Genomic DNA, 65,435 nt, shown 5'->3' with positions numbered 1-65,435 from the left:
ATTCAAGGAGTTTAAGTATAGTAATCTTCCAGCATAACCCACAGAGGGGAAGCCTGGGGAGGAAGTAAAGAGAAGACAAGGGGAGGAGGGTTATTTCCCTTTGTGGTAAGACTCAGGGCATCTGAGTCTTGGGGTCCCCCAGGGAAGGTTTTGGGGAGACCAGAGTGAGGCAGGTGCTGTAATTCCTGTCTGGTGGCAGCGAGATAAGATCCAAGCTGGTAATTAAGCTTGGAGGTTCATGCTAGGCACCCACATTTTGGACGCTAAGGTCCAGATTTGGGAAAGAGGCTTATGATATATACAAATGTGGAATAACGAGTCGGGGCCTGTAGATGAAAACGGGGTAATATATAAACCAGGGACAAAAGAAAAGGTGGACATAGTTAGAGAGAATTTCCTGAAGCTTTCAGTCCAGAGACCAGCCAGCATTGCAGGATGCTCTGCCCGGGGAATGCAGCATGAATCAAAGCCATGGATGCTAGCACTCTTTCAAGCACTGTTTCAACCACCCATTGACTGCTCTTTCTCATGCCAGTCACTACTCAGAAGGAATAGAGTTGCTCTGAAGGGACAGAGTCTAGAAATTCAGTGAAGTTGACTGTGAAGGTCTAAGTTTGACCTGCATCAGTGGTAGCAGAGCATAAGACTCCATTTGATTTATTGTAGTCCACAGGACAAATACTGTGCCAGCAAGATTGGAGTCGCTCTTGTGCACGCCCTCATATATTCTGTCTGTGTGTCTCACTTGAGTACATTTATTTTCTCCTCCTCCTCCTCCTCCTGATCTTCCACTTACACTGCCAGCAGTGAGTTCCATTTTATTGGGGCAGTTTCTCACCCAGGCAGAAATACATTTTTCTCTTAGTAAGCAAAGCAGCTCATCTCTCTCTCCCACCGAAAAGCGGCATGTTGCTCTCTAGAATGTGATAGCATGTTCATCCCAATGCAGATTCAGCTGAACAAGGGTGGTCTCAAGCTCAAAGATTTTGTGACCAGCTAGCTCACCATGGGGAAATCTTGATAAGGAAAGGAAGTGGCATGGACACCAGGGTCTTGATTTAAAGCCCACTTAAGTAAATGGAGAAATTTTTTTTTTCTTTTTTCTAAGGTTCAGGCAAATTCCTTCCCGCGGCACTTTTCTCCAAGCGCTGGAAATATGACATATTAAGAGAAGGCTTGAACTCCTGAGTGTTCAGCCCAGTTCTGCAGACCTGAGTGGTTTAGAGGAGCACTTCAGCTAAGGTCTGAATAACCATCCCAATGTCTGAGTGCTTTTCTGAGTCAGGCCACTAACCCTTTTAATAAGAGCAGTTACAAAGCATTTCATCATTTTCAAAGCACCTGATTCACATTAACTAATTAATTTTTTGAGGTTTGCCGATCACTAATTGATCAATATCTTTAGCTCAGAGCCTCAAGGTTGTACGAGATGCATTAGCTGTTCAGTGACTGCAGCAACGCAAGCAGTCTCTTAATCTGATTCTAAACTGGGCCATTTATTTCATCTCCCCATTTGGAAAGGCCTTTTAAAAATAACCAAGTTTATTGAACAAAAAATAATTTATTTTTACATCTACTTGCCATTTAGGCAAATGCCACTTGGAGGTTAAACAATAAATAATTAGATCCTTCTGCAGAATTTGGATTAGTCCCCATTTTTATATTCTTAGTGATGGCAACAAATGCTTGACTAAGAATCCAACACTGATTCCTTCCCCCTGCCTTGGTATTTTGTTGAAAAAGCAAATCCATCCCAAGCCTCCTCTGAAGCTCACTCTATGCAGGAAAAAAAGCTCAGTGGTCTGTGTCCAGATAGCTCCCACTGCATCTCACTTTCCCAACCAATTAGGAAAACTTTCAGCATTTGAATTTTGCATGTTCACTTTTGCCAACAGCTCTCAATGCTGAATTCAGAAAGGACTTTGGAAAAACAAAAAAACATCAACATTTGTTGGCATTTTTCTCCTCCTTGTCCCTTGCTTCCAGCCTTCCTTTAATCAGTCTATTGAACTACCAAACCTCTGAATGCAGTGGGGTGGGGGTTGCACTGCAGAAAATGCTTGTTTCCTAGCTGAACTAGAGTGACCACTCGCATTCCAAGGAAATAAAAGGGCAACTGTGTGACACGTATGAGGAGAGTTGATTTTTCCAGGGACATTTGTCTGTGTGATTTTTTTTTATTCATGATAAAAATTGCACATAGTGAGAATTCAAACATTTAGTATCATCTAGTGTACTTTGTCCCATATTTCAGCAAAGTGAATTCTCTGACCATTAACATGAGATATTCGGCTCAAAATAAAGGATTTTGTTTAAATATGGATGAGATGCACATTACCGTGTGTGTGCACACGCATACAATAGATATTACATTTGTGATTGGTGCTGTGATATGAAGACCCCACTTCTCCAAAGCAGACAAGCATAATCGGAGAATAAGTGGGAGGTTACTTCTATGCCATATTTTGGAATTGCTTTGGAGGAAAGGTCTCAGTCCTGTGGTGAGGACTAAACAATCTCCTTTGATGGTCAGAAAGGACAAGATTTTAATTTTGAAGTTATTTTATGCTTTGCAAGAAGGGAGACATAAGTATTGCACACATTTTAAACATTGACAGCGTGGCGTCTGCTAGCCTATGGCAACCTAAAACACTTATTCAAAACGGTGAACCAAATTCATCCCTCGCCATCCCGTCCTCAATCTTTCAATCTTCCTTATACGTCAAAGGGGGCTTCTACTAAAGGGGGATTGAGACATTAATTCATCTTTTTCCCTTTGTGGGTCGTCTGTATTGAGAGTTGATAATACCCAAGAGGAACTCAGGTTTTGGACTGAAAATCAGGCTAACAAATCACCCCTAAAACATCCTAATTCAGATTAGGTAGGCTGATTGCATGTCTGCTAAATACACCTTGAAAAATGTGACCGATTCCTCCTGTGGACTTTGGTGGAAACAGAATTAGGTCCATAAGGTTCAGAATTCAATTTTGTTTGATCCTTAACTGGATCATATGTGAGAGATTTAGATGTTTATGATTGAGCCTTTCTTCTTCTGACTAAAGAGCACAGTGGCAGCTGCAACAGGCATTTTCTTTTGGTTCTATTCTGCACTTAGCTAATTGGGTATCTCTGCAGACTTTGTGCAGTAGGAAAGGCTCACCATGCTGCTTTGCGATTGGTGGTGTTGTGACAATGGGGTGAGAAGATTTTTAATCAACACTCTATCAGAGCAACTTGCTTCAAAAAGCATCGAGCAAGTTAGAGATACAATTTTCAGCAAGCAGCCTCCCAATTCCTAGAGAAAGACACAGTGCTGTTGGGAGACCGTAATCTGTCCGCCATCATGATGTATTTGGGGATGGCAAAACTTACTCACTTGCTTTTTGCGACTCTTTGCCTTAGATAATCAGCATTTCTGAAAAATAATGGATTTGCTATTCCATCAGGAGACTGTCCCTGCCCATGGAGCAAGACTTCCAGAAGATGCTCCCCAAGGCACTCTCTTGCCACTGCACTGGTGGTCCTGGCTCTGCTGCTGTTCCTCAGACTAGAGGCAATACATGAGGCGGTCACCTGCCTTCCCACTATCAAGAGTTACTCGTTGTCTCTGGGCTGGGCTAAGGAGCAGTAGCAGAGCCAGGACAAGGGGGTGCCGGTGGACGCCTTTAAGCCTGAGCCTCTCTGCTGATTCGAGTGTAAAACTTGCAGCAAGAAAGTGAGGATTCTGTTGTTACTCAGAAACATAGGCTTACTTTCTACAGGATTTAAACAACAATGCACAGAGCGCCCTCTTTGCATAAACTGCCTGAATCGTAGGCTGGGATGGGATTCTGTAAGCCCAGTGGCAGCACAGCAAGCATGCAAGTAGATGATGATGACCCAGAAAGGTCTGATATATCAACCACCAAATCTAGGGAACTCCTAGCTTCTAGTTCTGGTGGATGATGGTCTAGCTGACCCTGAAATGGCCCCGGGCATTTCTGATTAAACAAAAAATAAAGCTATTTTTGAAACAGGCCAGGACACTTCCAGTCTCCCAAACATCTTGGGCTAGCCCACCTCTGCTTTTCCTCCACACGAGAAGTGAACCTGCCCATTTGCAGTTGCAAATTGCAAGCACAGAGTGTGACGAGACTGTGAAAGTGGAGCAGACAGGGAACAGCGGTGGTGGGAAATAGGGTGTAAATTGAGCAGAGAGCTGGAAGGGCAAAAACCAAAAGGAGTAGAGGGTGGAGCAGGGAGAGGAGGAGTAAGGGGTGGAAGATGGGGAGAAACTGTACTGGATGAAATACTGTACACAGGACACCCTCTTGCACCAATCTGACTTTTGCAAGATTCTTCTTTCCCTACCATGGACTTCTCTATAGTTAGAAAGACATTGTTCTTTTTTTGTTTCAGAACTGAACTGCTCTGGGGGAGGGGAATTTTGATTTAAATAACTAGGGGAGAAGTTAAAACTCCTACTAGGTCTACAAAATGAAAGTCTTTCAAGAGACTAGCAAATATCAGGCACCAAAAGATGTACCCACAATGCAGGTGATATTGGCCCTGAGGATGGGTACCATCCACATAAGAATTATCAGTACTATCACTGCCTCATGTGCTACCTGATTAATTAAATAAAGCTGTTTGGAGACAGGGCCAACATTTAACGATCAGTGTGCAATAATTTCTTAAGACTAGAATTGTTTGAATGCCTGATATAATGGAAATAAACAATACACCTACAGCCAAACAAAACTACATGAGATGTTTTAATGTGGCTGCCCCCTGCCCATTCCAGGGTACGGTCCCAGTTGGTAAGCTCCGGGTTTTGATTGTCTATGGTGAGATGCCCTTAAACTATTCCTCGGCGGTCGTGTTATCGCCACACAAGGCGGCGGCGCCAGCATTTCTGCTCGCCCAGAGCTGGTGAGGTTGCTGTTTCTTGCTGTACTTCCTTCTTTCCCTGCAGGGCTGTTTCTTCTGGTAGAGTCTGATTTGTTCTCTTGTACCAGGAAAAAATAAATAAATTAAAAACACAAGCCAAGGTGATTAAAATTATTTCATTTAAAGCAAACACTCCTTCCTCACCTCCTGCCATCGCCCTATTTATACACAATAAACCTATCTGTATGCACTTGTGATCCTGTACAATTCTACACTGAGAAACCAAAAGTACAGATGTTAGCACCTGTATTCTGGCCAAGATCCAGTTTAGGTACCTACTGCCTGTCTGCCTAAGTTCCCTTTGCAGTTTTATTTTGACAGTTTATAAAAGGCAATAGTTCCAGTGTCCTTACTTCATCATAAAAAATACACCTCTACCTTTGTGCTTATTATGCATTTGTAATATTGGTTTTTATGATATATTTTCATTAATATCCACAATGTGCAAGGTACTTTCCTAACCTAAATAAAGGCACAATCCCTACTCTAAGGAAGGATGTATCACAAACTGATCGAGAAATTTCAAATTCAGTAGGACGGATGGGGGGAAGATCCAAGAGATGCTAATGTGTTTAACTATAACCACCAGCTAAAATTAAAATGATCAATAGCATCAACCTTCTTTATGCACTGTCGCTCCATTCAGTTTCATCAAGAGTTACTCAGCTTGGCATAGGGCCTCTTTTTAGCAGTTTTAAAAAATGTTTCCACTTCAAATTCTTGATACTCCCCAGCCCAGAATTCACTGTTGTTGTCTCTCCCCCACCAACCCCCGAATATTCTCAAGGCAATTTCACATGACACGATAAATAGAGATTGGGCCTGAATCAAAACCCTCAATCCAAACTCTCAAAAATATTGGGCAAGTGCAGATCAAAGCATTGTGATTTGGGGCCCAACTTCTGTATTAAGACTCATTTGTACTTCTCCAGAATGAGCTGTATTATGGCATGTGTAGGAATAGCTAGCTGTATGCATAGGCTGAAGGAAGGCTTAGCTTGCTCTACTGGCACACCTCCAGGCAGTATGATGGAGATATGCTCCAATTCAATGACTTCCTATCGTCTGTGTTATACAGGAGGTCAGACTACATGCTCACAGTGCTCCCTTCTGGGCTTACAATCTATGTGTTATGTCCTCAATAAGTAATATTGCATTCAATGATTCTACTCCATAGAAGTAACTATTTTTGCCAACAACCCACATTTAGAAACATTTCTCACCCATGCAGATTTGATTCCTAATTCTGCTTTTACTCCCTAGTCTGAGACGAGCTGGGATTGCTGTGGAGTCAACAAACTGCCACCCAATGGGAACATCTTATATCAGTAGCATCTCAATAATAAATTCCCTTTGGGAAGCTGTGTTGAAAGGATTCCTCTCCAGTTCTCCCCAGGCTCTGGGCTAAGGTGAGGGATTCCAAGACCTTGCCTAAGGCTTTCTCTACACTACCACTTTTGCTGGGAAAACTTGTGTTGGTCATGGGTGTGAAAAAACACACCCCGGCCAGCATAAGTTTCACCGGCAAAAGCGTTGGTATGGACAGTGCTATGCTGGTAAAAGAGCCTTTCCTGCTGACATAGCTACCACCGCTCATAGGAGGTGGTTTAATTATGCTGACAGGAGAGTTCTCTCCCGCCGGCATAGAGTGGCTACATGGGAGACCTTTCAGCGGCACAGCTGTGCTGCTGTAAGGTCCCTAGTGTAGACATAGCCTAAGGTTGCACAGGATATGCCCATTAAAAATATACTTCTTCATTCTCCCAGTATTGCAGGGAAACTTAGTCAGACAAAATCTGCCCTTAGTTATGCTCATCCAAGCCCCTGGCACTAGTGTGTCTGAGGACAGAATTCAGCTCAATTTCTTTATGTTCAAAGCCATTCCATGGTAAAAATTGTGACTGCTGGCAACTTCCAGCAATATCCGGGACAAACCTCATTGAATTAAGTTTAAGTATTTTAGGAGTCCATTGTATTAAAAATTACATTTTTATGTGGCGTTGTAGGGTTGTCTGAATCTGGCTAATGTAAACCTTGGGGAAATGTTAGGGACAATCTGTGTGAAGTGGATTTCCTAGGAAGTATTGGTGAGGAGAGGATTGCAGCCTCTCACCAACAGGAGCACCAGCAACTTTTTTGGCGCCCTAGGTGGCAGAAAGTCCCACCCCCAAAATGGTGCCCCTGACAGATGCGTTGGCAGGTCCCGCCTCCGAAATACTGCCGACAACCGCGGCAGCCAGAGGTTCGGTCGCCGTTCCCCAAATGTCAGTGCCCAAGGCGACCACCTAGGTTGCCTAATGGGTTGCTTCGGCTCTGTCCACCAACTACTTCAGCCTTTGCAGCTTTACTTCCAGGTGTGACATTTTGTCTGCTGATTGCTTGTTACAGGGGGACAGTTCAAAGACACAAACTAGATTCTCCAGGCGCCAACAGACCGAGGATGGACTTTTGAATCAATAGCCTGAGTTTAAACTAACAGAGGGCCGGCCTCAATCCTAAGGGAAGGGTTGGAAGGATTAATGGAGATTGTGGCGGGAGGGAGGCGATTTCTTGTAAGATGGTTTTCAATGTTTTCTCTGTAACACACCTACCTCTGCAATGCTTCTACCTTGCTTAGAAAAAGCAGTGTGATAGTTTCGCTATCCGTCTCTGAAGGAAAAGCAAGTAGATCTGCTTAGGCAGTGTTTTTCACTGGGAATAACACAGTGCAGGCAGGGAACCATTCAGCTTGGGGATACCTGGTCACAAGGGGAGAGAGATGCATGTCTCTCTTGAGAGCGGCAGCAGCCAGGGGAGCCTGAGAGTAGGTGTTCTTGCTGGACCACTGAGGGGAAATATAGGTGTGGCTTCTCTGAACTGACAAAAATCTCTCTAATATGTTTTACCTTCCGTTGATTTGGGTTGACTCGCACTCATTGCACCTGGAACCAGCAAGTTGTCTAAGTCTTGCATTGCAGAGCTAGTAGTAGCTTTGTTGTTCCTCTTGTTTTTCTCCTCGTCACGTTGCTGCACAAATTAAAACTGTTAGATTTCATTTGCAGTTGGAGACGTGATTTGTGAAATAGTTGCTTGGTGTCATGCGTTTTCTGGGGGAGGGGAGTTACCTATGCATGAAGAGTGACAATATTTGATGAGGTCTCTGTCTCTGAGTAGCAATGCCTTCTCTTTCATGGCCCCTTCTGTACTCATTCATGATCACTTGTCCCACTATGGATTTGATTTGTGTAGCTTTAAGGCGCTCATGTGCCTCTAAAGGCCACATACAGTGTATCTAAGGTTTGGTCCATATTAATATTTGAGAAATTATATAGACACACATAGCTTGTAATTTAAGCCCTGGGCAGAGTTGAAGTTGACATTTAGCCTTAGTTTCTGGAGGCTGCTGATTCCTGAGTGCTCATACTCTCACACTTAATGTTACATCAATCCCTGGGGGTATTTCATAGAATGTACTTTATATGGCATCAATTTTTATTCTTCTTCTGACTAAGAGCCTGTGTTGTACCAGTAAAATGGCAGATACAGCCTCGTGCAGGGCTAGGCTCTCAGGCTATGTCTACACTACAGGATAAATTCGAATTAGCTTAAACCGATTTTATAAAACAGATATTATAAAGTTGATTGTGCGCATCCACACTAGGCACATTAATTCAGTGGTGTGCGTCCATGGTCCGAGGCTAGAGTCGATTTCTGGAGCGGTGCACTGTGGGTAGCTACTGTAAAATAATGAGGCCCATAACGTCGATTTGCGTCCACACTAACCCTAATCCGATATAGTAATATCAATTTTAGCATTACTCCTCTCGTTTTGTAGGAGTACAGAAATCGATTTAAAGAGCCCTTTAAATTGATATAAAGAGCAGTGTAGTGTGGACGGGTGCAGCGTTAAATCGATTTAAGCTGTTAAAATCGGTTTAACAGCATAGTGTAGACCAGGCCTCATTCTGGGTCTCAAGAGACCTGGGTTCTATTCCTAGCTCTGCTCCTGGCCCGCTGGGTGACCATGGGCAAGTCACTTCACTGCTCTGTACTTCAGTTTGCCTTTCTGTAACATGGTGCTAAGGATACTGACCTCCTCTGTAAAGTGCTTGGAGAGCAACAGGTCAAAGGTGCTCTATGAGAAAGACCTAGGTGTCACTGTTCTTGTTAGCAAGTCTGTTTGCTTTGTTATTTTTATAAAGCCTACATGTTACGTTGGTAGCACTTTATCTACACTGGCGAATCTTGGCCTCCTTTGGGCATTCACTATATGAACATTAATCATACTGATTTATTTGGGCATTGAATTTATTATGTGGGTATGATACGCAGTTCTGGGGAAAATTCATTGTAATTTTAGCATGAATTAATATCCATTTATTAGGAAGCATTACTGAACAGTATCATAATGAGCTACTGAACACTGTCAAAGTAAAATGCACAATAAAGAAAATTCACTTTTTTTTATCGTGCAGTTCCATAACATGATTTAAAAATAATACTCTAGGTCAAAATGCAAGTGCCATGGTATTTTAGAAACATCCGTACTGGAATAATCACCTACATACCATTTGCATTTTCTTCTTCAGTTCTGTATTAGCATGCTGGTATGCTTCAGCCACAGCATTCAGATAGTAGATGGCTAGGCTACAAATATAAAAAGAAGATATTATATTGACAGGATAGGGAGGTAAGCAGAGAACTCCTCCAGCTACTGCATGTGCATGCATCAAGGAATGCATTCAGATGGAAAAAAAACACTGAAGATTTTTTTCCAAGGAGCTGAATTACATGGAGAACCTCCCAAATAAGCAATGCTGCATCAGGTTTGCTGCATTAGACATGTTGCTTGCCAATTTTGGAAAATATAAGAATTGTGTTAGAATTGGGGTGTGGGTCTGATGCAAAGCACAAGCAGCAGGACCAATGGGAACAGCTGCAATATCTGTAAACTGGTAGAACGCTCATGGTCAAGTCACTGCTGTGTGTTTGTGGTTGGGTGGGAGGGAGGAGGAGGCATTTACTAGATACTGTATCACTAGTTAAAAACCTTCAAAGTTATCCTTGGCTACAAACAGGATTTGGGGGGGCACAAAGGCTAACTCACTGGCAACACCCTAAGTCTCAAAAACCCTTCCTCCCTCTTCTACCTTCCACAAATGACCTTCAGTCTGTTTCCCCCCAACTCACTCCATCATCCCTTCCCCTGCCACTGCACTCAATGGGAATTAAACTGGAGACTGTTATACAAATTTCCTCTTCCCCCAGGCAATAAAGGAAGTCTCCCTGTCACAGACTGCGTGGGTTCCAAAAGTCAGCAGCTCTGTTTGCAAACTTACTGTGCAAAAGTGATGATGGGCCAGTGAAAACTTCAGTATCATCTTCCCACTCATCTCGTGGTAAAGACCAACCCCCAAAGGCTACGTTTAAAGAGTCAAAAGACTCTCTGGTGTAGCTCTGCTAAGTTCAAGAGAGTCACACTAGGGATGAACACACACTAGGGTCTGTTTTGAGCAGTCATTACTTTCACAGCAGCCCCACACACACTGTAATAGGAAACAACAGGGTGCTGATGTCTATTGTGGATATTTGTATGGCTTCTTTCACTGTAGTACCAGAGCACCTCACAGTCTTTAACATATTTTGACTCACAACATCCCTGTGAGCTAGGGCAGTGCTGTTATCCCCATTTTACAGATGGGGAATGGAGACGCACAAAGGCTAAGTGACTTGCCCAAAGTCACACAGGAAGTCTGTGGCAAAGCAGGGAATTGAGCCAAGCTCTTCCAAGTTGAGGCTAACCTCTGAAGAGTCTTGCCTCTTCTACAAGGCACTGCTCCAGTCCACAGCCTGCAACTGAACTCTTACTAATAGGCACAGGTTGGGAAACCATGTAAACTAGAGCCAGTTTTGAGTGCAGTCGTGGCCTTTGGGCTTGAATCTTTCTCTCAGAAAGAGGACAACCCCCCCCCCCCCAGGATAAAATAAAATAAAGGTAGGAGCCACACTAGAGGGAATCAAAAGCCAAAGGGATCAGAGGAGATGTACGGCAGTGGCAGGCAGCCTTTCTCTCACAGAGAGGTACATATTTAAAAACATGCTTACGTGTCTGGGACTGTCTCATCCCCACTGCCGCCAGCCAGCCAGTAATATTTTGGCTGTCAAAAATGTCTCCTCCTGCTTTTGTAGAATGATTTTATTCTTTTAAAATCCAAACATCATCTGCTCAGTGACTCCAAACCACTCCTGGAAAAGCACCATCAATTTGCTGCTACCGCTTTAAAAAAAATTCTAGTATATATCAAGTAATATTGGAACAGCTAAGCTTACTGACAGTTCATAATTTGACTGCGTAGCTATGGCTCAGATTCAGTGAGCTGGAAACCAAGTTAGAAGGCTTTTTGTAGGGTAGATTTAAAAAGAGTGAATCCAAACACTGCTAGCCAGGGCAAGTCTGTTGAGGATGACTAGTTTATTTTGAAGCCTTTTTTTATATACTTCCTGGGTGGGTGAGGGAATAACATGTATATAAAAGGTCTGTCTGGAAAGAACATACTTAAGATTGCAGAGATCTCTCCTACGTAATTAAGACAAACCTCCATCTACTCTATATTAGTGATGCAGCATTTTGGGAAATGAATTTTTTCCTTGTGCTCATGGGAACATCTTTTGGTTATCTGTAAGCAGATAGTATCAGAGGGGTAGCCGTGTTAGTCTGGATCTGTAAAAGCAGCAAAGAATCCTGTGGCACCTTATAGACTAACAGACGTTTTGGAGCATGAGCTTTCAGCGTGAATACGCAGTATGCATTTGACGAAGTGGGTATTCACCACGAAAGCTCATGCTCCAAAACGTCTGTTAGTCTATACAGTGCCACAGGATTCTTTGCTGTAAGCAGATAATAGTTTCATATCTACACAATTGAATTTTATGATTAACCTAGGTTTTGTTTTGTTTTATTTTTTAAATCTGTTGCTTTTGGTTCTAAGACCCTCCATGCATGTCTGGTTTTGACCTGACTGCACTTAATTGCCTGAAGGAACCATGTTTTTGGAAAAGATCACTGGAATCTGCTCTTTCAGAGCCCTTGTGGTCTCCACTGGCTCCCTGTTTTCTCTGTCCCTTATTTGCCAGATCTTTGAGTTACTCTGAGTAAATCAATTTTCCTTTCTGCAGATTCCAGTTTCCTTTCCAGTCCTGTGGCATCCCTTCATTAATAACAGTAATCATCTTCAAAACTTGGAACTTGTCCCCATTTAACAAGTGAATCAATAGATGTGAACGTGGTTAAAGTTTTTTTCCATCAGGGCATTAATACATTCCCATGCTACTTGTGGGATTTTGTCAGCCTGTGTTCCCTCCCTCATATTTGTTGCAGTTATTCTGGATTTGCACCAGTTCCTCACTGCACCTTATGGATTTGAGTGAAATTACAGTGGGCATTTTAGAACTGATCTGCTTACAGCTTTTGATCTTCACTTAAGGGGACTTGATGGAGGGAAGGAGAGGCAGGAGAATACCATGAAAAAGGGTGGTGGAGTAGGCTCTCTGAGAAGCTGCATCTTACACATCATCATGTGATTTGTCCCCCAGTTGATTTTTCTGACAATGTAAGTAACTTGCACTAAGTGCGTGTGGATTGCTCTCTCAGGCTAGTGGTTGGTCTACATTACAGGTTTGAGTCTGCTCCTGCTTTCCATAAGGTGTGAGTTCTTTAACTCCAGCAGTAAAGGTCAGATTTTTCAGCTTTGTGGGTCCTGAGTTCAAATGCTACTACTGGCCAAGTGAAGGTTGGTTACCTATCCATAAACCTTGTTTATATAAAATAGCTTCCCCAGAAAAATGAGGCAACTAGAAGTAGAGAGGAAACAGAGACAAAACAATTTCACTTAAAGTGTAATATCTAGAATGTCTCAATTGCCAGAGAGTACAGAGTGTAAATGAATTGGAGACATCTAAAATTGTCCCCTCTCCTCTCACAATTCCCCCTCCTTTTCCGGAAACAAACAAATTTAGTTCTTAGAAAGGGAGAGCACATTTTAAGTGTAGCTGCCTGCCACTAAAACCAAGCTAATATAAATTTATGATTCACCAGCCACTGTTTGCAGAGGTATTTTTTGTATTAAGGCTGCATTGCAGGTTGCCTTATCTGCTGCATTTAGGAGGAAGAGATGCAGTATCTTTCAGAGCTAAGTGAAATGCTGGCAGCTGCATTTTCTCTTTTTAATCTAGTTATAGTTGGAGCAGGCTCAATGTAAGGGACTGGCCCCAGTTTGGACCTATCTTACTGTATGTACAATAGCAGGGATGGTAGTAGCAGCTAATGGATTATAAGGAGGGAGGCAGGAAATCAGGGACTATAAATGATTCAAAGCTACCTAATTATTCCTGAGAAAGAAGTGGATGAGACATAAAACCAAGGCTGTGGCCACTTGCAGTCATTAATTATGGCACAATCAACGGCAGTGGTAGTTTTAGCTATGTAGATGCTTGTTCACACTAGCTTCTGAACAACTTGCAGATGGTAGCTGTTATGTCTCTGAAAATCTGATAAACTGAAAGGCACAGTTGGCTTTTCTGACACTTTAATTGGCTCAGAAAAACACCAAAGCAATAAAGCAACAAAAAATAGTCAAGTTAAAGCAGTGAGAGGGGTTCTTAGTTCCAAGCTACTTCATTCCTAAATACCAACTGCAGCCAACTCCAGCTGCTTTCAAGCAGCAAATCTTTTGAACTCTGCCATGCAGAATGTTCCAGACATTAAAAATGTAGAAGCCACAAATAATCACAATGGTTCTTAAAGCTACATGTGCTAATCACAGCTGTGACTTTTAATCACCACTGATCTAGGCTATCTAGTTGCAATCTAGAGGGAAAAGGCTGAGTATCTCATTTAAAACCTCATGATCTCTCAAGTCTCCCTTCCCTCCAAACCTGTATTATTGCAAATCTAACTTACACCATAAGCAGAACTGCAGGTATAATCAGGCCCGGATTTGCCACATAACTGAAGATCTTGGCTATAAAAAGTGGAAAATCCTGCTTGATGGTCTCTTGGATGACATCATACATTCTTTTCTTTCCACTGGAAAGATAAAACGACCAATTACACATTGTAGCTGGTTACTGAAAGCCACAGTACTGCCTTGTTAAACAACTTTAAAAGATTTTTATAAAGAACAATAAAACTCTTTCGTTGTCTGTCAACGTGTTTGCTACTGAGACTTTAGATATTTACTGTTGAAGTGACTTCCTTACAAATATCTTTCAACCTAGACACTCTTTCTTGAGTTCTAATTACCTGTTTTTAGTGGTATTGATTGTGTGAATGACCTCTACAAAGGTAACTTGTGTATATGTTACCTTTCTAAGTTACTTCGTGAGCTCTACTTATTTATTTCCCTTGAATCCACACACATCCTACAGACTTTAAAAAAAAAAAAAAAAAAAAAAAAACTTGAGATTTGTGACTTCCATATCACATTGAAGATGGTCTTCTTGTTGTGGAGATAGCATTGATTTGCATAAGAAAGGCTTTAACTAATCAGCTAACTTCAAGAAGAGCTAAGTAAGATGGAAATTAGCAAGCTGTGATGATCAGTTAATAGGAAGCCCACTGAAGGAGTAATTTTAAACTAGACTGAACAAAGCATTAGAGAATCTGCTGTGTGCAAATGAGATAATCATACGCAGGAAAGAGGATGGGTTACCTAAGCTAGGAGGTTTCTTCATAGCATTCAACACTTATGATTCTGCAGATCAGTGTTGGATTCAAATAGTGACCATTTCTGTGGGTCATATTAGCCCTACTCATAATCCTTAGACTCACTGTATTCTTGGTTATTTAAAGAGCTAAAATAATTATTCTGGACTCCAATTTGGAAGAAGTCACAGTGCATCCTCATGACAAGGGTCAACAGAAACACAGAGGCTGAACCAGTGCAACAGTTTCACCCATCTGCATTAGTCAAGTATGGTACATTACTACCCAAATCCCCTCAACATTACGGTGGGAGCTGTGCTGAGAGGGTTGAACAACGCAGATATGAGTGGATTTTCAGAGAGGCTTCAAGGTTTGAAATAATTCTTTAATGCTTCAGACAATGCTTGGGGATTGTTGTGAATTAATTATGGACTTTGAAAATCTCCTATGGTTCAGGTACACCACTCACATCTGTCTATGTACAGATTCTGTCTTTGAGAGCAGTGCATGACTGTGTGCAAGTACCGTAGCTGATGATATTGGGCTTTTTACTTTCATGTGTCCACTCAGTGGGAGGACCCCCTGTCATAAACAGATAGCTAAGGGTTAATGTCTCTTTCACCTGTAAAGGGTTAACAAACAGGGAACTAAACACCTGACCAGAGGACCAATAAGGAGACAAGATACTTTCAACCCTGTGTGGAGGGAAGTTTTGGGTGTGGGTCCTTTGTTCTGTGTGTGGGTCTTCTCTCTGGGGTGATGAGAGGGACCAGACATTACTACAGGCTCTCTAAAGTTCTGTTCAAATAGTAAGTAGAAACAGGCGATTTAGGCTTTTTAATTGTTTGTTTTACTCTATTTGCACATGTGGATCTGGCTGGTTAACTTTTATATGTGTAGTTGCTGGGAATATTTTGATTTGTATTGGTACTGGTATCTTTCTGTGTCTGTAAGCATAGGACCCTGTAATATTTTCATCTTGAAGTTACAGAGATAATTCTTTACTTTTTCCTTTCTTTTATTAAAAGCTTTCTTTTTAGAAAACCTGACTGACTTCTTTCTTGTTTCCCTTGTTTTATCCCAGGGGATTGGGATAACTCACCAGGACTGGTGGGGGAGACAGGAGGGGGGAGAGATAGAATCTCTCTCTGTTTTCCTTGAATCTGTTTGCCTCTTTGTGGAAGAGAAGGGACATGCTTCTTGGTATTGTGATGTAAAGAGGTTGAATCAGTATCTCTCAGGGTAGCCCAGAGAGGGGAGAATCTGGGAGGAAGAAAGGAGGGGAATGGTTTATTTCCCTTGTTTTGAGATCCAAGGGGTTTGGGTCTTGGGGTCCCCAGGGAAGGTTGGGGAGGTCAGAGTGCCCCAAAACACTATATTTTTGGGTGGTGGCAGTGCTATCAGATCTAAGCTGGTAATTAAGCTTAGAGGTTTCATGCAGGTACCCAAATTTTGGACGCTAAGGTTCAGATTTGGGAAATACACCTTATGACACCCCCCCACTTGGCTGCTCATGGGGCATGAAAAATGTTTTCTACTTTAGGCAGCAAAACATCAAGGGCCAGCCCTGCGTGTGACTGTCATGTCTGTGAAAGGTGTTGGTTCAGTGGCTCTGGAGATTGAAGTACTTGTGTTTTTATAAACCAGGTACAACATGAGGAATGCACTGTTCCGCTAACAGAAATCAGCCTAGGAAATAGAGAGTCCACTTCAGGGGGGCAGGTGGAGGAAAAAGGGAGAAAGTAGTTCAGTCATCTCTCCTGAGTCTGCCAAAAAGTTTCCAGATAGTCTGGTAGCTTTTGTGATCTAGAGCCCTGCCATGAGAGGAGATTTCTAACTCATTTCAACAGTCATCAGAGGGTAACAAGTCACAGTTGCTGGTTTCCTGTGCTAGACTGAACTGGCAACTTGAACATGAAAGCTTCTGTATCTCCTCACTAGTTCCCCTTAGCCACCTAGTAGCTGATGATATGCAAGTTATATAATAATGGGTGTTTGTGTACGTGACGGCAGGATTGAGAACACAGGGCTGGATATTGTGATGTACTTTTAAAGGGCAAGATAATTAAATCCTGCTAGTCTGGTCTGTAAATTAAGAAAAATCTTGGTATTTCCTCTCATTCTCCAGCTCTCCACAGATTTCTGCTGACATTCTCCATTAGTAATTGAAGAAGCTTAGACAGTGCAACTAAAGAAACAATTTGTTCCAATCTGGCTCCTTGCTGAGTCAGGCTCAGTGTGCACCAGGAAATAATGTTACTAAATCAAATCCAAGCTCATGGGCATATTAATCCAGTCCCTTGAACACTCTGTGTGGTGCTGGTTTGGAAACACAAGGGGAGAAACACCATTAATAAAGTAGCAACAGAGAAGCTCAGAACAATCTGGTTTCTATTATTCCTCCACCAAATACAAAAATGATCACATGTTGCGGTAGCTATTGACTATAGGGAAGACCTCGAAAGATGGCGTTTGGGAGTCCTCTTGTTTGCATAACATTGAAATGTGTGTCTAGTACCTTTTTATTCTAGGGCAGGGGTCGGCAACCTTTCAGAAGCAATGTGCCGAGTCTTCATTTATTCACTCTAATTTAAGGGTTCGCATGCCAGTAATACATTTTAGCATTTTTAGTAGGTCTTTTTCTGTAAGTCTAAAATACATAACTCAACTATGTTATATGTAAAATAAATAAGGTTTTTAAAATGTTTTAGAAGCTTCATTTAAAATTAAATTACAATGCAGAGTCCCCCGGACTGGTGGCCAGGACCAGGGCAGTGTGAGTGGAACTGAAAATCAGCTTGAGTGCTGCCTTCGGCACACGTGCCATATGTGGCCTACCCCTGTTCTAGGGCATCATATTCAGACACAGACATCCATCCTCCATGGATATGCTCCAAAATCCTCTGTTGGTTCCCATTGCACTTTTTCAGGAGGACCGACAGGAATTAGGTGTTGGAGGTTTTATGGGATACTTTGGTTTTGGAGATGGCAGGATACTTGGTGAATTCTGCTATCTAGGAGTAGGTTGGTCACCCCAGATGACTGTTTGCAACTCAGTATTGGTCATGATGCACTGGTGCATATTCGAAAGAAGAATGTAACTAGACCAGAATAAAAGTATTATACAGTCCTTGTTGTGCAACATGCCTTACTTATTACACTATTTTTTGCATAAAAGCAGCAGAAGAATTCAGGCTTGTCATTATTTCATACCTGAATGGTCCACAGTCAAAGGAAGGAGGGAGGGACATTATGGTGTAGGCCACTGGCAGTAGGCTTAGGAATAGGATCAACAGCAAGAGTCCCATATAAAAATTATTGGATTTGGATGCTTTGAACACGCGTTCATGAGGGACATTGCTACTCATAACTGCCCAGCACTGAAAATACATGGAGGTTAGTAAGCGCAGCACGTTTATACCAACCAGTCCAGGTGCATAAAAGGATCCCATCCTAAAAAAAGAGAGAGAGAGAGCACTATTTACGTAGACTAGGGTTCTACTTCAGGATCAGCAAACACATTAGCATAGGTGACAGGTATACATGGAAATGATTCCAGCTAGGTTAGATAATGCTGCTCTCATTTCCCTTCCACCCCCCACGTGCAGAAAATGACCACACCCGAAAGAGCATCCACCCTCCACTGGCATATGCGTAGAGACATGAGTGCATCAGAATCTAACCTTTCATTTAAAACAAAGCTTCTAGCCTTCATGGTTGGGAAAGAAAACCATAAAAATGTGAACTGAGTGTAACTGGTAGAGAGACATCTGCCTAAGTCTGCAGACTGCCTCCAGCAGAGGGGGGCAGTAGTAACTACCAGAACCAGCTATTTATCACCAGAGTAGACAAGGTTCCTCGGCTGCTGCTTTGAGGGCACACCTGCCACTGCTCCCAACACTGAAGGCAGAAGGAGGCCACTGCTTGGTGATGGCTGTGCGGGTCCCCATGTTGGGTTGTCCTGGCCTCCCGTTGCCTTATTCCAGCCCAAGCTCCACCCAATTGATGCATATGTTAATGGTTAAACTTGTACCACCTGGTAACATGCTCAAAGCCTGCAGATCTCCCTCCCCAATGGAAATATCAAAATAAGTTATCGTGTCATCCTTAAGAGAGAGAGAGAATCTGGGGGAAAGGTTAATTTTTATCATCCAAAATAATCCTATAAAAGGAGTAGGTCAGGGTCTGCATAGTAATTTTCATTTAAAATTGGCCAAAAATTTGTTCGTGAAGGTGAGGAATGAGCTGGGTTTTTTGTTTTGTTTTTAATAGCAAGGAACAGACGTCAAACTACTTCAAAACAAACAAACAACCCATGCAAATCAGTCCATCCAGTTTGGAAAATCTAGCTGCATTACCAGTCTCTTGAATTCTTAGTGCTGTTAAGGATATTTCCATTCCAAGGGTCTTGGGAGGTGGGGGCCGAGGGGGAGCAAAGATATCTTACCAGATCATTCCTTGATTGAAGATCAAGCCCAACACGTTACCACTAATATCAAATTCTGCATAGGAGGGCTGTATGAAATGAGAGGGGGAAATAAGTTATACATAAATTATCTGCTGTTGCTTAAGTTCTAGTGTGTTAGGGGATTCCAAATAGAGCCCAGATTGCCCTGTCTATTGAGTAGGTAACCTGTGCAGCTATGAAAACAAAGGGGAAGTTATGCACTGTGGGCCACCTCTCCTCTCCCCTCTTGCTGAAAGCTGGAAAGGCCTTTGGTGGTGGTTACCAAGTGTTTGGAGTTACTTTGCTCTTGTTTTGAATCTTTGAATAGTACAGTCAGCTATGAGGAAAAGGTCTACAGTGTGCAGGTTTATTTTACTTCTCCAGCTGCTGGATCTGCCCACGGGCCCAGTTACATCTTGGCAAGATGTTTAATGTTTGAGTGGTTATAAAAAGGTTGAGAGTGAAAAATACCCTGACTACAACCACTTGCTTAGATTTCCCAGAAGCAGATAGTGAGGTGGGGGTTGGAGGGCGGGGACAAGGGCAGAGAGAGGGGTAATTCTGAGAGGACTTGTGGCTTGTCCAATATGTGGTGTCATTTTGTACTGAACTACCTAAATACCAAAGTTGTCTGCAGTGGTGGTGTAGCTATGTTAGTCACAGGATCTGAGAGATGCAAGGTGGGTGAGGTAACATCTTTTAGACCAACTTTTTTGGCAAAAGAGTAAAGCTTTCAAGCTCAACCGAGCTCTTCTTCAGGTCTTTCACAAACAGAAGTTGGTCCAATAGAAGATATTACGCCTCACCTATCCTGTCTCTCTAAATACCAAAGGGCAGAATTGCCTTGTGTGAATCCGAGTCTCTTGATCTTGTAGGAGCTGACAGTGCTATAGTATTGGTATAGTATAGATACGTATTTGATCTACCAGACAGTGACATTCATCTCCAAGGGGAGATGGTGAAAGCCTGTTGCGTGGGATATTAAAAACTGGACAGAAGAAATAATAGAGTAATATGTTCCAGGGTACAATTCTGCCCAGGATTCAGAAAAAGGGTGGTCGTAAAACAGACTAGACAAGCTAAAAGGTCTTTTCTCTCTCTAATGGTTGTGATTCTGTAAATTTGTGTGTGTGAGAGAGATTTTTATCTATTAAAATGCTACAGGCAGGTCAAGCATGATGCATAATTTTGTTTTGTTCTGTAAAAATAATGCTCCCTGAGAGAACAGCATCTTGTTTTTGTGAGACGGCCAAGGGAACAGTAGTCCTACAACAAAGTGTCATTAAAAATGCTCAGTATGATGCCATATCTAACTACAAAGTTTTGACAATACAAGTTATGTTGACATACAGCTGCTGCAGTTAGTACACTACTGGTGTGCGTGCATACATGGCTCCTTGCGTTAGCGCAGCGTGTACTCACCAGCAGTGCTTGTGTTGATACACAGTGCGGTGTACCCTGATAGGTATCCAAGTGTGCAACTTACCACTGTTCATTTCACTGTGTTCTGGGTAGTTTTGGCAATACGTAGTGGGACAGAAATAATTCACTCAGTGGCGACTGAGAGAGAGGGGTCAACTTCCAATAATGCAATGTTCTCTATCCCATAATATCATTTCTGTCCCATAATTTTCATGCCTATTTTAAACTTCCCCATGAACCTGCACAGTACTTGTGAGCCCAAAACCTCTGCACTTAATGGAAAGCAGAAATCTTGGGAGGCACATGTCATGCCCTCATCCCCCAACATTGCAAATATGATTGCTCACTCCAGGCACTAAAATATCTAGTTATATCTCTGATCTTCTGAAGAATGATAATTTCCCAGCCTTTCATCTGGTAACACAGGTTGGGCTAGGATGCTTAACTCTCAGTCAACCCCAACCTGTGAGTTGAATACTAAGTTTCACTGAATTTGACAACAAAAGGAGGAGCATGTGAGCAACAGCAGATTCTTCTTAGACTTCGTATTCAGCTCCTGTGTTTCAGGGAGTGGTTGTTTGAATGTATGGATAAATGATCTTGTTTTAGCAGTGTGCAACTGTACTGTACACAAGGCACAAAGAATTACCTGATGGTCTTCCTCCTCTTTGCTGTCCTCCAGAGACAGACTGCTTTGGGGTACACAGCTTGAGAAGGAGATAGTCTTTTAGCCATCTGATGACAGCTCATGTCTAAGGGGACATCTCATCCTATGCTTTCCACCAAACAGAAACTGGTTGGCTCTGTTAGCATTGCATAAACTCGGCACAAAATAGGACTGGTAAGGTACTCATGGAAATGAAATAAGCCAACATGTACCAATAAGAAGGAAGAACCTGTATTTTTATTTGCATTATAAGACCTCCTTTTAATCATAGTGAAATATCTCTCAATGGCTATGGCTAAAAAATGAAAAGTAGAAGCTCCTAGGGCAATGGACATACTCTCTTCCCTAGGAAACCAAATTGTGTAGGATAGACTCAAAATTCTCTTTCCAGATGTAAGAATGTTTCCTTTCTGAACTATTCCAGCTAACAGATCACAAAGAGTTAGATTGACAATTTTAAAAAAAACAACCACCACCCAAGTACACATGTGAGATTAGTTATTTTTCTACCGAGCTCTCAATATCATCAAGTTCTTGTAGGCTAGACCACTACGTATGAACAGAAATGCAATATTTGTTAAGTTTCTATGCCCAGTTGGCTTTTCTCTTAGAATATATTTTCCTGTATAATTATAATGTAGCACTATCAAAGAATTAGCCTCTTCATTTCCTCGAGGGGTAAAATTACATGCTTCCATCTTTACTCATCAGGCCCATTCAAACAGTTAATCCCCTGTCATACAACAGTTGCATGGTACTTTCTTAGTCAATAGTTTGGGGTCAGCACTTCAAAAGTCCATTAGCCTCCTTCCCTAGTTAAGGAGATACTTCTGTCTGTGTCACAGTAGGCTGGGGGGTGAGTGAATGGAGATGGAGGCTGTCAAAATGGAAGTAGGTTGCACCCTTGGTTTCATATTATACTTATTGTTAGGTTAGTTTGTCATCAACAAAAGGCAGGTGGGATGGCCTATTCCTCTAACAAAGGAGGAATATAGACAGTAGAGCATCTGGGCCATTGCAAAGTAGCCCAGAACCCCTCTTAAACCATCTGTCTTCCACTTCAGTTGTGCCTTTTAATTTCCCCACAGGGCCTCTGCATTAGGGTGTTAGTCATTGTGACACCTCTAGTTTCAGCAATTTCTGAGGTCTCTCATCTACTGGCTTGTATTTAACACTGTAAAACATCTAGGGTAACAGCTTTTATGCAAGTAAAATATAAACTGTTCTATAAAAACAGAAAAATAATTCTCTAGGGCCCCTTGAATGTAATGATAAAACAGATTTCTGCCTTCCATTAAGCACAGCGGCTTTAGGTTACACCTCGCAGTTCGAAAACACTCTGGCTCCTGGCAGAAGGTGATTGGAAGCTGGTGGGAGTTGCCCAGGCTGCTCGGGTGCCTGACTCTCTGCGCTGTGGGAGCCGAGGTGCTTGCTGGCTGCCTGACAGCCCTCTCTACCCTGCTTTCTGAGCTGGGCCATCTCTGCACTGCCGGGCATTCTCCAGGCAGGGTGGATAGTACAGCTCTGAGCTGTGACCCTGATGCCCTCTTGCCTCTTCCTGAAGGAGCCAGCTCCTGCCCGCAGAGCCCAACTGCCATAAGATACTTCCCATGACACTTGGTCACCACTGTGGAGCAGCAGCAGAGCCATGAACACCAGGGCAGCAGCAAGCAAGCACCTTGTGGAGCATCTCATGGCAGTCGGGCTCTGCAGGCAGGGGGTGTCACCAGCCGGTGCCAGGCTCCTTCAGGGAAGAAGCAAGAGGGAGTCAGAGGTGCAGCTCGGAGCTGCCTGGGGAGTGACTGGCTATGCAAAGGCAACCTGGCTCAGGGAGCAGAGTAGGGAGGGCTGCCAGGCAGCACCCCAGCTCCCACAGCAGAGAGCCAGGGCGCCCGAGTGGGGCGAGCAGCTCCCACAAGCTTCTGATCTCCCTGGCTCCTGGCAGGAAGTGATGGTTTTCAATCTGTGAGGTGTGCCCCCCAGGTGAGGTGTACCCCTAGTTTAAAAAACTCTTTTATGTTGAATGGAAGGCAGAAATCTGGGGTGTGGGGGAGGTGACTCCATGTACTCCCCCCACCAACGCCACTCATTTTTTCTGCTCCTGCATCTTTGTGTGCTGGGCAGCTGAACTGATCGCTCTGCCCTAGTTACAGCTCTGCAAAACATGATTGAGGCCACAATTTTTAGAAATGTCCACTGTCCTGTCCAACTCAAGGAACCACGTATGCAAACACACAAGTGATCTGCTAACTGCAGTGAATGTATGCTGACGTTACTTGCATTGGCAAAACTTTGCAGTGTAGACATGTCCTCAGTTCATTTGACAGTGTTTTGTGAAGTCAGGGTTTTCAAATGTGGCAAAACTGAATCTGGTTTTGTTTTTGGAAAACTCAGAATGGTTCAGATCAGAGTTTTTTGTTTACTCAAATGCTCAAAGTTTTGGAGAGGATGGCATTGGATACTTTTTTTCTGATTTTTGGACCATTTGCAATTTAATTTTACCTTAAAACCAGTGTGACTTCTTGCTTCAGTGAAATAGTTGTAACCTTCATAGCCTGTTTTTTTTTTTTTTTAGCTGTAGGCACTTTAAAATTAATAGATTTAATGAAAGGCATATTCCACAATCCATGACAGAAAAAATGTGAATATAAATACACTGGTGTCAACCTATGAACACACTTGAGTTATATAGGTGATTACCATTGTATTCCCCTTGGTTAGATAAACCTCTTTTGAATAGTAATAAGGGTAGCAATATTGTTAAAAACAGGCTTTCTTGTAAGAACTTTGGCACTTCTTGGTTACAGTAAGCTTCGAACCCATGAAGTAGCCATTCTTGTGAGGCCATAGCATTTCAGGACCCAGACAAAACCAGGACTTTGGAAGGGGGATGTAAAGAAATGAAAACTAACTAAATATAGGTCAAACTTTGTTGTACTTCAGAAAGACTTGTTTGAAGTTCCTTGCGTGTTTGGGGGATAGGAAAAGAGGTGCCTTTGCTTTATCCAAATTGTTTCAAACTTTCCTGTCAGGGAGCTGCAGTGACCTGTTTGCCATGATTTCAAACTCCTAGGCCAGATTGTGTCTGGCACTGCACAGAGGTCAGGGTAGGAAAGGCAGTATGAAAAAGCACCCACCATTCTTTGTTGCCCCTGTGCAAAGGCCAGGAACAATCGCAGTCCAAGAACCAGTGGATTCTAGCATCGTAGGGCTCAAACTCCCAAAGGCATGAGACAGGAGAAGGAGTATAAAAACAGGGTCACAGGCCTGCCCTCCTTCTGCACTTGGCAGTGGAGCTAGCACGGCATGAGGGACCGAGTGCTAAGGGTTGTACCGGGAGCCATGATTGCAAAACACAGTGCCTCCTTTAGGGGTGGTTGCTTAAGGGCATTGTACTGCTCCTGCTGAACTTCATGGGAGTGGGATTAGACCCCAAGCCCCTGAAGGTTCACTTGCTTTAGCTTGTTAAGCGTGGTAAGCTTGTGATGAATTCTGAATGCAGTTTGTTTCTGGGTTACAAAACCATTCTGTAGCATGACTGTGTCAAGGGCCAGAGACAAAGAAAGTAGGGAGCATATAATGAACCCTAAAGCAGCACTTTAAGGTGTCACTGAGAGATGGTGAATAGATGTAAAATAAGCCATTTTTTTCTATTTATTAAAAAGTGCCTGAAAGATGTAAGAGGTGTACTTCATAGCTTTCCTGGAGGATGTCCTGGTGTTTGTGAAATAAGCTGTGAGGGAATGAAAGGGAACCAATCCCTTGGTATTCACTTGGCAATCAGAGCTCAGTGACCGAGAAGTTACTCACCACTAACTGGTAAGTTTGAGAGAGTTGCCTTGGCGTATTCACAGGGGTAGGAAGCAATGCTGAGCTTCAAGAACATTCTGGAAAGCACTGTCTGTGGGGCTATGTTCGAGTGTGCCCTTATCTCCTGTGCACCCCTTCGTGCCTAGAGCCAGCATTGCAGGCAGTCCACTTTCTTGGCCCCACAATGACCTCTCTCTGTCTGGGTCTTCCATGGCCTAGCTTTCTAGCCAGGTTACTTAAAAGTTCAGATCCCTTCCAGGATAACAAAAGATCCAACTGTAAATTCAAAATAAATCCCCAAACTAATAACTTCTTCTGCCCCTCTCAGGCCACTCTACACTCCTCTGCTTTGCCCCTACTCCTAGGCCCTACACAGTTTCTTGTAGGCTGCTCCTTCCCCAGCAGGATTCCCCACATTGCCTCTTTTCCCCTGGGATCACAGGACCCTAACCTGATCCCTGTGGATCTCTTCCAGCTTCCTCAGGGCTTTCCCAGGGAAGGAACCCTCTTTATTCCTCTCTCATGAGTCTCATCCTTCTGATCTGAGTTCAGCTCTGTTTAAATTGTCCTCTGCAGATGGAGTTAGTCATTCTGATTAAGCTCCATCACATCCAGCTGGGATCACTAGTTACCCCTAAGTTGCTAGACCATGGTCAAGGTTGAGTCCAGCTAGCCAACCTCTGACAGGCCAAATGAGCACTTTCTTGTAGCACCAAAAAATGCATAAGCTGAGCTTATAAAAGCACATGCAGCCCTAACTGCTTCAGTTCCTTTCTTTTTGTGGCTAGCTGTAACTGGGGAGACTTCCTCTCAGCTCAAAGTGATTCTGGATTATACGTTTTCTTAACTTCAGAGTTCCTTTGTTAGTGGTTGGTTGTTTTTTGCTTCTATAGTTTAGGTAAATCCATGCCATGACACACAGTTTTTAATCTGGTCTCTGGGTTACCTATTGGAGTGGTTCGCCATGGCTGATGTAGTTTCCAAGGGTCTAAGTAAGGCTGGATATAAGTGGTGAGCATTATGCTCCTCCATGTTGCCTGAGGTGAATTCTTGCACCTACTTTTTATTCAGCCTGGAAGAAACTGCATGTGTACATACAGCAGAAGGAAAACTATATTCAAGGGCAAATAATATTGCATAGGATTCATACTGTTACTAAGATATCCTGCCTCATCCATAGTGGACACTATCAATAGGGAGGTCCTGGGGCTTGAGAGGGGGACCTAAATGGGGAGGACTTGAAAGTTCAGCTAAGTGAATTTCAATCAGCAAATGAACACACAACTGATTCCTCATGAAGCCAATTGCATGGTTTAGTTCATGAACACCAAAATGGACTGAATCTTGCAGGGTTCAGTCAGTCCTTATCTTAGTAGGACTAGAGCAGGGTGGTTTTGTTTGTTTTGTTTTTTAAGATGAGCTTTATTGACCTGCAGAGAAATGTTGCATGGACACACTTCATGAATTAAAATATCAAATTAGATTGTAATAAGGCTTAATGCATTTTAAAAAACTCTATTATAAAATGTAAGTAAATGGCTAAAAATTGCTCATATCCTTTCAGCTTTAAGGCATTGACTTACAAATCCAGCCTCAAGGTCCCAGCACCAGCAGTAGTTCACAAATCTGACAAAGCAAGCACGAATAAAATCTCCCACTAGGATGGTTACATAGGTCACCAGAATATCAGACACAGTCAGTCTTACAAATTCCTGCAATTGAACACAAGGAAAGAGAAATTAGCTACTGTAATTTAAGTGGTGCATGATAAGACTGTATCCTCCCTTCATCTGTTTCTCTCCAGGAGGGACCTTTAAACAGAATAGAAGTTGGGTCTTTTCCTTGTCTTCTGAATTTTGGTAATGCTCGCCATCTGTGTGTTTCAAGAAGCACAGGCTGTATGACAGCCACCAACTATCAATTGCTAGCTGGCCTTCTTGATCTAATTTTGATTATTTAGGTCTAATTTCAGTTGTTTTGTTCTCATTATGGTTGTTTGGCTTTAGAGTACAGATGCTGGGCACTGTTGGTGGGATGTGATATGCAGGAGGTCATACTAAGGCCAGAAGGGACACCCAGATCATCTAAATTCTGTGGCTCCTGTATGTATTGTTTGCAGTGTTGTTGTAACTGTGTTTGGCCCAGGATATGAGAGAGAGAAGTTGGGTGAGGTACACCTCTACCCCAATATAACATGAATCCAGATACAACGCGGTAAAGCAGCGCTCCGGGGGGCAGGGCTGTGCACTCTGGCGGATAAAAGCAAGTTTGATATAACGTGGTAAGATTTTTTTGGCTCCTGAGGACAGCGTTATACCGAGGTAAAGGTGTATTATCTTTTTAGCGGGACAACTTCTGCTGGTGAAGGATACAAACTTTCGAGCTCCCTAGAGCCTCTTTTAGAAGTCTGGGAAAGCTAATCAGATTGTCAGAGCTAAATACAAGGTGGTACTGATTGTTAAACATAAGGAGTTAACACACACTGCAAGAAACCATTCAAAATGAAGTGGGCAGGTAACATCTCTGCAGTCATAGGAGAGTTAGTGGGTTACAGATTGTCGTAATGAGACATAAAATCAGGGTCTCTATTGAGTCCATGATTTTTTTTGTGTCTAGTAGAGGGTTTTTTTTGTTTTTATGAATTTGGGCTCCCTAGCTCATTTTTTGAAGGTGTTGTGCAGGTTTCCTTTGAGAATGAGGACTGAGAGGTCCAATATAGAGTGATTGTTTTGTGAAAAGTGTTCACCCACAGGTGATATACTGGTTTTGTCTTGCATTATTTATCTGTGTGAGTTCATTTGAGAGCATAGTGATTGTCTCATTTTCCCTGCATAGTTGTTGGGGCATTTGATGCACTGGATGAGGTACACTGTATATTATGATAGGCTTGTGTAGGACCCAGGGATCTTGAAAGGTATATTGTGGGGGGTGGGTATTGATCATCATGGCAATGGAAATATGTCTGCAGGTTTTGCATGTGGTGTTATGGCAGGGGTTAGTGGCACTTTGAGTTGGTGGAACCTTGTCTGTGGAGAGCTTGCTTCAGATGAAGAGGTTTGGGGATTGTTTTGAAGACCAGAAAAGGGAGTTCAGGAAAGATATTTCTTTCAGGATGTGGTCCCCATCAAGTACGGGTTGTAATTGTTTGATACTTTGTATGGGCTCCAGTGTGGGGTGGTGGTTGACAACTAGGGATGTGTGGTCAGTGGCTTTTTTGCTGTATTGAAGCAGGTTCTGTGGGGAATTAGAGTGGTCTGTTCCATGATGTGATCTACTTCTCTGGTGTACTGTCCTTGTTTCAGTGAAGGTAGTTTTAAGCCAATAGAAGTTGGTTCAGTAAAAGATATTGCCTCACCCACCTTGTCTCCCTTATATATTGTGATCCCAAGAAATAGGAGCAGGTCCAGTGCTAATCTAAAACATACGCATGCTGAGGTGGTGGTTTCTGATTTATCACATAGCTTTCTGCAAACGTGCTCACAGAAAGCTCTGAATTTAATGAGGCTTACCCCATAAACTGTTCTGTTATGAATTTGATTTCCCAAAACAAATTGTGCTAAAACTTCTTCTTTACAATTTGTTGGTTGATTTCAGTGCCTCCCACATATTGCACTATAGCTACTCTTTATATTAGATACTGGGTGAAAGGTGAAACACAGTGAATAATATTAAATTAGAAGCTACTCTTTAATGTATGACCAAACTGATAATACAGTCTATATCACCAATTCCAATAGCTTCCAGTTTTGGCTGCTCAGTGTTTCTGGAAACCAGCCTTAAAAATATTTCAGGTTGGATACTTGGTGGCCACTCCTGAAAATTTTGGCCCACATGTTGAGAGCAAAACATTGAGTTGGGAACTGAGCCAGGAATAAAGCCTAGATCTCATGACAGCCCGTACTCTGCCCACAAGATCAACCTCCTTTCATAGAGCTTCATCTGTGAGGGGAGGAATGCCTGTAATTTCTTCTGTCAGTGGTAGCTTGAGTGCTTCCATAAGCTCTGAGCAGGTATTTGGCTCTTTGCAGGCCCCTACGCTGTACATCAGTGCTGCTGCTACTGCATGGAAGTTTTTTAAAGCACCCCATATTGCAGGGGAGGGAGGCAGGCTGAGGAGGCGAGTGGGTGGGCAGTGGCGGGGGTGCAGGTGAGCCAGCGGTGGAGATGGGGGGGCTGAGGAAGCGGGCGGGAAGTGGCGAGGGGGCAGGTGAGCCAGCGGCTGACCCCAGCTCACCTCTGCTCCGCGTGAGAAGGTCCACCTGCACCGCAGCAGGTAACCTGGGGGCGCGCAGGGGAACCACTCCCCACCCCAGATCACCTCCGCCTCCGTCTCCCTGGGCCTGAGCGTGAAGCCACCACTTGCTTCTCAGCCCTCCCAGGCTTCCTGCACGAACAGCTGATTTGCGGGAAGCAGGGGGGCTGTGAGCTCGGCCTGACTCAGTTCTCCAGGTGCTGCACAGCAACAGCGTGGCCCAGCTCCAGCTGAGCGGTGCGGCTGTAGTGCCGCCAGCCACCTCCAGGCAGCCCAGTAAGGGGACAGGGAGCGGGGGGGGTTGGATAGGGGTCGGGGCGGTCAGAGGGTGAGGAACAGGGGGGTTGAATATGGGCAGGGGACCCTGGGGGACCGTCAGGAAGGAGGGGGAGGGTGGATGGGGTGGCGGGGCGCACTCAGGGGCAGGGCTTCCAGGGGGAGTTGGATGGGGCAGGGGGCCATCAGGAATGAGAGGAGGGGTTGGATAGGGCAGCAGGCGGCAGTCAGGAGACAGGGAAGGGGGGTGGATGGGGCAGGGATCCCGGGGGGATTGTCAAGGAACGTGGGGGGTTGGATGGGGCAGGAGTCCCAGGGGGGCGGGGGCAGGCCACAACCCCTTTGTGGGGTGAGGAGGGAACCGGTTGTTAAGATTTTGGCATCTCATCACTAGCCTGGGAAGGGTTGGGGGCTGAGGAGGCAAGCGGGTGGGCAGTGGCGGGGGATGAGTAGGTGAGCCGGGGAGGAGGGGGCTGAGAAGGCGAGCAGGGGGGCAGGCAAGCCGGGGAGGGTGGGTGGCTGAGGAGGCGAGCGGGAGGTGCGGGACTGAGGTGGCGAGGTATGAGTCGGTGGCTGACCTGTTCTATTGATCTGGTCTGGCTCCCATCGCCTCTCCAAGGGTTGCAGCTGTCTGGAGGTGCCTGCCTTCCACGCCTTCCTCAGTCATACCTCATTCATTCAACAGGGCAACTGATTACAAATTGGGGGGAAGATCTTATTCTACTTCTAGCAAAAAGACATTTTTCTTTTACCTTAATTATACTACCTTAGGGGCCCGCTATAACATATTACCAAGGTTCAATACCGCTGTTTTGGCAGGGCGGTGCTGGGGAAGGAGGGTTTGTTTCTGTGGGGTGGGCGGCGCTCGGGGGGTGGGCTTTGTTTCAGGGGGATGGGTGGTACTGCAGGGGGGGTTTGGCAGGGCCGGGGAGGAGGTGTTCGGCCCTCAGCTGTTTTCTTTGGCGTAATATGGCCCTTACCACTTTACAAGTTGTGCAGGTCTGTCATATTGGTCATTTGGGCAGAAAACTTCAAAGACTGGTAAAATTAAAAACAACGAAAAAAGACTCTGCTAAGAAACTTCTACGTATTATCATAGCCGAGGTTCCCAAAACTGCTTACAATGCCCACAGTTGTCTCCCAGCAAGGACCTCTAGGCACATCTGCAGGATCAATAGGAGGTGGAGTAACCGCACTGTCATTCGTTGCAGATGAGTTATAGTAGCTAAGCAGGGTCCAGTGTGTGATGTTCTTTATCACTACTTCTTCAGTTAGCTAAAACAGAAGAGACACGTGCAGCTGAAAACCTCTAGTGTTGGGCCTAAACCAATACACCAGATCAGAGCACACCTACATGAAGGGCAAATTCAGGCTCCAGCCCAAATCCAGATAGATTAAAAACTGTACATCTTGGGCCTATCTCCTGAGGCTACCATCATGATATGTAGGTGCCATCTTTAATGTAAATAGTGACCTACAACAAATGTAGCCTCTGGGTTCCAACACTAGCAGTAGCTCACAAAGCAAACAATAAAAGCATCTGGGCGTATCTATGTAGAAACCTAGTGTGCAGCAAGCCAAGCTGTGAATTTACAGCACGCTAGCCTGCCATGCACTAATTGGCTGTGTGGACCCTGCTACTGCACACACAATTTTGTAGTGCATTTGAAACGGGAGTCCTAGATGAGTCCTAGGGAACACATTCTATTTCCTTTTTTATCAGGACGCATAGCAGTTTGATGATTGACAGAGATGGTTCCAGTTTCCCCTGCCATATAGAACCACTGCAGCTTAGGATATAACTAATCTTGTTCAGCACAATTGAAAAGTTCCTACTAGGGTTTAAGTGGTGCCTAGGCCTTGTGTTTTGCTGTGGAAGGGTGGATTTTTGCCTTCACTGAAAGCACTTATTTAAATAGGTCATGTGTGAATGGAGAAAGCTGGAAATAAGGTTTGAATGAATAAGAAGTTGCCTTTGCGGAGCCTGCTGCTGGCAGTGCTCATGTTGGGCCTGATTCTGATCCTCTTGCTCATGCTAATTAGCACCTTACTCCATGGGCAGCTCTCTAGTTGTGAACAGGATTTCTTCTGTGGTAAGATTGTATGCAAGGTGAGTAAAGGCATCAGAATCTGGCCACTGTTAACAGAAAAATTGCACTGTTGTGGATGTTTTTCACACGGATTCAGAGGGAGTCTGATTTTTCACATTTATGATTACTCACTATATCATTTTCAGGGCAAGATAAACATTCCAGATTCACTTTATTGTTCTCAATTTAAAGTGCTTTTCAGTGGATCATTTTTAGACACTTATCCCCTTCTACGCTCTTTATCAGCCAGCAACACTCTAAAAGGAAAACTTTAAAGATAGATATAAAAATTATAACTGAGGTGGTGTATTAGTAGAAACTGCAGACAGTGTCAGATAAAAATATTCAAATAGTTCTAATCTTCAGCAATTACAGAAGACAATCCCTCTGTTTACATATATACCTTTTATATACATATGAATGGGGGGAAAAATCAGTAATATCCTATTGCAAGGGAGCCTTTTGTTCATGTTAGCTATAAGAATTCTAGAACACATGAGTGTCATTGTAGTGCTGCTTACCTTTCCATTGACATCGTCCATTAAGGCCAATAAAAAGGTATAGAGGTTCCCAAGAAACAGAGCAAAGATACGTCCCAGCTGCCATTTCAATCCAATGCGAGGATGATACTCCTCTAAGGAAGCAATGGTTTCAAACAGTGGGGGACAAAACATTCCTAGCAAGGACATAACAATTTCAACCTGCCAAATGAGGATACTACTGTTAATAACAACAATAATGTTATTTCAGCACTTATCAAAATAGGTCTTACAGTATTTCATATCAAGGCCACTTCACTTCCTACAAAGAGGAAGCTGACATCTCTTTTCAGAGTCTGCAATTTTCCATTAATGCAGGTCAGGAAATGTATTAACATATATAGGGCTGAAACAGTTATGCTATATGGTAGCATGTCACCATATTAGTCCCTGCTTCTTATTAACAAAGTCCAATTACAGTAATAAGGTTTAAACAGTGGCACATCCGCACAATTCAGCGGCTGCAGGCAGTTAGTCAGCAAGTGATTGGAGCTTTTGATGGACTTATGAAGGTGTTTTGAGCTGAAATGACTTCAATTCCTGGCATATCTAATAACTTTACCTCCTACAGTCCCAGAAACTGAATAACCTGGGATGACTTGTGTATTGTGCCAGGACACTTATGTTATTATGTTGGATGAGGTCAACAGAAGATGCTCCTGTGACCCCAGTCCTGTGAGGAGCTTACTTAACCACAACTCTCTTTTTACTTTAAGGAGAGCTGAGACCTTTCAGAATGAGGTCCAATGGTCCTATTTTATTGTAGCAAGAATATCATAGAAATTAAGCTGTCAGCTTGTGCATAAATTTTATTTTTTTAAATGAGTGTCGCCTTCACAATTTTAAGAATGTTGCTGACTAGGATGGAAACATATCTGGAACCTGGTTTTCTTATGAAAACAGCAGTGACGCACAAATTTTGCCCTTGATCACACACATGTACAACACCCACTGAGTTTAAGAAGGATTGCATTTGTGTAGTCCCTGACAGAATATACAAGTTTTTCTAGTACCTACTTTACTTAGAGAGGAAACAGTGGCCAGAAGTTGGGCATCAAGAATGTCTTTTTTTTTTTTTTTTTTTTTTTCTTTTGGGAAAAATTCCATGAGATCTTAAAATATCAGCAGAAAAGCCTCAAAGGTTACAGCTGGTTGAAATTTTTCTGAGGGAACATTTCTGTTGAAAAATGCCGATTCGACTAAATTGAAATGTTTTTTGCAGAAATGTATCAATTTTGTCAAAATTCTCACAGGAAATGATCTCAACATTTAGTTTGGACTTCATCATTTCAACTTTTATATATTATAACAAAAGCTGAAATGAAGTTGAAATGAAACATTTTGATAAGGTCACAACACATTCAGGAATACTTCATTCTGTGAAAACTTCCAAGATTTCAACTTTTTGCCTTTAAATGTAACAAAACCAAATATCAAAATTTCCACATTTCCCATGAGGTGGAGATTCTATTTTTCACCAGATCTATCAGCAATGGACAGAAGAAATCTCTGTTTAACTTTTTATCTGAAGGGAGGGCACCTCTAACAGTCAAGGGACCCTTCTAGTACAATACTGCATCTCAGTTCCCGGCGTGAGACTTGGGGTAAAATTTTCCAAAGCACCTAAGTCACGTAAGCCCCTTTGAAAATGAACGGGACTTAGTTACTTAAGTCACTTCAGCTGTGTCTACACTGGGGGTGAGGGGAGAGAACAACCTTGTGGCAGAAAGTCTCAGCGCCTGAGTCAAATGACTTAGGCCTGTATGGCTCAGGCTGTGGAGCTAAAACATAGCAGTGTAGACGTTCCCACTTTAGTTGGAATCTGAGCTCTGAAGTCCAGCAAGGTGTGTAGGTCTCAGTGCCTGGGCTCCATCCGGAGCAGGAATGTCTACATAGCTATTTTTTTGCCCTGTACCACAAGCCCAAGATCCAAACTCTGAGATTCACTCCCCCCGCCCTGTGTTAGATGTACACTTTGGTGCTTTTGAACGTTTTAACCTTAATCCTGATGTGCGACTTGAACCACAATCTTTTGTTTTAGCAGATATCATCATGCTAACAATTACACTTCTTTCCAAGGAAAGTCAATATTACAGAAAATCAGAAACAAACTCTTCTTACCTCATTTCTTTCATACCAGCCAATGTTTTGCATTTTTGAAAAAGTCTGGGACCGCTTAACCACAAAATAGATGAGGTAGCCACTTCCACACAAGCAACATATGATAAGCACGTTGGCCAAAACCCGAAGGAATCTCCTCAGATGGATGTTCTCATCCTTGTTACTTTCTTGCTCATCCACAATAGACTCCTTTATAAGTAGATACATTTAAAGAATTGTGGCAGATACATAGATTCATTGAGTTTAAAACCAGAAGGGACCATTAGATCATCTACTTTGACTTCCTGTCTATAACAGGCTATAGAATTTCATCCAGTTACCCCATGCTATTATTGAGGAGGATGCCTTGTGTTTGACTAAAGCACATCTCCCAGAAAGGCATCCCATCTTCATCTGAAGACATCATGAGATGGAGAATTCACTTCCCTGGGAAGTTTGTTACAATATTCCATACCCTTACTGTTAAACATTTATGCCTTCATCTTCCAGCCATTGGTTCTCATTATGCCTTTGTCTGCTAGATTAAAGAACAGTTTAGTACCCTTTTCTCCCCATAAAGATACTCATAACCTGTAATCAAGCCACTTCTCAATCTTATTTTTGAGAGCTATGACTGTGAAATCATGGCTTTTTGGACATCTAATAAACTCTTTTTAAAGAGTGCCTAATTTTCATTCATATTTTTATGTTTAAAGATTTCCACTCAATTTTCCTCAGCTTTGGGAAGAATTTAGACTTTTTGAAGCATATATTTTTGGTTGGGTTGCCTGGATTGAATGTAATCAGATCATGATTAGTAGTCTCTAGGCAACCACCAACTTCCAGTCCAGGAATGAAATTGTCTTTTTGTGTCATAGTGAGGTCCATAATTAAGTTTCTTCTCGTTGGGTACAATACTACTTGCATTGGAAAATTTTCTATAAATATATATATTTTAGAAACTCTAATGTTATACTACTGGTCACATGGAACATTCACCATACGTCTCCCATAACACAATTTTTCTTTTCACACATTATAGCTGGGTGTTCAGGAGTAACTCATCCTGTTCTCTAGTTTGATTTGGTGGTCCATAACAGATCCCCACCAGCACCCCCTCCTGTTCTTTGTTAGTTAGCATATGAATCCAAATGCATTCAAGATCCTGCCCTTCTGAGTCATCAGCTAAAAAGGTGTCATTAATGAGAGTGCGGCCCAATTTTACCCACTCTGACCTTCCTAAACAGATTGTAACCAGTCATTTTAACATTCCAATTATATCAAATTTCTTCTCATCAATGAGCATTCCAATTCCTCTTGCTTGTTGCCTAGACTCCTAGCATTGGTATCTAAGCAACTGAAAAATATCTTTTCCTTCAGATTCTTTGTCACATTAGTTCAGTTTGTTCTCCACAATCTGAGTTTGAGTTTGTACCACATTTGCCTTCTTAGCACCCTCCCCTTGCCTTATCAGACCACTTGTGGAATTTGTGCTTTCAAAACCAGGGAGATTTCTGTCCAAGATGTTTGCTTAGATTATAGCTCAGTAAAGCCATTCTTTCAAAGCATTACAAGGGATTTTCCCCACACTTGATCATTTTTTTAAAAGCCACTTACCCCAACTTGATGATGTATTTTTCTGAATTATTAGGATCCTAAATCTTCCCTACCTACCTGCTTACCCATACAATAAAGGAAATAGTCCAGGCTTTTCAGGATTGAGCCAAAAGAAATTAAACCCCTCCACCCCCTACTTGGCAGCCTGAGCCAGTAATTTTCTCTGGAGAGTGCCCAAAAATTTTACCAGCTTCAGGGATGAACTTTTCAACAGCAAATATTAAAATAAAGAAGACTAAAATGACTAATGCAGCACTCCAGATGCTGTTTGTCTACTGTTAGACATTATAAGTCCTAAATCTAATACACCTTTAAAACTGACTTTTCTGTTGTAGCAAAGATCCTTCCATTTTTATCTATGCTTGATGTACATGTCACCTCCCTCCTTCTCAAAGGTCTTACTTTGAGTGTGAGTAATGCAGAGGATTAAGTTCAAGAAATTCAAGGACTTTGATGTAGGATTCAGCTCAAGAATTTGTATCTTAGGAAATTGAACACAATCTTTAATTACTGACTTCTCCTTCCACAATGATCTATGCAGTTGGTTTTCTCAGTGTGTAAAACCATTTCAGGTGTTCTGATACCTAAACTGCTCTTTGCTCCTCTCAAGAATTCTAGAAATGTTTTACCCAATCCATTTTATATTGGGCTTTTCTATGCACGGAGTTCATCTTAGCTGGTTGACTTTTATTGAAACTTTGTTACATGGAAAAAAATGGCTTTTTGACCAAAATGTTAATGGAAATTTTCCATAACTCCAAAGCTGAATTTTTTTGGGGGTAACAATGTACAGTTAAAAATTAATCTTTTTGGTTTGGTTTTCAGTAAAAGTGTTCAGTGTTTGCTTTTCAAAACCAAAAATGCCTGATGTTTTAAAATAGAAAATGGTTCTGAAAAATTGACAACCTTTTTTCCATTTTTGGCTTCTGGATTTTTTTGAAAAACCAAAACTTTTCATGGGATATTAATTTTTTTTCCTGCATACAACTGGCATTTTTCAACAAGCTCTACAGTGGATCTTCTCAATTGCTTTCTCTGTAACAATTTTCTTCGGAATTAATACAATATGGGCCAACCTTTGTTCTCAACTAGACCAGTATAAATTCACAATGACTCCATTAACATCAGTAGTTATTGTGATTCACATCAGTATAACTGAATCAGAATTTGGCTGGTATTGCGTAACATGATAGGAGACCCAAATGCAAATTATACACAAACTCCTTGTCTGTCTCCTTTTCCATAAACATGTAATAAGCTAAACAAAGAATTTTTGCCAAATCTCCTTCATTCAAGTTCAGCTTGTATACTGGCAGATTGTGAGAGTTATATTAGAAATAAAAACAAACACAACCTCTATATTGGAATTAGAGCTGGGCTCCAAACCAGATCCTTGGATCTGAATCCCATTATATTTAGGAAAGTTCATATTAATGCATGATGGCTAGGGCTTATCTCTCTAGTGAGCTCTGTGATAGAGTATCAGGACTTAGTACTTCGTGTGGATGTGCAGCACAATTCCACAGACTCTTTGGCAGCCAGAGCAGCGGGGTTTCCTTTCAGCTCAAGATAAGACCTTTGATTGGAGGTGAGAGAGCAAGGAGGAGAGACAAGAAGCTCTGTAGGCAAAAGCCTTGGGGATAAGCATACGTGCTGGCACCCCCTGCTTAAAGTGACATTCATCATATGCAGGGTTTGCAGTTTGGTTCAATGACTCTCACTACTCTTGCTATATAAATTGTTCCAGCACCACTGGGGATAACCAGCCTATGAAGGAGCTCGGATCAAGTTCAATATAGAACTGTTTATAAGCAAAATCCTATTTCTTAAACTGAATCTCCAAGGCAGCAAACTAAAGCAGATGCCAGCAAGAGCATGAGTTTGGGCAAGAATCTATCATGTGCATGTTGTGTTGGGAAGGAGTGAAGGATCCCATATTGTTGAACTTGGGGGAAATTAGCATGTGAAACCAAACTTCTCAGCTCTGCTTCATCTCTAACTGAAACACAGGAGAGAGCATATAGGAAAGATCAAGCTCCAAAAGAGTATCTCCACCCCTTGCCATTGAAAACCACTCACTTATTCCTCACTGATATTCCCTACTCCATTTTTCAGAAGAAAGTAGAACAGCAATAGCCTTCCAAACCCTAAATATGGAGATCTGTTAAGCACAGAACGTAGGAAGTTAGAATCACCATGGTTAATCATTTTGTCCCAGGGGGCACCTTGGGATATTATATAGGTATCCAGGTTATTGTCTAATTTTTCCCTTAAAAATTCTGCTAAGGTGGAATCTGGTAGCATCTCCAGAGGCAGGGAATTCCCTGTAGAGAAAGTGTATGCCATTTGGATATTACCTTGAAGCTTGTTGTAATAGATGCAAATTTGTTGTCTGCGGTCTCTGGGTTGCCAATGAGGTAATCCCAGCTAGTGAACATTTTCCAGCTGAAAGTGAAATTGTTGTCGTCCCCATCTCCTGTGTTTTCATTGGCATTTCTGGCCATCCTGTGCGATGACACAAATGGCAATGTGTTTACTTGCAGTATATTATTCAGCCACTAGATGCCCCTGTGTGCTATATAGAAATTCAGACAAGTTGTGATTCCTGGTAAATAAGGAAAACAAAGCTGGGACTCAAGTTATGTAGCAGTATCTGCTTTGTGTCTGGTTGTAGCTGTTTTCTTTAAATAAATACCTCTGGTTTAAGGAGGGCTGAGTCCCTATATCATGATGCAGATCCACTATTCATTACAAAATGATAGCCATATTGGAGGATTTTTAATAACAGTAACGTCAATGAAATTTAGGAGGATTCATAAATGGACCAGGAGAGGAATTATTTGTATAGTGTCTAGCAAATAGGGTTCTGGTTCATGCCTAGGCACTATGACAATACAAATAAATATCACACTTATCATCAGACTGTGCTATTCTGCATGCTATTTAGATTAAGAAAAACAAATTTCTGGTGCTGTCAGATATACCAGCTACAACATGATGTTCCAGAGAGATTTCAATGGTTACACAATGCTAGAGTAGAATAATATTGTAAATGTACAGCACATCTGAGTGTCTGGATACATTTCTGTGCCTCATTCCAACAAAGGACTCAAGATTTTGTGTGCACTGAATAGCAACATGCCTGTTTCAATAAACACAAAAATCCATTTGGCTTACACTTTCCTATGGGGAGGAAGGGTAGTCTTGAGGTTAAGTCACATGATGTGGAGTCAGCAAATAGTCTGTTCAAAAGCAGGAATAGAACTTCTTTCTGTGTGACCACAGGCAAGTCACTTAACTCTGTGCCTGTAATTCTCCATCTGTGAAATGAGGTCAATAACATCTATCTCCAGTGTTTTGGGAGGCTAAATTAAATCTTTGAGATCCTTGACTAGAAGGTGATTAGTGGGAAGACCTCACAGCTCCTATTGGCATCAATGTGTGGTTTTGGGGGTGCAAGGAATGCAAGAGTAGGCTCTTTGGTGAAGTAGGCCCTAAAAGTCTTCTGAAGTTGTCACATGGATTCTAATCACCTGGAAACTGGACTGAAAGTGCCATGCCATGTCCCTAAATCTGCTATTTTAACAATAAGTGGAGGAGAATGGTGAAATGCAATAGAGATTAGTTTGAATTTCAGAGAAAGAGGGGGAAAAACACTAAAACCAAAGAACTATACTTACGATCTTATAACCACCATCAGGCTGTAGCCAAATACACTAACTCCAACCATGAAGTATGCCATTGGTAGCCTGTATTTCAACCAGCCGATTGTCCGTTGGTTGTTGTAGTAGCCATAAAAAAGAGCAGAATATTTGATATAACCCTAAAAAATAAGACAACAAAAAAAATCTCGCCAATAAGTTTAATTCTTTGTCTGTTATGTGCATTTCTCTTACAAGAATGAAGGCCATTGGATTGTTTTGCAAGTTAAAATAGAGTCCATTGAACGATCAAGTATTTTAATTCTACATTTTTGAATTAATCTTGGCTTTTTAGCAACTAGCTTCTGAAACACCACTGCACTGCTATCCTTATCAGATGCCTGTGATACACACACTCTGCCCCTCTACTGACCAGAAGAACCTGTCTAGGTGAGTGGAAGCAAGTCAAAGTGTGAATTTTTGAGGTCTGAGCTGAACCTGTCTACTACTGAGGCTGCTCTGCATGGTGCATGCTGCCCATGCCTGCAGGCACCACAGGCTCCCCTCCCCCCCCCACAACTCTCATTGGCCAATGGGAACTGTGGAGCTGGTGCGGGAGGAGGGGGGACAGCACATAGAGATTCCCTGAACGCCCCTCGCCTAGGGGACACACTGGCAAGCTGGGGCTTGTGGCTCCAACCCCAGGGTGGGAAGAGGGGCGCTGAAGCTTGGGGACCAGTGTCTGCCCATAGCACGGAAATTTGCCGGGCCGGATAAAAAGAAGCAGTGGGTGGCATCTGGCCTGCGGGGCCCCCCTTAGTCTGAGGCCTTGGGCTGCAGCCCCTAAGGCCCCTGCATTAATCCAGCCCTGCCTGGCTACAACATTCTGGAAAGCTCCCATCTGTGCTTCTGATCAGGACTTCAGAACAACTAAAACAATATCCTAGGCTGTACACTAGACCCAGTTTAATCAGTTCTTTGTAAAATCTCCAGCTCAGCTGGATGCATTCAGTAAAAGTTGTTAGTTATGCATGTGTTTATTAATGAGAGATTTCTAGTAATCCAAGCCACAACATTGGCTGTACAGTTAGGGCCAGCTCCAGGGGTTTTGCCGCCCCAAGCAGCCAAAAGAAAAATGCCGTGATCTGCGGCAATTCAGTGGGAAGTCCTTCGCTCCGAGCGGGAGCGAGGGACCATCCACCAAATTGCCACCGAATACCTGGATGTGCCACCCCTCTCCAGAGTAGCCGTCCCAAGCACCTGCTTGCTAAGGTGGTGCCTGGAGCCGGCCCTGTGCACAGTTATTTCTGCATGATTTCGAGCAGGTGGTGGGAACACTGCAAATCTGAGTATAATGCCATAGGTACAGCATGACCTTTCGCATGTCTCTGTCATTACTGAGGAGCTATTGAGAGCAGAGCAGCAACACAGTCCCTTGGAAATTGTAGCAGATTATATTGTGTCTGGTGGGGAGGAGTCGAGTAAAAAGCCTTCTAAAATATAGACAGGACCATTCTGGAGTTCATTAGTGCAGAGTGAAACTCAAGCCTGTTTTAGCTTTCTGGTCCCTGGTCAAAAATTGTACAGAACATCACATCACATGCTGTTGTTTTTTTTTTATTTTTCTTCTATGATACATCTAGTAGTATGTCTAAATTAGATCTATTGTTTTCTGCTGATGTCATCCAGTATGTAATCCACTTGCTGCCAAAGTATTCACTTATTTGTTACTGTGCTGAAAAATATTTTTCTGTTAGAAATCTATTTTACAGGGATTGGTGATGTTGGTGCTTTTTCTCTTCATTTTGAATTTACTTGAGGTTTTTTCCCCCCATTGCACCACACGTATGGTGCACACTGTAGTAATAAAGGGTGAGTCTCTGTGGATGTTAGTCACAGCAGCATAGTGTGGAAGTGTGCCAAGCAAAAGGCAAAAATTTGGAAGCTAAATGTAGATCTGCTCTTTGTCCTAGCAGGGTCACATATGGCCCCATCTCAGAACAAATTTCCTTAGTTATGTGCAGAACCTACAGGCATTCAAATAAAAATACCAGCTGCAGGTCAGCAAAATATCACCCTGTTTTGTGGTGGTGTTTGTTTCCCCTAACAAGACAGGCTAAAGATTGCTGCTACCTTCCTTTTTTAATTTTTAAAGATTCACTGCTCATGCTACACAAACCTACTCAGATTACCGATAATTAGCATTGAGCTTCAGTAAATTTAAAATGCTGGCTAGTGGGCTTAGGGAGTGGGGAGAATAAGTCTCTAAAACTCCAGTAAGATCCTCAGTTAAAAATGAGTGGGACAATATCACAGCTGTATCAGGTTGCTCAAAACAGACACTTAAAGACCTGCTAACAAATTGGATTAATTTACCTGACCTACTTTCAGCATTAGTGGTTTTTAGAAAACTTGAATGATGATGATCTTTCTGGAAGTACCACCTTCAACAGTAGTTCTCAGCAGCATCGGGTAGTATCTCAAAAACACTTCCAGAAATACCATCTTTTATTGTCTGATCTCAGGAGAGGGAAAATAACACAGCGGAGCACAGACTATCCAATAAGTTCTTGGACTGCATTGCAGACAACTTTTTATTTCAGAAAATTGAAAAAGCTACTGGGGGGAAGCTTCTAGACTTGATTTTAACAAATAGGGAGGAACTTGTTAAGAATTTGAAAGTGGAAGGCAACTTGGGTGAAAGTGATCATGAAATCATAGAGTTCACAATTCTAAGGAAGGGTAGAAGGGAGTACAACAAAATAGAGACAATGGATTTCAGGAAGGCAGATTTTGGTAAGCTCAGAGAGCTGATAGGTAAAGTCTCATGGGAATCAAGACTGAGGGGAAAAACAACTGAGGAGAGTTGGCAGTTCTTCAAAGGGACACTATTAAGGGCCCAAAAGCAAGCTATTCCGATGGGAAGGAAAAAGAGAAAATGTGGCAAAAGACCACCTTGGCTTAATCACGAGATCTTGCATGACCTACAAAATAAAAAGGAGTCATATAAAAAATGGAAACTAGGTCAGATTACAAAGGATGAATGTAGACAAATAACACAGGAATGCAGGGGCAAGATTAGAAAGGCAAAAGGACAAAATGAGCTCAAACTAGCTATGGGAATAAAGGGAAACAAGAAGACGTACCGCTTCACCGGGAACCATTAATAACTACTCTCCTGAGTATGGTTATCCAGCCAGTTATGGCACCCACCTTATAGTAGCCCATCTTAAGTTGTATATGCCTAGTTTATTGATAAAGAATATCATGCGAGATTCATATCACAAATGCGCTTACTAAAGTCTAGGTATACCACATCCCACTGCTGTCTCCCTTATCCACAAGGCTTGTTATCCTATCAAAGAAAGCTATCAGATTGCTGACATACTTGTTCTTTACAAATCCAAGCTGGGCTACTCCCTTTTACCTTACACCTCCAAGTGTTTGCAGATGATTCCCTTTAATTTACTTGCTCCCATTATTTTCCTGGCACAGAAATTAAACTAAAGTGTGTCGTATAGTTTCCCTTTCTATAGATGGGCAACTATTATTGTTGCCTTTCCAGTCTTCTGGAATCTCTCCTGTCTCCCATGATTCCAAAATATAATAGCTAGAGGCTCAGATATCTCCTCTATTAGCTCTCTTGAGTGTATTCAGCATGCATTTCATTCAGGCCCTTGGTGACTTGCAGGCATCTAACTTTTCTAAGTGATTTTTAACGTGCCTCTTTTTTATTTATCTTCTAACCTACCCCCTTCCAGTTAACATTCCTATGGTATAGGACAGTTCCTTCATTGACTCTCAGTGAAGACCGAAACAAAGAAGTACATTAAGCATCCCTGCATTTTCAAGTTTCCTGCTACTGTTTTCTCCCTCCTCACTTGAGCAGGGGGCCTTACTCCTGTCCTGGGTCTTCCTCTTGCTTCTAATGCATTCATAAAAAGTCACTGCTGGAAAGTATGAAACAAGTGGGGTTCCGCAGGGGTCTGTTTTGGGACCGGCTCTGTTCAATATCTTCATCAACGACTTAGATATTGGCATAGAAAGTAAGCTTATTAAGTTTGCAGATGATACCAAACTGGGAGGGATTGCCAAACTGCTTTGGAGGATAGGGTCATAATTCAAAATGATCTGGACAAATTGGAGAAATGGTCTGAGTAAACAGGATGAAGTTTAATAAAGACAAATGCAAAGTGCTCCACTTAGGAAGGAAAATCAGTTTCACACATACAGAATGGGAAGAGACTGTCTAGGAAGGAGTACGAAGGCAGAAAGGGATCTAGGGTTATAGTGGACCACAAGCTAAATATGAGTCAACAGTTGATGCTGTTGCAAAAAAAGCAAAAAAAAGCAAACGTGAATTCTGGGATGCATTAACAGGTGTGTTGTGTGACAAGACACGAGAAGTCATTCTTCGCTCTACTCTGCGCTGGTTAGGCCTCAACTGGAGTATTGTGTCCAGTTCTGGGCACCGCATTTCAAGAAAGATGTGGAGAAATTGGAGAGGGTCCAGAGAAGAGCAACAAGAATGATTAAAGGTCTTTGAGAACATGACCTATGAAGGAAGGCTGAAGAATTGGGTTTGTTTAGTTTGGAAAAGAGAAGACTGAGAGGGGACATGATAGCAGTTTTCAGGTATCTAAAAGGGTGTCATCAGGAGGAGGGAGAAAACTTGTTCACCTTAGCCTCTAAGGATAGAACAAGAAGCAATGGGCTTAAACTGCAGCAAGGGAGGTTTAGGTTGGACATTAGGAAAAAGTTCCTAACTGTCAAAGTGGTTAAATATTGGAATAAATTGCCTAGGGAGGTTATGGAATCTCCATCGCTGGAGATATTTAAGAGTAGATTAGATAAATGTCTGTCAGGGATGGTCTAGACAGTATTTGGTCCTGCCATGAGGGCAGGGGACTGGACTCGATGACCTCTCGAGGTGCGTTCCAATCCTAGAGCCTATGAATCTTACATAAAGAACCTATTCACCCTCCTGCTAGTTTTCTCTGAGGACTGATTGAGTAGCTTGAAGGTTTCCTAAAGGCATATAAGCATGTTGGCCTAAATTTTCAAGTGGAACTACTGATTTTTTCTTTTGAGCACCTCAATTTTTGGCTGCCCAACTTCAAACTCCTTTCAAGGGGCCTGATTTTCAGAGAATGGGGGCTCAGCAATTTCTGAAATCTGAATCTTTCAAGGTGTCTCAAGTTGGGCACCAAAAAGCAGAGGCATTGTTTCACTAGACACACTTGGAAATTTAGGATAATGGATATTTCATTTCCTAGTTTGCTCCACTTTGTCTATTCAGCAAACTCATTTAGTGCTTGCCACTTTACTTCTGATAAGTGGCAAAAGCACCTCACCAACCTTCTTTTGGCTCCTCATTTCATGGCTAACTTTCTCCATTTATTGCCATCTATGTGAAGATGCTTTCTGCTTAGACATACCTCAGTTTTAGAGCCAGTGCACACATGAGTTTGACAATCTGGCCCCAATGGGAAAACCTGGGCTGCTATAGGAAGTGGTGCTGGTAACTAAGTAGAACTCTTCCCTCTGAATCAATACTCAACCTATGCACTAAAGATTCTTGTTAATACAGAAATTATTTTTTTTCAGGATGAAGGTTATTATATATATGTAAGATGATGATGGTGATTATGTGATAATTGGTCTATATTGACGTGCAGCAGAGATGTAATTATTAAGCTGTCTTTATTTTTCCAAAATCTTTTCTTGCCAGTAAGTCTAGGTCACTTGTGTGAACCTATATCAGAAGTGCTAAAAGTCACTACTGTCTGATGATTTATTCAGTGGCATATGTGAAATTAGTTGCTTTCACTCCACTTATTAGTGGATAGTTATCCTTGCTACAAAATTATTATTGCAAATCAGACTAATAGGCCTGCCTGTTGTAATTCTAATAGAAGAAGCCAAGGATTGAGATATATAGAACTTAAGTCTCCCAGGGCTACAGTGTCATAGTATAATTCCTCAATCTGAACCTTAGAGTTCAAATATGAGGTACTGGCATAAATTCCTCTAAGCTTATTTACCAGCTTAGATCTGATAGTGCTGCCACCAGCCAAAAATTCCAGTGTTTGGCTCATTCTGGTCTCCCCAAAACCTTCCCTGGGGGACCCCAAGACTCAGATGCCCTGAGTCTCTCACCACAAAGGGGAATAACCCCCCTCCCCTTGTCTTCTCTTTACTTCCTCCCAGGCTTCCCCTCCCTGGATGGCCTGGGACGATCAACCTATTTCAATTCCTTGAAATGCAAACCAGCGAGATCAGGTTTCTTTCACCCTCACTGAGAGTCCCTGCAAATGCAAGCTTTGTAACTCTAACACAAAGAGATTTTCAGTTCCCCCCTGTCTTCTTCCTCCCCCCCAATTCCCTGGTGAGCTGCAGACTCAATTCCCTTGAGCCCAACTAGGAAAAAATCCAATAGATCTTAAAAAGAAAGCTTTATATAGAAAGAAAGAAAAAGACATAAAAATGGTCTCTGTATCAAGGGGGCAATATACAGGGTTAATGGCTTAAAAGAAAAATGAATAAACAGCCTTATCCAAAAAGAAATAAATTTAAAACATTCCAGCAATTCCATGTAAATTCCAAAACAATTATAACCTATCATTGTCTTATACTGTACTTACAACTGGGAAAAAACCCAAGGGAAAGAAGATTACAGCCTGAAGGTAGGAGATCCTCTCTCGCAGCCGAGAGAAGCACAGGTCACAGACAAAAGACAACAACCCAAAATTCCTCCCTGAGCTTTGAAAAATCCGGTTTCCTGATGGTCCTTACTGGTCAGGTGATGTTGGTTCCTTTGTTAACCCTTTACAGTTAAAGAACTTACCCTTAAGCTATCTGTTGATGACCAATACCAGAGAGAGAGATATCCTATATATTATATCCCAGACGTCAAGACGACTTGGAAGAACAAGTTGATGTGCGGCCACACCTGAAAGCTGAACGTTCACTTGTCCTCCTCCATTGCGAGCCAGCAGCGTGATCTGAGCATAAGTCATGGAAACCTAGCTACAGTCCATCCTTCGAGACCATTTTACCAAGGCTCAGTGGAGACAGTTACCACATCAGATAGTGCTGTTAGAAGATGCCAATTGAGCCTCATCAACAATCCCCTACTACCACCATAACTCAAACCAATCGAACTGGGTATACGCCTACAGCCTCTGTAATCTGGAGATGCTTGGTACACGATCCAGAAGCACACACCGAGTATGTACCCACCCTTGGCAATGAGGGTTGGAGGGATAGATCAAAGGCACTCGGAGGAGTTCAGTCAGCTGGTGGAATACAGAAGGGCTGTAGAGATTAAGGATTAAGACTTGGCTACTGAAAAATACAAGGGCCTGTACTCTGTCCGAAGCCCTAGCGTTTAGGATGTGGAAAGTGAAGGCCAAAGTGGTCCCAGTGGTGGTAGGAGCCCTCGGGGCTGTGACTCCTAAGCTGGGTGAGTGGCTCCAACAGATCCCAGGAACAACATCAGAGCTCCCAGTGAAGGACTGATGTAATTCCGTTGACTTCAGTGGATTTATATATGTTTTATCTTATTGTAAAATGAGAATTAAATCTACAACTTGAACAGCCACATGCTCTGTAATTGTGCACATGCACCCATTTTTGAATAAAAAAAGTAGCAGCTTTTTCCTGCAGAACAAACAATTGCATATATATGTGCGGTATGTGCACTCTGAATACATTTGTGTATGGAAATCTGCTAAATCCATATGCAAACAAATGTGTGCACACAATAGATTTTGACCCAAAATGTTCTGGGGCTGGATCCAAAGCCTATTGATGTCAATGGGAGTCATTTCATGTCCTTGTCTGGGGAAAAGTGTGTGTGTGTACCATAAAATAATGATTTAGTCAACATCTTGTACCAAATTAATCTCTGTAAACCTAGCAATTTCAATGGAGTTACATCAGGGCTGTATTTTGTTCCCATACATATTAACACATCTTATTCTCTTCCAAAGTAGATGTACAATACATACCTCAAAATCCCAAAGGACAGAAAAATCCATAGCGGTCGCTTGTTCAGCTCTGGGTACAGTTTTTCTAGGTATACTTCCATATGGGATTCCCATCAAGATCTAGGTGAGGTTTATGAAGACATGTTTATAGTATAGCAGAGTGTATATCACTTTTCATTTCTCCATTAATTAAACATTTTCCTTGTAATAAGATACAACAGGAAAAAGGGAGGTTTTTAAAATGTAGAACAAATTCACAAACAGGATTATTTAGAAAAAGTTACAGAACTCCGATTGCAAATAGTGACTCAACCTGAAATAGCACATGCACATTTAATGATCCCCATAAGCTTCCTAATATTTCCCAGGACTATCAAAAGTGCAGAAAATTCTGGTGTTTCATGGTGTGTGTGTGTGTGTGTGTACATACTGTAGATTATGGCTCTGATTCACCATATTGGTTTAATATTCGCTTAACTTTGGGCATGTGACTAGTACCACTAAGTAAGTTAACTGAGCTTAAGTGCTTTGCTGAATTGGGATTTGACTTGGTGAGAGAGTTTTTTCTGCTGCCTTGTTATAATGACTTGCTGCAAATTGCTCTGAGAATTTGACAGATTTTAGAATGACTTCTTCTACAATTTACAAAATAGTAGTAAAAAGACTCTCTTGAGCGGTAGGCTGAAGTTTTACTGGCCCTGATGTTGCTAGTTCTTGTGGGAAGGGTACAAACGTCCAGATCTGGAATCAACTGTGAATGACATGAGTGAAGATGGCGAACACTTTCACAAGAATGCCTAGAGACAAAGAGTGAAGTCCTAGTCCTGCTGAGGTCAATGAGAGTTTTGCCATTGATTTCACTGGGGTCAGGATTTCATCTAAGAGCCTGATTGTGATCTCAAACTGGTGTAAATGAGGAGTAAATCCTAGAACTAGACAAGCACAAAACTCATGTGAGATGAGAATTGGGCCCTATATTGTTTAACCACACCCTTTTACTGATACTACTTTGATGTTCATATACAACATATCTCATAAACTCCATAAAATTGTGATTGTAGTTGTGATGGGTACATTGTTAAAAATGAAGAAAAAACTCAAATCAAATCACCACCACCCCTAAATAAAAGAGGAAAGCCTTAAAAAGGGCTGTGAAATGGATTTGGAGACAATAGCAAGTAAAGTCTATTCTCCAGAATAAACACAGGATGGAGGAATCTAAATTAACTTGCAACTAATTAATGTCTTCTCTGGACCAATTTCTGTTCTTGCTTACACCGGCATAAGTCCAGAGCAATTCCAATTATTTTAATGGAGTTACTTCAGTGTGTGAGAGAGCAGAATTTACCCTTCCCTTCTGGCTTCCCTTTTCCTCTTAGTAATCTAGTGGTGATGCTGTGGATAAAATGTTTTCTATGTAACCTGAACTAGACTCATTCAATAAGAGACATTTGTTGCTGTGCAGATGGCTCATGGGTAATCAAATACTCTTGGGTAGTCAAAACCTGATCTGAGTATGTGCAGGATTCCAGATACTCCTTTGTTCAGAGATGCTGATGTTGTTGGCACATCTCCATACATGAACACTGGTAATCAGGAGTTGGTTTAAGGCTACTGTGAAAATGGCTTAATGCTTTATGAACATACCGAATATGAAATGCAGCAACTAAGAATGGGATGGTTTAACTTCTTGCCTTTTTTTTTTTTAAATTGTTTTCATCTGTTACTGAACTGGTGATGTAAAGTGCAACCTGAGGATAGATGGTGGTTTCTTATTGCTCGGGTATATTTGGTGTAATTCAGCTCTCTCTTCTGTGCTGTAAATCAGGAAAACTGCTTGATCTGGGTCTTTAGTGCTCCAGAATTCCAGAACTGCCTTCTTTAGATCCTGATGGTGGAATGGAAGGAATGGCAATGTTTGGGGGCAGGGGGATGCTATAGATCCTTTCATCTAACTTTTCTCTCTTGGTGCCCCTTTAAAAGGATTTTCTTAGGGTTGGCCCTGATTTTAAAATAAAATTGTTCTATTATGTAGTTGTGGACTGGCACAAAAATCAATTGTTAGTGGAGGATGAAGCAGAGCATTGCTGGGGCTGGGCTTGGACTGGCAAAGATATCGATGTTTTTATGGTCGTATTTTCAAAATGCTCAGCATCGGCCTAACTCTATTCCCAGTGATGTCAGAGTTGAGACAAATGATGAGCGCTTCATAGAATCCTCCCAATAGCATAAATTGCACTTTTTAGAATAATTTTTTTCTTCTCCATGTCAGAGCACCATCTGAAAACATTCAAGAGTCTGGCTAAATACTGCCTGGGAAATGGAAGCTGCTAGAGAGAGGAGCATGTCTGCACAGCAACAACTTCAATTTAAATTTCACTTATTTGGATAGAAGGCTTCTTTGCCCTGAACTGCTGGGTTATATCTCTCTAATGCAACAAAGGGATTCATTTTATCAGTTGATGCAGTATTCTCCCCTCAAGAGAAGTCAAGATCAGCTGAGGGGCATTTATTCATGCTTACAGATAGATTTTTTTTATTTATACAGTGCTTGAGTTATGAAATAATCTCAGCGTTAAGCAGTTGTAAATGGCAGGGGTCAGGAGGGCAGCTGGCATCAGGAAGGTGACGTGAGAACAGAATAATGCCATGGCATCTCCCAATAGCATTGTGCAGGGTAGGACTTGCAGCAAGACCAGGATTTATCTAAATTGATTGGCAACACTTTAATTTAAGGATTGTCTATGAAGGAGTCATAAAAAATTAATATATTTATAAGTAGGCTATGGCCAGTGCACAGCAAAGTCTAAATGCCTCATAAATAGTTTAGAATACATTTGCAGCATGAAGCAGACAGAGCACATCAATCGCTTCTAATGCATTTGTTTTGCAAGAGTTGTATACTTAGTTTTAAAGCCATTTATAATTAAATGGTTATTGCCCAGCCCCTGTATACATTGTAACGTTTAATGCACCATGAATAAAATACATACCATATAGACAAAACAGGCACAACTACTTCATCATACGGAAATGTACAATTCATAAAGAAAGAAAATGCGTTTGTATTGTTCACTTCTAAAGGTTATGCCTCTCCGTGCTCAGAGGATACTTTCAATCTGAATGGCTTTTATTTTATATAAAGCAAACAACAAAATTAAAGAAGGGGGAATAAGTGCAGTCTCTATCAGAAGACCACACACTGTCTTTCCTCTGTAATAATCTGCATTGAACAAGAACATCTAGCAGTCTCGACAGATAGCAAAGCCCTTAAAGACACAGCACACAGAAACTGAGCCATAGTATTATATAGCTAAATACACACATCTATTTTTAAAAGGGTTATAGCTAAGTATTTCCACCATACTCTTCTTTGGCCAAGCCTCCTCCAATAACAATGGAAAAGAGTAACAAGAAAACTCTTTCTCATGAAGAAACAACTGGCTGATTTAAGATGTGGAAAACAGGGGTATTTTGGAAACCAACAATTACTCATTGTGAGAGGATTTGGCAAATCTTATTTATTTTATGCATCCTCTTAATTTGGAAGAACCTGAGAAACTATGCAAAACTTATCACTTACTAGTCAAGCAGCCATGTCAAATTAACACCAGTAAGAACATTAGCACCAGTAAGAACTTTTAAACCACATCATTAAGTATTTTGTACATACCTTTTATAACTCCCTAATAGGCAATCATGTAATTAAATATTACCAGTATATTACCTTTACTGTGATTTTTTACAAGAATGTCAGGGTTAAGAAATGTGTTTGACAGTATCATATTGTCTCTATGGCTTTCTTAATTACTTTTGGAAATGTACTCCCAGGATTTCTTAGAGATATGATGGCCTATACTTGAAGCCAATAGAATTCCTGAATTCTGTTTTTTCACTCTGCCCAAAACTTTCAGCAATATGAGCCTAAAGTTAGGCTTCCAAATCCATATTTAGTTGCTTAAGGATGGGAGTTTTCAAAGGGTATTCACCCCACGCTTGCCCTGAAAGGGTTAATGCAGACTGAGAAGGGGGCTAATTAACCCAGCAGGTCATAGCTGAGGGGAATCCAGTGGCTAAGCAATCCCCAGATTGAATGAGAAGCCCAGCTGAGGAGGAATGAGCTGGGCTGGGACTATAAAGGCAGGAAATTGACAGCAAAAAAGGGGTGGCTGGGAAAGCCTGCGGTCACTCCCTGGGAGAAGGGAGGTACATTTGGGCTGGCAAACCCAGGGTGGTGGGGAGAGTCAGGAAGGTAGCAGAGGGGTCAGGGAAAGGCAGTAAGGTTGAAAAGAGGCCTTGACTGCTGGCTACAGGATCCCTGAGCCAGAACCCAGAGTAGAGGGTGGGCCCAGTTTCTCCTTCCAGCCACTGAGGGAGTGGCATGACAAAGCAGTGAATGGGAAGGCTGCCTAAGCCTGTTTGTGGGAAGAGACTTTCCAACCCCAGTTTTCCAAAGGGGAAACATTTGGTGACCTGGCTGAAGGGTCAAGTCACAAAGAGACAGCAGCTTGTGGAGTGAGAGAGGGGGCTGCTGACCCAAAAAGAGAGACTGAGAAATAATGTGCAACCACGAGAAGAGATGAGGAACTCATGAGCTGTTCCCCAGAATAACCAGGAGGAGGCACCATCCTGGCAGTGAGTGGAGCACCCCATCAGAGCACTTTAAGTGATTACAAGGCATTGACTTCAGTGGGAATTATGCTCCTAAGTCTCTTAAGATGCTTTTGAAAATCTCTTCCATTGGTGATAAATATTGATTTAGGGACATGGTCACAAAACCCAACATTTTCAAAAATAGGAACCTAACTTGCTACTATAAATCCAAATAGCACATAAGGTGTATCTCTTACCATATTTTAACTAAGGCTAAATAAAACTGAAGTTTATTCTGCCATTCCAGAAAGACAGAGCATCATGAAGTGACATTATCCACAGATCTATCAGTAAGACAGCCCAAGGTCTCTGTGCCTGTCTGAGCAGTATCTTGCTCCTAATGAATGTCAAAATGAGAATGATGCAGAAGATAAGAAACTGATCAAGACTTAAGATAAGCATGATGACATGACTGGCTGTGACATTACCAGATGCAATAACACTGGGAGTAACAAAGTACAATTGGAAATAACAAGTAACTATATGCCATCAATCTAATTTTGACACTTACTGTGGAGAAGATACTATTTGCATGAACATAAATGCAGGATTGGGGCCTAAGATCTTACCTCTGGAATTATAACCAGTCCAAATATTAAACCAAAAAGGACCATATTTACTCCATACATCCATCGCAGAAATATGAAATAAGAAGCTACTGAGGAACCAAAGTGACCTTAAACAAAAAGAGGTAGTGGTTAGTACCATGGGTGGGGTAGGATTCTCTATGACCAAGAGATCATTTGAAGTAACACAAAACAGTACAACAACAGATCTTAGTCATGTTCAGTCTAAATGGAAGTTGCACTTACTCTCCACTTCTTTTATCTTCATTTCCCAAGGAATACACTGTGTCTTAAAATTGTCAAAGTCTCTCTTAAATTTCATCCATTTCTGAAATAAGAAAACAGCGTTGTAAATAGGGCTATAATGTTACGCTGGTCATGGAGAGGCATCTGGGATTGCTTTCTCTAAGGAGTTCCTAAAGTTAGTGCTTAGATGAGTTATTAAACATTGGTGGCAAACTTTAAAGCCAGAGGTGAGCCTGAACCAAATTCTGGAGTTTTCAGTCTGGGTCTGGGTCTGACCTTTTTTACTTCTGTAACGGTCCACATCAAAACCCTGAATCCAAATGCTTCCAAACTCAAGTGTTCAAATTCAGGTCCTGAATCCTAACTTTCTTAGGTTTCTGTGGGATCTGAGTTAGTGCTGGGATTTAACCCCTTGATAGAGTGAGAGAGGTTGAAGCTGCAGACCAAGATCTGTGTGTGACGCTTTGGTTTGGGTCCATTCCTGTTTAAAAGGAGGATTCATTTGAAAAATAGCAAACCTGATTCTTTTCTCATTGGCTAAACTGTCACTGACGTCAATGGGAACAGGACATGATCAATTTTTTTAAAAAAAAAATCTCAAATCAGTGGAATCTCCATGAAAGCAATAACTTAATTACTGACTCCAGTCTTGCAATGAGAAGTCACAATTCTCCATGGTCATTTTCCCATTCAGTGGTACAATTTGTAAACTGGTGCAATTCCACTGAAGCGAATGGTACTATGGCTGGATTTGGCTGTGTCTCCAATCCTTAGTATAATCAATACTTTAACCTGTCAGAGACCACACCCAGAGACCCTCATTCTGCCCTGATTTTACATGCTCTGCAACCTCCTGTACTGTAAGGAGGCTGCATGCAGTTTAAGTTGGGGCAGAATTTGCCACATAACCTGCATATCATCATAAACATGAATTTGGTTAGGAACCATGAAAAATGCAGCTATTCAGTGAATTAAAATACATACAGGGGAGCGTTGTCTCAGCTTCTGTAATGGTGGCTATTTTGCCCAATGTGAGTTTATTGCTTGTAGCCAAAAATACACTGTATTAGTGACCAAGCATCCACTCTTCTTTTTGTCATTATGGTAGCACTTACCTTTGCCATCAACATCTTGTATGCATAGAATTTTTTTCCTTTTCCCTTTCCCAACGCTCCTTCAAACTTCTCTACAAAAGCTTGTGCCTCCCTAATTCAAAAATACAAAGGTGATTGATGGTATTTACATTAAAACATTGAAAGAATCTTCCCCAAGATGGCGCTGGGTGCAGAGAATGTTGTACAGTCACTTTTAATTTCTTTGAATTGTGCTGTTATCAAAGGGAGGAGGACAGTGAGAGTCAGGTGACCTGGATTCTATTCCTAGCTCTGTCAAACATTGCTGGTGTGAAGTGTTTTTGTTCGAAAAAACCCCAAACTTAATATCCCTGTTTGAGTTTCCTCATACATAGACCTAAGGTCACTAGTTCCCTTTCCAACAGCATTAATATTCTGGGTCTTCCTTCCCTATCAATGGGAGAAGTCTGGTTCTTCCTCCTATACTTTCTTAACAGTGCAGCTGTCAGGAAGGAAGGAAAGAGGATCTTCTAGTTAATGCATATGCCTGGGAGGTAGGAGATCTAGGTTCTGTTCTTGGGTTTCTTAATGTGTAGTCTTGGGCCAGTCACTTGTAGATATGTTTCAAAACTTGGATGCCTAAAGAGAGGCTCCAGAATTGTATTTAGGGACTTATGTTTGAAAATGTTGACTTTATTTTCTTTGTGCTCTAATTTCCTCATCTGTAAAATGGGATTAATACCAACACTACAGCAGCTGTGTTTATAAGTCCCAATTAACTAATTGTAAAGCATTCTGAGATCATTGGATAGACTAGTATTATTATGTACTCCAACGTATTCATTAAATATTCTTGCACAGCCAAGGTAATGGAGCAGTTTAAGTAAATTAGAGTGGGTATATGTTCTCCTTCATTCTCCGTTGTTCTTTGCTGTTCTTGTGGGGACAAAGAGCAGGGCCGGCTCTAATTTTTTGCTGCCCCAAGCAAAAAAAAAAAACAAAAAACCCGCCGCCCCGCCGTAACACCCCTCCTCCCCTGCAAGTGCTGCACTTCAGAGAACTGAAGTCCCCTTCCCACCTCCCCCAAAGAACCCAGGTCAGGAGAGGAAAAGGGAAGGACAAGGCTGCTATAACTACTCTGTGGGAATCAAACTGCATGCTGCTGATGTGAGAGGGGCCAGGTGTCTGAGGGTCAGTGAAAGAAAGAAGCAAACGAGGGGAGATGCCACAGCTACTGCCTGCTTGGCAACATGGGTGGCTGGCGCTGTGAATAGCCTCTAGGCAAACACAAGACAGTGAACCCATTTCTCACCCTACAGTGGGTTCATGGCACTTTTTGCAAAGTTATTGTGAGGAGTGAAATCTGCATTGCTCACACAGTGTGGGATGGTAGGGAATGTTATCTTGGCTGTAAACAATACTGTATTTTTTCCAAGTCACCTGCAAGCAGTAATGCTCCAGGAAGTGTAAAGTAAGATGGAGACAAGCTGCTCTGATTGCTATATAACAGTAGGCATGAATAAGCAAAGAAGGGCACAGAGTTAGCTGTAACAAGGAGTCTGAAAGTCATTCTCTGCCTTTAAATAAAAGGGCAGAATGATCCCAGCCTAGGTATCAGTTGAACAGATTTTGCTCATCATCTGTTCTCTAGTTACAGAGACTGACAACAGAATCCTGCCTCTAAGCGCTTCTCATTTAAACCAAATCATGCTGGCTAAGTTCCATTGGTTGTTTTTCCAAGGCTGGGTTCTTGGGATGATGATAGCAGCAGCAAACTGTAATTCTAAAATGTTATGAGCATCAGCAATTATTAAACACACACTCTAGCTTCAGTGGTTCCTATTGTGAAAACTATAAATAGCTGGGAATGCACTGAGCTACCTGAGCAATGCTAATTTCTTCACCATACGCCAAGGTTTGTTCCTCATGGTAGATATTAGTTTTTTCTTTTCCTCTACCTGTTCCTTTAGCCTCGTCAGTTCTTCCTCTGACAGAGACTCTTCATCAGATGAGTTGGAAGCAGATGAGGAAGAAGAGCTAGAATGACAGTAGACTAAAATCAGGGGAAAAAATCACACAAACAATGTAATAAAATGTAGTTGTATATAGCACTTCATATACTTCAGGGATTAGAAAGCACTTTGCAGACCAGTGAGTTAGATATAGGCAGTATTTAGTAACTGAACAAAAAAATGGAGCAGTCGTTGTGTTCTCTGCAATAATAGAGAGAACTTTGTATCCCATAACATATTGGGGGATACGGGGAGGAATGTTGATCAGGACTAGAACTGGTTGGGAATTGTTTGATGAAATGTACATTTTTTTAAAAAAATTATTTTTCAGAAAATGCCAATTCAAAACTGTCAGGAAAGGATTGGTTTTGACAAATTGCCTGTTTTTAAAAATATATATATATTTTTAATATTTTGAAACTGCTGAAATGTCACATTTTTTCCAAACAAGGAGTTCCATTTTTTGGTTCAAAACATCTTTTCATTTTGAATTCTAAGTTAATTTATGGTAAATTTTTACATAAACATTTGTAAAAAGAAAGCTAGAAATTGAAATCAATCACTTTGAAGTGATCAAAACAAAACATTTTGAATTATCTGATCCAAATCTGGTTTTGATTTTTGGTTCAATTGAAATTTTTGATTTTGTCCCATGCGTGATGGGAAATTTTTTAAAATATGAAATTTTCATGGGAAAAACTCCTACCTAGGACACTGATTTATTTGTCGCTTTGAAAAATTCTCCAGGATCTTGAACTTCAATCTTGATATTTACTAGTGAGTTCAGATGATATTTTCCCTACCCAGTGCTGTGGTTCAATATCAACACTGCATGTGATGAACCCAAACCAAGGGAGGAAACTTGAACGTACACCTTTCTGGCTCAAATATGACAGTGCTATCAACTAAATTGACACAGTGATGGGGTAGTCAAAATGATCCAGTTTCTTTAAGATGCTTAAGTCAAGGAGAAGATTTTGGGCAAATGCTTCACGTTACAGAATACCAGATGAAAGACATTGCCTGCCACATTTCAATTATAAAAATAGTCACCTTCACCCAGGACACAAGTCTTCTCAGAAAGGTGGCCTAGGAGGAGATGTGTGTGCTTTATATAAACACCAGACCCAGATCAGTCCCAGACCAGCTCCTCAGAGTGTATCAGCATAGCTCCAGTCACTTCAGTGAAGTTGTGCTGATTTACACCAGCTGAGAATCTGGCACATACATCTTATCTTGGCCCTCACTTATAAAAGACTTAATTCTGGAGCCTTGATGTTGTTGTCCTATTGACACTCCTTGTCTAAGAACTGCTCAAAGGAAGTGTTGCAAAAATCAGACCTTAAATGAATTGTTTTATTGTCACCTAACCTAAGTTTTTTCACTGGCATCGCATGAGTTGACATCACATCAGCTGACACTAACAAACACTTAGTGGAAACTGGTGTCATTCTGGGGATTTAACCATAACTCCAATTCAGTCTTGTGGATCTTTTCTTGTTCGTATTGTTGTGAAGTGACTCAACCATCTTCATAAGTATCATGTGACCTGTCTGACAGCCACTGAGGTTCTTACAGTTAACCAGATACGATCACTGTGAGAAATATGATAGCCAGGTGACACAGCACATAAAAAGTCTGGGTGAAGAAGAAAAAGATTAGAACAAAAGAGGATTAACAGGGGAATAGTCTGGAAAACCTAAGAGATCCATTCTAACCTTTTAGGATTATCATGTGTTCAGCCAAAGGAAGGTGCTCTATTCTGGCTTACTGTCAGTTGTCTTCCTTAAAAGGACTCTTTCTAGCTCCAATACTTGCACATTAGGAATCCATTACATACTTAAATCTATGATCATATTTGGGGTAGAAGGAGATTCTGAAAAGAATCAAGCTTGCATTTTAACCAGAAAACCAACTCTATTGTTTCTCAGGGTTAAATTTTTGTTACAAGTAACAATTGACTGTAATATGTTCTTTTAGTAACCTGCACCAATATGCCACAGATTCATGAACCTGCTACCCAGGAAGCTGACATTCAACCAAAATGAGATTCTACTATGTAGGTTTCAGCCTGGGGATTGTTAAAGTACCTCTCTGCTGGGTTTTTCTTCTGTTTCTTATCCTGCTCCTTCCCTTTCTTCTTCGTTTGCTTTTCTTTATTTTCTGCTTCCTTTTGGTCTTTGCTAGAAGCTTTTTTATTTCTCTTTTTCTTCCCACTTGCAGCTTCCCCTGCTTCACTTTCCCCATCACTGTCATTCATTTTGTGACTTTTCTTCTTAGTAGTTCTTTTTTGCCTTGGGGCTTCAACTTCAAGCTCAACTTCTTCCTCATTCTTATTTTGCTTTTTCCTTTCATGTCCACTTGACTTGATAGCTTCCTTGGAGTGCTGCTTTCTGGTTGCCTTTCCCCCCTCCTCAGCCTCTGCAATTGATAAAAACAAGTATTTCTGGAAACATTCTATGTTGGTGCAATAAAGGTTTGCCCTTTATCCAAAAAGTACAGACAGAATGCCTAATCCAAACACCATTGGGGTCTGAACAAGCTAACGTTGATCTCCACAGACTCTGGATAAGAAGCAGGCTGAGAATTGCATTTAAGCATCGGACACGTGCACACAGTGTTCACTGATGATCGTGAAACTCATGTTTGTGCATCAATGGATCCTAGGAGCTGAAAGCTAGAAATCATTTCCAGACCCTGTTCTTACAGAATTAGTGGGAGAGCAGTGGGGGCAAAAAACCTAGCTGACTTCAAGACAGAGCTTAATACGTGTGCGGAAAGGATGGTATGATCAGACTGCCGACAATGGCATGTAGCCGATCTGGGCCTGCTAGCAGCAAATATCTCCAGCCACTGGAGATGGGGCCTTAGATGGGGAGGTCTCTGAGTTACTACAGATAATTCTTTCCCAAGTGTCTGGCTGGTGGGTCTTGCCCACATGCTCAGGGTCTAACTGATTGCCATATTTGGGGTCAGGAAGGAATTTTCCCCTGGGTCAGATTGGCAGAGACCCTGGTTTCCCCCCACCCCTTTCTCTGCAGCAAGGGGCACAGGTCCCTTGCAGGTTTAAACTAGTGTAAATGGTAGATTTGCTGTAACTTGAAGTCTTGAAATTTTGATTTGAGGACTTCAGTAACTCAGCCAGAGGTTGGGGACTATTACAGGAGTGGGTGGGAGAGGTTCTGTGGCCTGCAGCATACAGGAAGTCAGACTACATGATCATGATGGTCTCTTCTGACCTTAGTCAGAGTATCATAGAATATCAGGGTTGGAAGGGACCTCAAGAGGTCATCTAGTCTAACCCCCTGCTCAAAGCAGGACCAATACCCAACTAAATCATCCCAGGTCCCAGCCAGGGCTTCGTCAAGCCTGACCTTAAAAACCTCTAAGGAAGGAGATTCCACCACCTCCCTAGATAACCCATTCCAGTGCTTCACCACCCTCCTAGTGAAAAAGTTTTTCCTAATATCCAACCTAAACCTCCCTCACTGCAACTTGAGAACCGGTACTCTTGTTCTGTCATCTGATACCACTGAGAACATCTCAGATCCATCCTCTTGGAATCCCTTTTCAGGTAGTTGAAAGCAGCTATCAAATCCCCTCATTCTTCTCCTCTGCACGACTAAACAATCCCAGTTCCCTCAGCTTCTCCTCATAAGTCATGTGCTCCAGCCTCCTAATATTTTGTTGCCTTCTGCTGGACTCTCTCCAATTTTCCACATGTTCTTGTAGTGCAGGGCCCAAAACTGGACCCTTACTCCAGATGAGGCCTCACCAGTGTCAGATAGAGGGAATGAACATCCTCGAATCTGCTGGCATACCTCTACTTATACAGCCCAAAATGCCGTTCGCCTTCTTGGCAAGCAAGGGCACACTGTTGACTCATATCCAGCTTCCATCCACTGTAACCCTAGGTCCTTTGGCTGGGCAGCAGTTCTGCAGAATTCGGTCCCTTGTCTGTAGCAGTGCATGGGATTCTTCTGTCCTAAGTGCAGGACTCTGCACTTGTCCTTGTTGAACCTCATGAGACTTGTTTTGGCCCAATTCTCCAATTTGTCTAGGTCCCTCTGTATCCTATCCCTACCCTCCAGCGTATCTAGCACTCTTCCCAGTTTTGTGTCATCTGCAAACTTGCTGAGGGTGCAGTCCACACCATCCTCTAGATTATTAATGAAGATATTGAACAAAACCGCCCTCAGGACTGACCCTTGGGGCACTCCTCTTGATACCAGCTGCCAACTAGACATGGAGCCATTGATCACTACCCATTAAGCCTGACAATCTAGCCAGCTTTCTATCCACCTTATAGACATTTAAATATATGCCAGAACTGTAAAAGCAAATTGTTTAATTTACTCTACTTTTCTTTTAAAATATTGCATTGTTAGCCAACAGCTATGTTATAGATGCCCTCCCTCCCCACACACACATTAATAGATATTATGTGCATGGTACTAATATTGTATATGTTATGTTAAATATGAGTGCTGGGCCATTATGCTAACTGACTTGTATCATGTTCTTCCAATAATTCCATTCGTTCATGCCAAGTATCCCACAACACTTTGCAAAGCTGAACTTAGATTTCATATTTGCCAAAGCTATTAAACTCAAGATATGTTCATTCTATGTCCTGGTGCAGTTAAGGAGTGCCTTCATCACCCTATCCCTTGGAATATGGGTTAACAAAAAGAAAATGAGACGGGTACATCATGGTACAAAAAAACAAGGTGAAAGCTGATTGGTGAATTTTGGTCTTGTGAAGTTGTTTACAAACTAAAAAGTGCTTTATAATTCACACAATATATGTGACTGGTCTTGAAGGCATATTTCTATGTAAGGTGGAGTGCATGCAGTGAGAATTGCTTCTCGGAAGCATTGGTAACATATTAACTCTTTCTTTTCTGTATTGTACTGCTCTGTTTCTAGACAATAAGTTGGCTAGACTTGGTGATTTGATCTCTAGAACATTTTTAATATCGAATTTCAAGTGCGGTGAGCCAATTGCTATACTTTAGACAACAGCATGTTAATTTAGTGCACATGAAAGTGGCTTGATTCTTAGCCGTGGAGACTGAGTTTCATGTCAGTGCAGAACAAAAGCAGTATAGGCAGTAGAAGTTTCTCCATGCTCTGCCTTAAATAAGCTGTAATCATTACCTGGAGGGGAATGATCTAGGGAGGAAAAGGTCAACCAGTCTTTATGCACATTCATTTTCTTGTTCATGTTGTCAACAGAGACACTAATTTGTGACAGTTGTGATGTGGATATTAGAGCTGATCAAAAAATTATTTTGCAAAAAAGAAAAAATATAATTTTAAAGTTTTTTTTTTTCCATTTCACAGCGTTTGAAAGGGAACATTTATTTCTTTTTTAATATTGTGACATATCGTCCCCAAAATGTTGTTCATTTGTTTCCTCCAGCCCCTTTTTATCTCCCAGTGGCAAAAAGAGGATTAAAATAAACACTTCCTAAAGCTTCATTCACTTTCATTGTTGCTTTCTGCCACTAATTTTCAAAATGTCTCCAACTTTGGAAATGTTACACAGTGGCAAAAGAAAAATGAAAAGTCTGTAACTCTGCCTCTTTAGAATGTCTCCAAAGGTGGAAACATTCTGAAAAGTTAGAGTGGCAGATGGGAAAATGGAGGAGGGGATGGGAAGGAGGGAGAGGGAAGAAAAGACAAAGGGGTAAAACAAAACCCTACGGATCACCTGTTTTGCTGCTTTCAGTGGTGTGCACATAAACATTAAAATAAAAAAAAAATAGCGGGGAGAAAGGGTAAACAACAGAGTTCAAAATATTGACATTTTTGGTTGAGTTGGAAAAACTGGGAAATTGTGAAACTACCAAAACCTCTTTAAAAAAGGCTTCTTCCTTCTAATGGAAAAAAATCAACCAGCTCTAGTGGGTTCCCTGGTCCACTGGAAACTAGACTGAGACGATCACTTGATTTCACAGACCATCAGATGATTATTTTTAGTTACTATTTACCTAAGGTGGATTTGAACTGTGCTCTAGAGGGTCTGTCTATCACCATAAACCATCCACTAACCCAGCAATCCTAGCCCTCAGCAATGTCTCTTTTATTTACTGTATTTGTGAGGGTATTGTTTTAAATTTTAAATCTGGCCTATGACTTTTTTCCTGATTTTTGCCATGAGTTGCTAGTCTGTCCTAAATCTATCTTGGCTTTACCTCTCTCTTCGCGTAGTCGTATGTAACAAAGTCTCACCCTTACTGTAATGACAAGAATTACATAAAAAGCAGTGAAAGGTGACAGTTTCTAGATGTTTGGATTATCCTACACATTCACTTACATCATACCACACATGGAACACAGCACTGCCTGCTTTACTGTGGCAGACCAAGGAAAGCTTCACTCTGGGTCCCACCCCTTCTCAGGGACACAGAGAGAAGGGGACAGCCAGGTTTAGAATCATTCTCCTGCACAACATCCTCCTCCTCCTCATTGTCGTAGTCCATTACTCAGGTAGGAAATCTAACTATGCATAGTAAAGAGACAACATGGGTGAGGTTATCTTTTTATTGGACCAATTTCTGTTGGTGAGAGAGAAGCTTTCACTCCACTAAAAGATATTACATGACCCACCTTGTCTCATTAATATCCTGGGACCAACCGGGCTACAAAAACACTGAATATAACCATACATACCTCATTAGACTATTACCACTGTGTAGCAAGTCAAATCACAAAATAAACCTTTGGAGAAAAAAGATCTCTCATCATGTATTTCCAAAAAAGACAGCAGCTATTATTCTTCACTCTACCTTCGCTCTCGGAATCACTTTCCACTTGTCCGTCAATCTCCATTCCAACTGCAAGACAAAGCATGTTGAATAATTGAATTTGTTGTTGGGATTTTAACATACAATGTTTTACACCCGTAGTTCTTAAGTACTGGCTGAGGACCGCAGAGTGCCCTCTTTAATTATATGCTACTGTATTTTATGCTATGAAGTCCTTAATATTTTTTAGCTCTTTGCAAGTGAATTAATAAAAGTTCCCAACACAAAAGAATATCAAATGTATTGACACACACAAAGTGGAGCCCGAAGACACATTTTTACAAATATTTGGTAAAACTGGTACAATATTTCAAAACTGAAATGGTTGGTTGTTCATACTAACCATCTTCCATGATGACCTGTAATGCACATTTCTTTTTCCTCCCCATGATTTTTTTTTTTTTTTTTTTTGCCACAAACAGTGTAGCCGTAGTGCTGTGAACACACCAATTATCAGTAGGTTATTTCCCCTCTTTCAGTGCCCAATTATTTGTCTCCATGCTGCTGCGAAGTAAAATGAGCAGTGCATGAAGCTGTATCTAGTTCACTTTGACATCATTTGCATGCTAGACAGCAATTTCAGGGTCTGAACTTGGGGGAAGGGGAGACACACACTCTGCAACAATCCAATCCAAACACTTTCTGCTCCGATCCTTTTTCGGTGTGGAAAGCACCTGTCAGCATTACATTACATCACATTATTTAAACATGAAGGAAAGCCCTTTGGTGGATACTCAGCAGTATCCTATGAAATGCAGACACAAGTCATGTCCATTTTTGACCTAAGCATGTACACTAATGGTTTGGGAGTACCTAGTTCCAAACTGCAATATCTTTCTTACCTGCATCAATTTATGTAACCCTATTTATAAGGGCAAAACATCAAATGGCCATCTTAACCCTGTCAATGCTTTGCCTCTCAGGTACACATCTTTGGGTCCCCTATTGTCTTCCGTGTACATTCCTACAGAAGACATGTAGTCTAATAACTGATGCACAGGACTGGGCATTAGAGCAGTGGGGCTCCACTCATGCCTCTCAGAGCTATTGTTCCAGGCTCTCTGCAAGTTCTGCTTTGTTACCTCAAAAATGTGAACCTAGTGTCTTCTTCCCAACCACAACAACTAGAGACTTAACTTTTTAAAATGAAAGTTGAGATTCTGGAGAACAAGATGGTGCCTGTATCGTGCCTACCAGCTATTTTCAAGCATTGGTCCCACATATACTCCTTTGGGTGCATCACTGGTTCTGCCTAATGGTGGTCTTCTTGTCTATTGAGGTATAGCTGTTGAGAGCAGGGTCATATGATCACTTCACTGTTGGGTTAAGCATTAAGATTTCCACCTAATCACATAGCCAGTAACTGATAATTCATTCATCATCTAAAATGTAGCTGCAGGCTAAAGCCCTGTTTTGGCACAGTCACAGCTAATTATATAATTTTCAAAAGTGCCTTGGAATACATGGCATGGAAGGTTCACTAGAAATGCAGTTTGATTTGATGTCTTCAGGGCTTGTCTGTATAACCTTTTCCTGAGGAAAAAGTCTGTTCAAAAGGGCTGTCTTTCGCAGAAGCAGCAATTCAAGGGCTCACTTTCTTGCCTTTAGATGGCCCCTGCTGCTTTTTTTCTCTCTGTGTGTGCACTTACCATCTCCAGCCATCAAGCCAAAGACGTGCAGATGTATTAAACTACGAAGTTGGGTAATTCCACAGCCTCATTCTGTGAGGCAGAAAGAGGCTTAGCCTAGGTGCATGTCATCTGATGATTTTATAAACTGAAATAATACCAGACTCCAATTCACATCAATAGTAATCACACATAAGAAATGGCAGTCTTGTCCTCCTCAAAGCTAGTGATCATCATATATTGCAGTATCTGCCTCATTAAACTTGTTAGCGTGGGTGTAGGAAGGCATATGCAATGGCACACAATTATTTTTTTATCAAAGGGATTTATTAATAGCTATCTGAGTGCTAACCTGTCAGTCTTGCAGCCCTTTCAGATTAACCACATTCCCTTCCATGATTTTGTCTGTCACAATGGCCCTTTCACCTGATCTTCTACTTTGTTTGCTTTAGCAGCGTTAGATCAGATTTGCATGAACAAAATAATCATGTCCTGATCAGCACGATCCTCCTTGAAAATTAGAGCAAGCTTTTTTTTCTAAGGCTGAAATGCAGGGGCCAGAGCATGATAAAAATGGAAGAGTTCTGTCCCTTTTGGGGAGTGAGCATAATTTTTAATCCTCTGGGAGCACTGCTGGTTTTGTTCTCTATGAGGCTGATTAACACACACAAGCTCTAAGTCCAACTGCACCTGCTGGGTTAGTGATCACATTGTATGTAATATGACATTAGCCAGGAGAGATTAGTGCTATGCTACAGATCGGGGTGTGTGTGTAAATTGTAACTGCACCTCTGCCTGAGAATGACACATCTCCAGGGTTACCTGGAGAAAATCCATAACTGCTTCACATACAAAAATCACTTGACAGACTACTTAATATCCAGGGGTTCCCTTTTGCTAGTTCTTAGGTATTACAGCTCTCTCTTTCCTGATAGTGACGGGGAAGTGGTATGAGCATCTCCACAGTATGCACATGGACGC

General features: G+C 41.9%; 1 protein-coding gene across 1 annotated transcript; it reads right to left on the bottom strand.

The window, feature by feature from the left end:
* Positions 1-4,755: 4,755 nt before the first annotated feature.
* On the bottom strand, positions 4,756-63,215 carry TMC2 (transmembrane channel like 2). The gene is made up of 20 exons (XM_032781736.1): positions 63,170-63,215; positions 62,809-62,856; positions 58,105-58,435; positions 55,884-56,039; positions 54,045-54,135; positions 52,930-53,011; positions 52,687-52,793; positions 47,486-47,584; positions 39,513-39,655; positions 38,190-38,337; positions 34,237-34,425; positions 32,098-32,277; positions 30,609-30,761; positions 26,542-26,670; positions 19,060-19,127; positions 17,826-18,065; positions 13,869-13,994; positions 9,478-9,556; positions 7,816-7,936; positions 4,756-4,988 (listed from the first exon to the last, which is right to left on the bottom strand). The coding sequence occupies exons 1-20, from the start codon at positions 63,213-63,215 to the stop codon at positions 4,756-4,758; spliced, it is 2,769 nt and encodes a 922-aa protein (XP_032637627.1).
* Positions 63,216-65,435: the final 2,220 nt, after the last annotated feature.

The sequence above is a fragment of the Chelonoidis abingdonii genome, chromosome 2, assembly GCF_003597395.2.
Source record: "Chelonoidis abingdonii isolate Lonesome George chromosome 2, CheloAbing_2.0, whole genome shotgun sequence".
Lineage (NCBI taxonomy): Eukaryota > Metazoa > Chordata > Testudines > Testudinidae > Chelonoidis > Chelonoidis abingdonii.
This window is presented reverse-complemented; position numbering and strand designations above follow the sequence as displayed.

Coding starts and splice junctions, on each gene's coding strand:
- TMC2 (XM_032781736.1), bottom strand. CDS start 63,215: ATGGGGAGGAAAAAGAAATGTGCATTACAGGTCATCATGGAAGATG. Junction 47,585..52,686: donor GACTGGTTATAATTCCAGAG/GTAAGATCTTAG, acceptor AACCTCACCTAG/ATCTTGATGGGAATCCCATA. Junction 26,671..30,608: donor GGGAGACAACTGTGGGCATT/GTAAGCAGTTTT, acceptor GTTCAATTGCAG/GAATTTGTAAGACTGACTGT.